This window comes from Ambystoma mexicanum, chromosome 8 (assembly GCF_040938575.1).
Source record: "Ambystoma mexicanum isolate Mex_15411 chromosome 8, UKY_AmexF1_1, whole genome shotgun sequence".
NCBI lineage: Eukaryota > Metazoa > Chordata > Amphibia > Caudata > Ambystomatidae > Ambystoma > Ambystoma mexicanum.
In genome coordinates, this window is record NC_090929.1 from 1184983008 (window position 1) to 1185055096 (window position 72089).

Here is a 72089-nt window from a genome sequence, read left to right on the forward strand (position 1 = left end):
CCATTGCACTTACCGGTGAGGACTGCACAATGAGCACGAGACATGACACCTCACCGTTCTGCGCTGAACCTTGGACAATAGCATACATCCACAGGAAATCTCCCTTAAGTGATCCCAATTGTTGAGCCCATAACTCAATTCAACGCATAACTCAGTTAAACAAAATGTGCCCCAACATACCACCACAGGGACACTGTCCTACCGGTCAGGGGCACTCCCTCCTCCAGAACAGTGCTTGTGCTCACCCCTTGAGACCGCCTATAGCCTGTCACCATGACATCCACCACATTGTCCAATCATTCGACATCCATACCTGATAAGCTCCTTACTCATGCCTCAACAGTAGGCTCGCGGCAGCAGCCGACAGGCAGAGACGTTTTTATGGGAGGGCAAAAGGGGCACTTGCTGTCATGTCCTCCGTTTCTCCTCCCAGGTCCACATCTTACTCCCAGCCTCCCGCCTCTACACCACAAGCGCAGGGTAACACTCGAACATCCCGCAACCCACGCCAATCTTCGTTCAGACTGCGACCATTCTTTTACTGGCACCTACCTTGGCGTTGCTATCCCAAACAACGTTGGTTTACAGGAGCACGAAACAACGCAGGGCGCGCGCTGCGTTGTGTTAACATAAGGAGAAAAACAAAGCGCCTCGAGTCACGTGCTTCTACATCGACGGCTGCTTCCTTCACTACGATGGTCACCTGATTCGACTCCACGCTCCCGGAGCAGAATCACGTGATCCCTGTATGCTGTTAAAAGAACGAAGGAAACAATCAACAAACGCTTCACAGCTGCCTCATTCCTTGAGTGCTGCATAGCGTTTAGTTGTCACGTTTGGAACTTTGGCTTACTCGACCACGGAACTCTTTCGGATTGAATTGCCTAACCCTGACACTTTTTTGGAACTCTGGCTTACTCGACCACGGACCTCTCTTGGATTGAACTGCTTTACCCTGACACTTTGCTTGGAACTCTGGCTTACTCGACCACGGAACTCTTTTGGATTGAACTGCTTAAACCCTGACATTTGGCTTGGAACATTGGCTTACTCGACCACGGAACTCTTTTGGATTGCATTTTTCTTTTCCCGTTGTTAAGTTGGACGGAACACCCGGTGTCCTTGGAATTTCGATTGGACTTCGTGCCTCTGCCTGTGATATTCCTGCCTGCCCCAGATATCCTTCCTCCCCTATCCCTTCAAAGTGTCCGGCCCATCAGACTGGGGTAAGCTTACACACGTTGATTCGCCTTACTGCATTTTCATTCGTTTTCTGTTAACTGACCTAACCATTATTGCCTTACAGCGGTCAGGGGGTCCTTCCGGCGTTCCCGTTTCCGGCCTACGACACTCTCACCTGTGGCCTCAAAGATTGCACTGATAGTAATACCTAAATCTATCAGTGTGGTACTTGGGGACGGAGGTCCTATTAATCTGCACGACCATCAAGTACAACAGAACAGACTGTGAAGCCTACTTGGTCGTTCGGATTATGGACACCTCCGCCGGGGACCCTGTGACCGCTCTATTGCAAGCGGTCGCTACCCTTAGATCTGACATGGCCGCAGCCACCACAGCGATCCACCACCGCCTAGACGCCCTACAGAGCACCCGACACCCTTTACCTGATAACGCTGAATTTGGGGATGCCACGCCTCAGGTTCCGATTACCCCTGCTGCCCCTCCAGTGCCAACTCCTGTGTTACTCCCAAGTCCTTTCCCCTTAGCAGCCCCGGAAAGGTATCAGGGAGACCCTAGTAGGTATCGAACATTTCTAAATCAGTGTAAGCTTCATTTCTTATGCCGACCACATGCCTTCCCTGACTCTATATCAAAGGCCGCCTTTCTCCTTTCCCATCTTTCGGGTGTGGCTGCGACTTGGGCAAACCCTTTGTTAGAAAACAACCATCCTGCTCTATACGACTTCGATCTTTTGGTCAATGAGATGGCGAAAGTCTTTGACACTCGACACAAAGCGCAGTCCCGGGATCTAGAACTACTAGACCTAGCACAAGGAAAACAGACTCGCCTAGAGTACATAACCCGCTTCAATCAGTTATCCGCAGAAACCTCATGGCCAGAAGACAAGAAGGCGGTTGTATTTTATCGGGGTTTGTGTGGGGGCATGAAGGACGCCCTGGCAGTCGTACCATCGCTTCCCACCATCTACTCAGACTTGGTAGACCTAACGTTACAGGTGGATGCCCGGAGAACCGAGCGTAGGGCAGAGGGGGGGTTTTCTGGTCACCGGACCTCTTCCTCGATAGACCCAACCCCAGAGCCCATGCAAGTAGGAGGGATTTGCAGCCCCATAACCCAAGCTGAACGAGAACGTAGACGTTCCGGCAATGCCTGTTTCTATTGCGGTACGAATGGTCACTACGTAAAGGAGTGTCCCCGTCGCCCAAAGAATAAGAACCCGGGTTTTCGGAAGGCTAGTCCCTGAGATCGGGGGTAAGGGCGAGCACTTCAACGATCACCCCCGACCTTGCTTTTGGTCCCATCAAACCCATAGTGGTCCAGGCTGTGTTGATCCCTAGCAGAGATCATGGGCACCCAGTCCATATCGTCATAGATTCCGGAGCAACTGGTTGCTTTATTGAAATTGCATTAGCCCATCGACTCAACCTACCACTCATAGAGAAAGACCGCCCGGAACAAGTACAGGCCATGGACAGTACCTCTCTCGCTTCCGGCCCTATTAAGCAACAGACCGCCCCTTTGGAAGTAATAATTCAGGGTAATCACAGAGAAACCATATCCTTCGATCTAATCACAACTCCGCAGTTTGGGGTCATTCTGGGCATACCATGGCTAAAACAACACAACCCCTTCATCAATTGGGGTACCGGACAAGTGTCCTTCGAGTCAGAAATCTGCCAACACTACTGCTTAGTTGAGACCGCCGTTCCACTCACTCCTGCCAGTATCCTGGGAGTCGTGGCTTCTCTTACCATGGAAGATAACTCTTCCCTAACACATACGGTCGGGGTGGTGTCAGCCGGTATACCCACGGTGTATCAAGATTACCATGTGGTATTGGATAAAGTCTCAGCAGAAGGCCTGGGACCCCACAGGTCGTATGATTGCCCCATTGATCTGTTACCAAACGCTCCAGTACCAAGAGGCCGTATCTATTCTTTGTCTCAGTCCGAAGAACGAGCACTGAAAGAATACATCCAACAGGCCCTGCGACTTGGTCACATCCGCCCTTCCTCTTCCCCAGCTGCGAGTCCCATATTCTTCGTTCCTAAGAAGGAGGGGGACCTACGTCCCTGTGTTGATTACCGTCGGTTGAACACAATCACCATAAAGAACCGGTACCCGATTCCCCTGATCTCCACGCTGTTGGACAAACTAACACACGCTACCATTTACACCAAGTTAGATTTACGTGGGGCTTATAACCTGATCCGCATACGCAAGGGGGATGAGTGGAAGACGGCCTTTTGCACTAAACAGGGTCTTTTCGAATATCTGGTGATGCCTTTTGGGCTTTGTAACGCCCCCGCTACGTTTCAGCATTTTATGAACGACGTGTTCAGTGACATCCTGGATGTTTATGTCGTGATCTATCTGGATGACATTTTGATCTTTTCCCCTTCATTGGAGGAACACGTCATGCACGTCAAGGAAGTTCTGTCCCGTCTGCAGGCGAATGCTCTGTTCGCAAAACCCGAGAAATGTTTGTTCCATACCCATGAGGTGGATTTCCTTGGTTTCCACATAACACCCGGGGGTCTCGCTATGAATCAGTCCAAGGTACGCGCAGTCACGGAGTGGCCTGTCCCAGTTAATCTTAAACAACTGCAGTCCTTCCTTGGTTTCGCGAATTTTTATCGGCGTTTCATCACTGGGTTTTCCTCCATCACTGCCCCGTTAACCGCTCTTACCAGTCCCCTGGTCCCTTACCTTTGGACTCCGGAACACCAAGAGGCATTTGATGCCCTCAAAGCTAGATTTACCACAGCCCCAGTACTCCAACACCCGGACCCAGAACTCCCTTTTGTCTTGGAAGCAGACGCCTCCTCGTTTGCATTGGGTGCAGTACTTTCCCAGCCCTGTTCAACCACAGGTCGGTTACACCCCGTGGCATACCACTCTCGGAAATTCAACTCGTCTGAGGTGCATTATACCATTACAGAAAAAGAGCTCTTGGCCATCAAGGATGCCATGCAGACTTGGAGACACCATCTCCTGGGGGCCAAGCACCAGACGATAGTATATTCAGATCACAAGAATCTCCAAGACCTGGCTACACTCAAATGCCTGAACAGCCGCCAAGTGCGATGGCATTTGTTTTTTGCCGCTTACGATTTTATGATCAAACACCGACCAGGTATTGGTCACGGGAAGGCCGATGCCCTGTCTCGTTCACCTGGGGGGGACTCTCTTCCTGTATTTCCTGAAACGTTGTTAGACAAGAACCACGTCATTTGTGTTTGCACGCCTACCCTGCCAATGATAGCCACCATACGCCAATGGGTAACACAGAATCAACATAGGTTAACAGAGTGGGACTTGTTCCTCCAGGATGGGCTGCCTTACATACACGGGAAATTATTCCTGCCCACTACCGACACACGCAACCAGGCCCTAGACTGGTCACATGATACAGCTATCAATGGTCATCCAGGACAAATCCGTACACTAGACCTATTGAGGCGTTGGTGTTGGTGGCCTTCTATGAGACATGACGTCGAGGTATATGTAAATTCCTGCTCCATCTGTGCACAAAGTAAATCCCGCAGGGGTCGCCCCTTAGGCTTGCTCCGACCCCTACCAATTCCCCCTAAACCATGGCACACGATCTCTATGGATCTAATCACCGATCTACCATGTGTACAAAGCCATGACACCGTGTGGGTGATTGTGGATTCATACACCAAAATGGCACGATTCATACCTTGTACGGGGATACCTTCGGCCCCCACGTTAGCACGCCTGTTTTTCAGATCGGTCTTTTGCCTCTTTGGATTACCTCAAGTGATAGTATCCGATCGAGGTACTCAATTCACCTCTCGTTTTTGGCAGGCGTTGGCCAAGCTACTGGGCATCGATGTTTGGTTTTCCACTGCCTATCATCCAGAGAGTGACGGACAGACGGAGAGGGTAAACCAGTTGTTGGAGCAGTATCTACGTTGCCTTACCCTCCAACATCAGGACACATGGCTTAACCTTTTACATCTTGCGGAATTCGCATATAATAACGCTCTTCACTCCTCCACTGGTTTCTCCCCGTTCTATTCACTAAACGGCCAACACCCCCGCACCCTGCCACTTCCTGATTTCCCACCTACAAACACCCCTGCTGCTGATGCGTGTGCCCGCGACCTCGTCATGGTCCACGCCCAGACCCTCGTCCATCTGCGGGAATCCCAGGCCTCCATGAAGGCAGTGGCTGATAGCAAGAGATTGCCAGCACCCGAATACAAGATCGGGGATCGTGTTTGGCTGTCTACACGTCACCTCTGTATCCCTGGCTGTCGCAAACTGCTTCCTCGTTTTGTGGGGCCCTATAAGATCGTCAAGGTCATCAACCCTGTTGCCTTGCGCCTTGCGGTTCCTACTGCTTGGCGGGTCCATCCGGTGTTCCATGCCTCTCTGCTCAACCCCTGCCCTGATACCACCCGTATCTGTGCCCCTCCTGCTCCTGTTTCGGTATCTGCGCCCGATATATTTGAGGTCAATGCCATTCTGGGTTCTCGTCTCTGTAGGGGACGCCTCCAGTATTTAGTGGATTGGCTGGGTTACGGCCCTGAAGACCGCTCATGGGTTCCATCTCGCGACGTCCATGCCCCGCGGTTGCTTGCCCGATTCCATCGTGAACATCCGTCAAGCCCACGAGGTCGTGGGCCTTTGGGGGGGGGTTCTGTCATGTCCTCCGTTTCTCCTCCCAGGTCCACATCTTACTCCCAGCCTCCCGCCTCTACACCACAAGCGCAGGGTAACACTCGAACATCCCGCAACCCACGCCAATCTTCGTTCAGACTGCGACCATTCTTTTACTGGCACCTACCTTGGCGTTGCTATCCCAAACAACGTTGGTATACAGGAGCACGAAACAACGCAGGGCGCGCGCCGCGTTGTGTTAACATAAGGAGAAAAACAAAGCGCCTCGAGTCACGTGCTTCTACATCGACGGCTGCTTCCTTCACTACGATGGTCACCTGATTCGACTCCACGCTCCCGGAGCAGAATCACGTGATCCCTGTATGCTGTTAAAAGAACGAAGGAAACAATCAACAAACGCTTCACAGCTGCCTCATTCCTTGAGTGCTGCATAGCGTTTAGTTGTCACGTTTGGAACTTTGGCTTACTCGACCACGGAACTCTTTCGGAGTGAATTGCCTAACCCTGACACTTTTTTGGAACTCTGGCTTACTCGACCACGGGCCTCTCTTGGATTGAACTGCTTTACCCTGACACTTTGCTTGGAACTCTGGCTTACTCGACCACGGAACTCTTTTGGATTGCATTTTTCTTTTCCCGTTGTTAAGTTGGACGGAACACCCGGTGTCCTTGGAATTTCGATTGGACTTCGTGCCTCTGCCTGTGATATTCCTGCCTGCCCCAGATATCCTTCCTCCCCTATCCCTTCAAAGTGTCCGGCCCATCAGACTGGGGTAAGCTTACACACGTTGATTCGCCTTACTGCATTTTCATTCGTTTTCTGTTAACTGACCTAACCATTATTGCCTTACAGCAGTCAGGGGGTCCTTCCGGCGTTCCCGTTTCCGGCCTTCGACACTCTCACCTGTGGCCTCAAAGATTGCACTGATAGTAATACCTAAATCTATCAGTGTGGTACTTGGGGACGGAGGTCCTATTAATCTGCACGACCATCAAGTACAACAGAACACTTGCCCAGGGCCCCCACCTTGGAGGGGGCCCCCAAGGGCTGCCAGATCTGAAGAAGTAAGATTCCATTGTTTACCAGTCTTAAATAGCACACGTCAGAATATTTTATGGGGTGCTGCTGAGGCTCTAAACCCATTGTTTTTCTGTTTTGACAAATACAATCTGCCTTGATCAATTAATCATGTATTGCTTCCTGTGTAATACCTAGTTTGTGTGTTCCTTACAGCACAACTCTGTATCATTCTTTCCTTCCTGTGGGAATTATGTTGATCATGTGGAATAGGCAACGGTGAAATGTATATTGATAAATTGAGTGCCACAATGGTTCAGAGGTTAGCTCAGTGTGTTATGCACCCGTTGCAGAGATATGTGTCCATATGCAAAATTAGAATATCACATTCCAGCAAGTCGGGCGGAGCCTTTTCTATGCCTGAAGGTTAATAACCTACCTGCATATGTACTTGGTTTTGCAGAACAACATCAGCTATTATCAGCAAAGTACCTGCACCAAATAGGGGTTGCTATAAAAACTAACATATCCATATCGAAAGGTCTAGAAACTTGTTTGTTCAGATGGGGTGTTGTAAAACCTAGACAATCGCCTCCCACAATGGCATAAACTCTTAGTCCAAGAGGTGAATAAGTATCCAAATTTAAGACTATGAAACAAAAGAGTTCATGCTTCTATCCTGGATTTGCCAGCAGACGATACACTGATCCTGGTCAAATCATCTAATATATCTTACATTACACTGTGCTGTCTTCTGTGAGGTTTACCTTCTTGCATGCTGCTGGTACGTTTAGCCCATTACTTGATCTGTCTTCTCATGTAGGCCATTTGGGTGGATAGAGTTTGTAGACAGAAGAGAGTCGACCAGATGTCCTGGCCTCAGGCAAGCATATTTCAAGGTCTGCTTGTTTGACACAAAAAACAGTTTGCTTCTTGGTAAAAGTCAAAGGTTTTTGTGCACGTTTATAAATGAAAATGTCACAAGCCATTGTTTTGGAAGTATTTAAAGCTTTAAAATACAAAAGACAAACCCAGATTAAATGTGTTAAATCACATCGATTGGTATGCTGGTACTTATATACTTCCCTTGATGATGGAGAGAATGAAGCTAAAATCATTCCCATTTTACATAACACCCTTCTATAATATTTTGTTTTAAAATTGTCATTTTTGGTAATGTGATTTGTGTACTTTCCAAGTCTGTTTTCATAAACTTAGATTGTTTTAGTTCATGGTAAGAACTGGAAAAGAAAGTGTTCAAATGCAGAAATGGCACAAATCCCCGCTTAACCCCTTCACCCCTTAACCAATGTGTGATCCTGGGCATCTCATTTAATCTTGTATTGACTAACGTCTCAATATTGCCAGTCCCTAAACCTTTCAAAATTGTCAGCCCTTCAGAGCGATTTCCTTCTCATGGTATGACCTTCATAAAAGCCTTATTCATGGTTTCACTGGCTATAGGGTTGCTTCAACTTCAATAGTGAGCATATTTATATCGCACATCACAAGCATTTGTTCCTTTGGTATCTAATGGCAACACTATTTGAAAACCATATCCCACTTCTAATCTTAGTCTGTTTGGTTAAAGACACCTTCCTGTTAGCTTCTAATCTACATCCACTATCCATGCTACAGTATGTGTAGCTTTCTCCTTTCTTTCGATTGTTCTCCTCTATCCATGCTTGAGCACTTTTGCATTATGTGAGGCAGCTAATGTAAGTTCTCTGTCTATTCTCTGTCTATTATGGGTTACATGTACCTTTTACATATCGTCCTGCATTAATACTACAGGCTGCATACCTCCTGGATGCTACTGATAAAAAGTGTCCTGCATGTACTAGAACAGTAACCTCTTCGTAGACTGCTAATGTTGGTCTTCAAATGCTACTTGTTTATCATTCTGATTAGAACAAGAATGAAGAGGGTAAGGGGACTTAAAGGGAGTAAACATGCTTACTATGCTGCAGGACAGCAGGCAAACATATAGTTTGTGAGCATGATGGGTCGGGTGCGGGGGGCGCGACCAGTATTCTTGATTCCTTAATTCCTTTGGTTTGGTGGAGGGGGGCCCCAAAGATGCCTGTGCCCAGGGCCCCAAAAATGCTTAAGATGGCCCTGCCGGCAGGGACTCACAAACCTGCTGGGATGCCCCTTTCAGTGCTTCTCCCAGTCGTTCTGCGGCCCATGGATTGTCCATACATATATATAGCTCTGATCAAATTCCAACAGGTAATCTCCGCTGCCTCTGCAGCTCCACATGTCTTAGATGGGGCAAAAGAGAGGGAGAGCACCTCTTCTCTTTATACGCTGCCCAAGACCCCCTAGTTCGATTCAAGACCCCCTAGTTAGAAGCTTCTGGTGCAGGGCGGTGGCACCTGAGAATGATGTCATCATGCCACTTGATGCCAGAGTGACCATCCCCCTTACTGGTGCCACTCACTTCTTGGCTCGCCACTGTACCTTTCAAGCCGCCGCCCCGGCAAGGTGCCAGGGCTGCTATTGGTAGATATACCAAGTTGGCCATTATGGTGCAGGCCAACTGCACATACAGACACACTACCTGGGAAAAGAGAGGTTTAAAACAGAAAAATAAGCAATGCCACTGCAAAGGCTGGAAGGATCCAGGAAGAGGTTTGCCACTCCTACCCTGTGCCCTCTGAAGCGTAAGGCCTCTCTGAGGCCTTCCTTCTAATGGGGCAGAGAAAACGCCATTCAATCATTGTGGTATTCATCGCAGCTCCCAAGTGCTGCTCTGGTGACCAGAGCTTGGTGTCAGTTTCCTTTTGCTTGGTATTCACTTCTCCTAACCCTTCGGCCCTAGATCCGTGGTGATAGGCTCTTCCAACGCATGGTCACTGGCTTGACCTTCATTGATGCAGGATTGATCAGAACTCAAGAATGGTTTCCACATGTGATAATATTTTCCATTCTCAGCGGGCAGGCCTGTGCTATATGTCAAGCTACAGCACATTGTTGCCGACCTGGACCTCATTGTTGGCTGTCTCAGCTGAGAGGCTATGGCTTGAATGGACATGCATCATGCCCTACCTCACTCCCCTCATTTGGGCAAGTTTTGGGTCTCCATAGGGTGTAAGCATATCTTGATTTGCAATTATTATTCTGATATACTGAATATTTGGACAAGGACACCATTATGGATGAATTTATTAGATGGGCAACTGGACAGGAAAACACATTTGCATGGAAGGATTGCCAGTAATAGCTGTAATTTCAATAAATTGCATTTTACATTCAGAATGCTTTGTCTGTACTGGTCTTCTGGATCAAATTCAAAGCATCGAGCGATGCTCCTTTAGACACCTTACTTTGCCCCAACTACTTTAAGGTGTTTACAACTTCCTGGTGCAAAATGTGCTAAGCTGTGCAGCATTAGGTTTAAGGATTCAGTAAATGTAAAAGGATATATTGCCCCTGTACAAAAAATCAAAAGTCCCCACCCATGATCACTGGTTACAGAATTCTGTTGGACAACAATTGTGTGTAAATGTCAAGAAGAACTGGTTGGAGCCCTTGCAGTGAGAAACAGAGCTCCTTTTAAAATCCAGCAGGGACCTCTAAGATCATAGACAACGAGTAATAAAGGAACATACTTAAAACGAATCAGATAATGAACAGAGCCAATAAAGACAGCAGAAACATCTGGCCATAGGTTAAAAGAAATGTAGACAAGAGAAGACTTCAAGGGTGATTAACTGTCTCGCTCTGCTGGCCCTTCTATATTATTCCCTTTTTTAATTTGAAAATCATAATGACACATTGGCCCTCATTATGAGTTTGCCGGTATCCCACCTTCAATTTCAGGCGGGATACACCGGCACACTTGCGTACCGTTTCCCCCACCTGATATCCCGGTAATACTGGGATATTACAAAGGGCGGAAACACCAGTAAATCCCCATTCCATGGAGTCCCATAGGACTCCATAGAGGAGATTGCCGGTATTTCCCTCACCGGTAATTCTGGTGCAGGAAATACTGGCATCTATTTTCTGGTGGGGCCTGATTTAACTCGAGCTCTTTGTTGGAGGTATATTGGTGAACCCTGTGACATTGGCATGGTGACACGAGATAGACATAGACACAGACATAAGGAATCAGTTCAAAAACCTTTATTTGAGATAAGGGATTGGGATTAATGCCTATTTTGCCCTCATCTATAGGGAATAGTCTCAATCTAATAAGGAAAAAGAAAAGTAGTCCAAAGTCTGTCAATCTGTCAGTCTAAAAAAAAGAATGTCTGTGTCTAACCTAAGTCGGCCCTCACTAACTAGAAAGATAATGGGCCTCATTCCGAGATTGGAGGCAGCCATTGCGCTAATAGCACCATGGCTGCCTCCAATAACGGTACCAAGTCCGCCCTCATTCAATGGGGACTTACCGGTCTATTCGGACCTTTGCGGGACCGGTAAGTCCCCATTGGAAATACCATTCCCCATTCCCATTTGAGCCCACATAGGGCTCAAATGGGAATGGAGAAGGTGCAAATAACGGTACGGCAATTTGCTCCCCGGACCCTTTGCTCCCTGGACCCTTTGCTCCCTGGACCCTTTGTAAAACCAGGCAGCCTTAGCGGGACGCGCAAAGGGACCTCAGAATAGGGCGCAAAGGGATTACCGGCACCGGTGTCCTTACCGGTGCCCGTAATCCCTTTGCGCCAGCCTCGGAATGAGGCCCACTGTGTAGGGGTTTTCACAACATAAAAAAGGGTGTAGCATAATAATATCAGGATGACACTGCAAGTGTTCTGCATTTTTCTTCTCAATGTTCGTCAGGTGGTATTGGAGCTGTCCTACAGCTCCCTTCCTCAAGCTTGAACGACTTGGGATCAACAAAGTCCTGCAAAGTTCAAAAAGAGTCACAATTCTTTCATAAGGCTTTTCCAGGTTCCCTTTTTCAAACAAAGCCTCCCTCTGGTTAAATATTCTTAAGCTCACAAAGTTCCGGGGTCTCACAACAGGTTTCACTTTTCGCAGAGACTCCTTTCCCCGACTTTCACAAAGTTTACAGTTTTATCACACATCTTCAATGCTTTCCATCGTGGACCACAATTCCAATTTTGTGCCATAGTTTCACAAAGTTCACTTTGTAGGTTTGTCACAAGACTCTCTTACTCTTGATTCAACATGGGTTCCCTTCCCCAACCATTCCACAACTTTAAAACCTTGGCCTTTTAGTTGGTTCCCACTTCAAGCCTCACACAGCTTCCCTACACTCTCAGAGACCTTGTTTCGCTTTGACAGAGTCTCTCAATCTGTACTTTAACACTGCATATTTTACAACAGACAATTGAAGCTTTCTCTTCAGCGTGTCTCTTGCTCATATGCTTGTCCTTCTCTGACTTTAAATGTATGACTCGCACTTCGTATCTTTCACCGACCGGGCTCCCTTCTGCCTTTGAACTCTCCAGTTGTGATCAGCATAGCTGCTGCGGTTTTCCTTCGTTTGAGGTCAGGGACTTCTCTCTCGCCCGCCGACACTCCTGGGTGGCCTTGCTGGCCCAGGGGAATGAGCACCTTCAATGACTGCCCTTTTGAGATCAGCTCTCCACGCACTCCCTTTCTGGTTCCTTGGAGACACAGCTCCCTCACCACGCTTTCTCTAGCGCACTCCAACCACAGGCCCTCTGTGTCTCAGTGCTCTGTTCTCCAACAGTAGAACACTGGGTGCTCAGGCCTTCTCCAGCTGCCTACTCGGGTTCCTTCTCGGGTTCCAACTCGCTCTCCGTGTCTCACACAGTTACTTCTTTTATACACATGAGGAGTGTAAAGTTAAATGCACCGCATAAGGTTAATTTGTCTAAACTTGTTTATTGAAGATTAACTCCAGCGACAGCAGGCACCACCTCTGAAGGCAGGACCCAACTGAACACTTTTAGAACTCCATATGTAAACACTCTAATCATAACACTCTAAGAATACTCATGGAACATTATATGAGGCACATGAACAGAACATTGAATGTGTAAATTCCATACTCAGAACTAAACAGCTTTGTTAGTGTTTGTTCATTCCATGTTTGCCTAATGACATTTATAATATGTGAATACAACACACCTTCCCCCTTTCAATAACTTGGTTTACTCTAGCACATAATCTCTCAACCAAAGAGGTTTATCTCTCCTTCTTTCTGTGCTGGTACTAGTCATTATATCCTGTTGACCACTCCTCTTGACTTCTCCAGAATCCTGCACCAACTCATTGTCATTCCCATTTTCATTCCCATCATCATTTTCCTCACTATTTTCTACATCCTCCACTGCTTGACCATTGTTGTTACATTTAACTAGTTTCGACATGGACCAGCACTCACCACCTTCCATTATGACCACATTCCCTCTTACTACCGCTATCTTCTTAGGCCCAATGAACTTACTCTCAATACATTTAGGAGAGACCCTGGGGTTTTTTACATACACCATCTCACCTTCTCTCCATACCACACTTCTGGGTTTTTTTTCTGAATCAAATCTTTCCTTGTATGCATTTTGGGCTTCTTTGATCAGTGTAACAATCTTATCTCTATCAATATTTACACTCTTAGCCAAATCGAGCCACCCTGGACACAGTTTTGTAGCCGGCTGTCTGCCCTTGAGAGACATAAATGGTGAAACTTTAGTGACAATGTGGGGCGTCGTGCAGTAGTTCCACACCATTTCCCTCAACACTTTCTGCCATTCCAGACCTGCCGCCATGGCCAACTGCACTCCTCCCTTTATAAACCTGTTAGCTCTCTCTACCAACCCATTAGCCCTGGGTTGATAGAGTGCTGTTCTGTAATGTCTTATGCCAAACTTTTTGAAGAATTCCGTCATTTTATCGGAACAAAATTGAACACCATTGTCTGAAATTAATTCCGTGGGAAAGCCTTCCCTGTAAAATGTCTCTTCAAAAAATGTTATCATTTGGGCCGTGGTTGCCTCACCAATTGCCTTCCACTCTATCCACTTTGAGTGATAGTCAACTAATACAATCAAATATTTAAATTTCTCTCCTAAGTTCTGTATTGGACCCATCAGGTCCACAGCCACCTTTTTCCAGGGTTCACCCGGAACACTAACCGGTCTAATGGGTGCTTCCCTCACCACTTTACTTTTATCGCTCCTCTCACACTCTCTACAATTTCTTACACACTTCTCTATTTCGCTGTCAACTGCCGGCCACCAATAAAATTCTCTGATATATATTTTAGTTCCTCCCATCCCTAGGTGACCTTGATGAGCTATACCCACCAGCTTGGCTCTAACATTACTGGGTGGAATCACCTTGGTGCCCTTCCTGAGCTTTATGCCATCTTCCGATAGATTTAGTTCATCCTTTATACAATAGAAACATTCGAATTGTTTTCCTACCTCGTTTTTGTAGGGCCACCCTGCCCTAGTCCACGCCTTGACTTGATTTAATATGGAGTCCTCATTATCAGCAATCTCCCACTCATCTTTGCTTATGGCATTGTACTCAACCTCAGCAATACTCACACCCTGCTCTAATGGTGCTTCCTCAGGATCCTTTCTCTCCACCGGCAGTCTAGATAAACAGTCTGCTACTACATTGTCTCTACCAGCTATATACACCATCTTGAAGTCATAAGCTAGTAGTTCAATCATCCATCTGGCAATTCTGGGTGATCCCTTTGCCCACTCTACACTACCTAGGAGTTGAACTAATGGTTTGTGATCAGTTTTTATCGTGAACGTCTGACCCCATAAATAAAACTTGAAATGCGCTACAGCCCACGAGACCGCCAACGCCTCCCTCTCAATCACGGAGTAGTTTACTTCCGCTCCCTTTAATGGCCTTGAGGCAAACGCAATAATATGTTCCGTCCTACCAGAGTCCAATTGAGATAATGCTGCACCTAACCCCATGTTGCTCGCATCAACTGATAAGACTGTTTTCCTTCCTGACACAAAACCTCCCAAAGAGGGTGCTTGTACTATGCACTCTTTTATTTTCCTGAAAGCTTCCTGGCATTCACCCGACCACTCAAACTTAACATTCTTTCTCAACAATTCTCTTAATGGGGTGGATATGGTGGCAAACCCATTGACAAATTTGTGATAGTACTCCGCCAGCCCCATGAACGAACGTAATTGATCTTTATCACGTGGCTGGGGAGCACTGCTGATGCTATCAATGAGAGATTTTTTTGGAGCAACTCCATCACCAGAAATTCTATGTCCTAAATAATCTACTTCTCTAACTGCTATCTTGCATTTTTTCCTTTGCACAGTTAAACCAGATTCTTTAAGTCTCACCAACACAGCCCTCAAACCTTGATTATGTTCCTCTTCATTCTCAGCAAACACTAGTATGTCATCTTGGAACACTGTTACTTTTCTTAACCCTCTAAGCACCTCCTCCATCACGCTTTGAAAGACAGAGGCTGCAGAGGCTAAACCGAAAGGCATGCGATTGTACTTGAACACTCCCTCCGGAGTGATGAATGCTGTGAGATGCCGGCATTCTTTGGTCAACGGAACTTGATGATATGCTGCAGACAAGTCTATAATGGAGAATACTTTCGGTTCCCCCAGGGTGGAAAGGGTCTCTGATATGTTAGGAAGAGGATGTCTCTCCACAACTATGTTCCGATTAAGGCTGCGTAAATCCACACATAGTCTCAGATTTCCATTTGCCTTGGCTACCAGTACAACCGGAGACAACCATTCTGTTGCTGTTATGGGCTCAATTACTCCCTTTTTCACCAAGTCATCCAATTCAACACGAAGCTTGCTTCTCATCTTCAATGGTACCTGTCTGACCTTGTGTATCACTGGTTGTGCACTATTCTTTAATTTGATATGGTGTTCAAAGTTTATGAGTTTCCCCAATTTCTCAGAGAACACTTCAGGAAACTCTTTAGTCCAGGAGTCATCTTCCACTTCAGCAATGGATATAGGCTGGGGGGCATTTGCTTGTATTCTTACCCCCAAGTTCTTTTGTTCCTCCCATCCCAGTAGAGAGGCTCCCTTATTTGCTACCAGAATCTTGGCTTGACATTCTTTTCCTTTGTAGCTGACCGATGCAGAAAATTCCCCCAGTATTTCTATTGTAGATTCTCCATATCCACAGGCTCTGATATCCGTGGATTTAATTCCTTCTTCGCCCTTCTTCAAAATCTTTATCAGTGTGTCCTTAGATATTATAGACCACGGAGAACAAGTGTCCACTTTCATAACTAAACTGCGCCCATCGATAAGAAAGGTGTCTGCCGGTCCTTTGTCCTCACCTGATATAGCTGAAATTTCAAATACAAACTTGGCACTTGGTTCCTGTTTGGTTGACACCTCTTGAATGTTGTTATCTCTCCTAACCGATTCCTCAATGCTGGCTCTGTTCTCCACTCTGGACTCAATGCAATTTATGGACGTAGCTTTGCACACGTTTGCAAAATGTCCTCTGTTCTTGCACTTAAAGCACTCGGCGAACTTTGCAGGGCACGACGGAAAATTTGCACCATGTCTGGGATTACCACATCTGGTACAAGCATTTCTCACAGACCAATTTCCTTTCCTTCCGCTGCTGAGATTTGACCTTTTCTTCTGATCTATGGCACATACTGACATGGTGGTCGTGTTTTGTTTATCCCCTTTTAATTCCTTCACATATAATGATGTCCGTTCAATGCTCCTGGCCAATTCAAGCGCCTCGTCCAGTTTCATGTCCTTGGCCAATAGCTTCTCTTGAATTCTTGTATTGTTAGTACACCTGAGCAGCTGATCCCTGATTAGAGAATCGGTAAGATTCTCAAATTCACATGAGTAGCTCAATGACCTTAAACAGGCTACATATGATTCCACGGACTCTGACTGTTCCTGTACTCGCTGGAAAAATTTGTGTCTTTCAAAACTGACATTTTTCTTGGGCTCAAAATGGTCTTGCAGTTTTTTTAGAGCTGCTGCATATTCATCAGCCTCTCCTGCCTCAGGCATATTTTCTCCAGATAGTCCATCAAAGATTCTGCGTCCTTCTGTGCCCAAATTGTGAACCAACAAGGCCTTTTTCCGAGCTGAAGAGAATCTATCACCGCCCATTGCCACTAGATAATTTTCAAATGTATCCTTCCACTTATCCCACCTGAGAAGTGGGCGGCCAGGCTCATTGAGAAATGATATGGGTGGAGGAATTGATGTTGCCATGGTGATGTAGGGGCTGTGAGGCAGTAAATCTTTGACTAATAAGGACAATTGTTCAAATGCACCAATATTTCACCGCATAGGCTTTTCCTTTTATTGTTGTGCAAACATCTCTGTAGTTACTTTCACATGCATTCTGGAGGAACTCTTGTGTTCTTCTCTTTCTTTGCGAAGTATTTCTCTCTTTTTTTTTTTTTTTTTTTTTTTTTTTTTCACAATGGAGACCGGGGCTCTGAGTGAGAATACTTCGTTGCTATGCTAAAATGTCACAATGGAGGCCGGGGCTCTGGGTGAGGATACTTCGTTGCTATGCGAAAATGTCACAATGGAGGCCGGGGCTCTTTTCCTTCACAGCGTATTGTTACGCGTGCATGTGCGCCGGGGCCAGCTGGGAGCCGCGTGCTCTGGCGCGCGAGTGGGGGCGGGGCTATCGCACCAGCTGCGAGCATCAGTGTGGCAGCTCGCGGGAACCGCTATGCTGCCTGTGTGCGCGCGGCTTCCTCGCGGCTCCCTCGCGGCGCTCGCGAGGCCCGCTGTGCTGTCTGACTGCACGCGGCTTCCTCGCGGCGCTCGCGAGGCCCGCTGTGCTGTCCGTGTGCACGCGGTTTCCTCGCGGCTCTCCCCCCGAATATCACTTGCCTGATATGGGCCTCCTCCTCACGTCAATCCTGCACAGCTCCCCCGCGGCTCTCCTCTGCTACACGAACGGCACAGATGGTGTGTCCACGACAAGGACACCGCTGCCTGTCCGCTTCACTTCCTCTTTGCTCCGACGTTGATCCGCCTCACCTGCTGTCGCTGGCGGCGGAGAAAACACGGCAACTGCCAAAAGAGCCGTGGGCGGCGCCGGGGTCCTCGGTATGAATCCTCGTCGCCAATGTAAAGTTAAATGCACCGCATAAGGTTAATTTGTCTAAACTTGTTTATTGAAGATTAACTCCAGCGACAGCAGGCACCACCTCTGAAGGCAGGACCCAACTGAACACTTTTAGAACTCCATATGTAAACACTCTAATCATAACACTCTAAGAATACTCATGGAACATTATATGAGGCACATGAACAGAACATTGAATGTGTAAATTCCATACTCAGAACTAAAGAGCTTTGTTAGTGTTTGTTCATTCCATGTTTGCCTAATGACATTTATAATATGTGAATACAACAAGGAGCATTAAAAAACGCTTCAGGTGTTCTGCTCTTTCGTACATTGCCTGGCTTTGCCTGATCTTATTAATGGGACATTCATAGACATGGTAGAGTGCCTCTGAATGTATTTTCTCCGCTCTGATTGTGCTGTGTTCTTTTGAGTACAGAGCATACAGGGGAAAAAGGGTGCCAGGTACACAATAAGCCATATAGGCTGAGGCAATGTCGGGTAGGGAGGAGTTCAGAAAGGGGGGATACCATGTCTCACCTTTGGGTAATCCCTCCCCAATCCCAGAGGACCCTCCACTCAGGCGATCCTCCCTTGCTAGTCTGCCCCCAGGGTTGGGATACAAAAGCGATGGTGCTCCCCTGGCCACCTGTTTGGAAGATACTCTGGAGTGGGAAGGGAAAAACCCTCCAGTTTTTCACAACCCCCACCAGCAAACATGTAGTTTCCCTGCGGTAAAAGTGCAGGAATTACTGGCACTTGCACCGGGAAACTTGTAATGAGGGCCATTGTATTTTATTGTAATTATGTGTTCTTATTCTTTTAACCTGTGGTGCTTCTGGTAGAAATTTCAGAAATTGCAAATAGCTGTTGGATTCTATTGGAATCCTAGGTACTAACGTCAGCATCAAAATCAGTGATGGTGTAAATGTTACTTTTTTACTCCCCCTGCCAAAAAGTAACATTTACACCATCACTGAAAGAGTCATTTTGTTCTGTTCCCTACTTCTGCCTGCCAAGAAATGTAAAATGCCCCAGAGTGCTAAAACAGGTACCTGTGAGTACCTTTATCACTTATATTTTACACTTCTTTTAACATTTAGGGGACTTTGAAAATGAGCCCTGAAGTGTTCAGTGGTAATAGTAAGAATGCAAACTACAAACAAAGAAGGAGTCAGTTAATTCTTAAAATGTAGTCCCGTGTCATCAAAGTGTGCTCCAACAGTTGCAGTTCTTGCAGCTTCGAGGATGGCAAAATAATGGCCAGTGATTCAGCTTTGGTCCTGACTGACTGCCTTCCCAAATACATCACCTGGGGCAAGCCTTGGGCTGCTTCCAGCCAATCATGGCCTTAGTTTACATGCGCCTTGCCGTAGCAACTTTAACCATACCTCTTCTGCTAGCAGATGTTATAAGATTTTATTTATACATATCGGTGTTCACAATAGGTTTTACAGTTCCTGAATAGTAGCTCCTAGTAGTTAATGTGTGTACTGTGTTTATCACTCTGATGGATTGTAATCAGAATTCGATTCTCAGGTAGCTGCCCTGCGTGGTCGCACGGTGCAAAGTATACAGGTAGCACATTCATTCTTTCCTATGGAGTGTAGTATTGCTGTGTGAATTCCATGGGGAAAGGGTAAAGATATGGCTCATTTGATGTGATTCATTCTGCGTTTATCTAAGCAGATAACAGAGTATCGCGTAGGCGTGATGCCAGTAGATACGTTCAAGTTGAAAGCTGCATTGCATACGTGGTATGCTTTGGCAAAAGTACCTCAGAAAAAATAGATAAAAACGCAGTCATAAAATTACATATTTACACAATAGGTTATTTTTCAACGAGCTGCCAAGCAGCCTTGTTGAATTGATACGGTACTAAGTATGTTGCTCTTGGCCATCTCGCATGATCTAAGTGTGAACCCGTAACGTCCACACTGCCCCTCTGGCACGAGACCCACCCGATCATGCATTTGTTTTCTTCCTGATCTGACCTACCCTGCTCTACTGATGAACACTAATGTGAAAGCTCAGAGGCTGCCCTTTCCACCTGCAAGACCGCTTGCACAGCTGGCTGTGTGGGATTCCCTGAAAAGTGGCATCCACTGTGATCGAAGTGGGGACCCAGATTGCTATACCCTGGGGGCCTCATGGTACGTCAACTGAATCAAATGGCTGTGCATTCTTCCTAGAAGAGAGTTGGTGTGCAGATGCTGCCATGTATGGTCCTTGATTCTGCCTGAATCATAAGCAAGTAGGCTACAATTCGCCAGAGCCACATGTGCAGCCTGATTACAAGTTTGGCGGTAATCTGAAATATGCAGATTTACCACCACACACGGTTACTCTTACCACCACTCGGTCCCGGTGTTATAGTGGTATCACGAGTGGTGGTATGGCAGTGTAAATGGCAATTTTTGGAATCCATTGGACTCCGTTTAGCTCTTTAGTTGAATTACGGTGAGTGGTATACTGCATGGTAAATCCACTGAGTTTTCAAGGTGAAGTGGAAGATTTACCTCCAGCAAAATGATGGATGTACATCATCCACTGTATTACAAAGTGTAGTACAACAATGTGGTAATGCAGCAGTAAAGTGGCAGTAACAGAAATGCTGCCAATTTACCACCATTTTTACCACATCCCTGTACTTAAGAGGCCTATGGTATCTGGATTCCAACTTGGATCCACACCTAAGGGAAAGCCAAAAATATCCCATAAAAGTTAAAGATGACATCCTTAGTTTGTTGAACAAGGGAAGAGTGCCAAAGAACTCGAGAAGATGTCGGCCCATAGCGGAATCATCAGATTGTTGAATATGTGCCCTGTCTCTGTGAGCACCAGACTTCTGCGATCCTGAGGGAACTGATAAATAAGCAATCTCTTTCCTTGATCCGATTGGCACAGCTGAGTCACAAGGTCTTAGGAATCCTTTTTGTCCAAAAAAAAAAAGCTTTGTATCACTGTCCCGGCATGCACAAGATACAAAACAACAAATACACCGGACACAGGGATCACTGGAAACTAGTCTTGGACTTTTCACTCTTCAGAGAACCTTGCTTGCTCTGATTATTGTGCCTTCCCCATTGCCAGAGAGGTGAGAGCACAAGCACTGATGCACCCGTGTTTAACCAAAGCAACTACTAGGAGAGCCAAGGAGAGCACAAGGATTGTCTCTCTGCCTGGGTTTACCAAGGTAACTCTGTTCCCTGTTCACAGAGCTAAAATATTCTACTCAACAGTTCTGTTTATCGAAAAATTAACAAGGACAGTCAAATACAAAATGATCAGTGATCTCCGAAATGTAGTAGTGGACCGGCCCACAGGGAACTCTGGAGGTTTTCCGGTGGGCCCCTGCACCAGGGGGCTCTTTTGTGTGGGTACTCTAGTTTTTTGCTCTGCTTATCCTCTCTCCTATGTAACCTACCCCCTTCATTGCATCTCTCCTAACTCCCCACCTCCCTTTATGTTTAAATCCATATATATGTATATATATATATATATATATATATATATATATATATATATATATATATATATATATATATATATATATATATATATATATATATATATATATATATATATATATATATATATATATCTGGCATAACAAACGACCTAAGGGGGAGTACTTTACTATTCTGATGGAAAGACGCAGGTCCTACCCTGCATAGCTGAGAAGGTTGTCTAACAAGTATGGTCGCTTTTCCCTCATGCCCGCTAATACTACAAGGCCCAAATTATTCCTGGGGTTGATGTATGACGTTGAGATTATAAACATAACGGAGTGCGAATGGCAAAAAGTAGATGGGCTTATTTGGCATAGGGTTTTGGGCTTGCCGATTGTAGTCCGATGGCATCTATTAGAAGGGAATTGGGACTCCTCTTTCTTACTACTATGTTAGTATGGAGGATATTAACATTTTATCTGAAAATATTTCTTACGCCAAGCCAATCCTTATTTCCCCCTTTGAACTCTATTTTGAAGAAGGATTTGAGGACTGGGCTCTCTTTGTGGGTTTCTGAACGCCAAGATTTACCGGACAAGATTGCACGAAGTAAAGAAGTTTTGATCCAAAATCCACAAGGAATCAAAGCCGCCACCTGGGAGTATGACTGGTGCCAGGCAGTTGAAGAGAGTTGCAGGCCGATTCATGGAATAATTAGCGCGGCGCAAGTGGGCAAAAACGTGCGATTCGCAGTGGAATAGCGAAAATCGCAGTGCAAGTGCGAAAATCGCACGAAAAGCAGCGTACATCGATTCATGGAAGTCCGTGCGCGAGAAAACCAGTGGATGTGCGATAAAAAAGTGTGCGGCGCACGTTGGCGCACAGGCCATCAAACAGCGTGCGCCAGGTCACAGCGAAAATCGCACAGGCCAGAGCGAAAATCGCACATAGCGCGGCGCACGCAACAAAAGTAGGCGGAACACGGGGCGTACCACTCGGAATGGGGAACAACTTGCCAAAATGTGGGCGTCACGGGGGAAGCACAGGGTACAAGTGCGCGGAACGCCCACACGCTCGCCTACAACACGTATTCATGGAATAGAATAGGGCAAAAATGCGCACGCTCAAACCAGCGCACAGGCACAAACACGACCGCCACAAGAAAGCAGGCGGTAGCGTCTCTGCGCCTGGAAGAAATGTGCGCCAAAAGGTGCACCAACAAATAGCACCTATATACAGCCATGATGAATGCCCAATACTGTGGCCCTCCAGGACAAATGACGTGCAAAGGGGTACCCACAAACACAGACACGCGCTGACAGAAAAAAAACGTGTGCGTGTATACCGGGGTGCGCGGGAAGTCTCACACGCGAATTGGCCGGGTACGTGGATTACAGGGGTGCGTGGGAAGTACCACACGTGATTTGTCAGGGTACGTGGATTGCAGGGGTGCGCGGGAAGTTCCACACGCGATATGGCTGGGTACGTGGATTTCAGGGGTGCGCGGGAAGTTCCACACGCGATTAGGCAGGGAACGTGGATTTCAGGGGTGCGCGGGAAGTTCCACACGCAATTTGGCAGGGTACGTGGATTTCAGGGGTGCGCGGGAAGTTCCACACGCGATTAGGCAGGGTACATGGATTGCAGGGGTGCGCGGGAAGTTCCACACGCGATTAGGCAGGGTACGTGGATTTCAGGGGTGCGCGGGAAGTTCCACACGCGATTAGGCAGGGTACGTGGATTGCAGGGGTGCGCGGGAAGTTCCACATGCGATTAGGCAGGGTACGTGGATTGCAGGGGTGCGCGGGAAGTTCCACACGCGATTTGGCCGGGTACGTGGATTTCAGGGGTGCGCGGGAAGTTCCACACACGATTAGTCAGGGTACGTGGATTACAGGGGTGCACGGGAAGTTCCACACGCGATTTGGCCGGGTACGTGGATTTCAGGGGTGCGCGGGAAGTTCCACACGCGATTAGGCAGGGTACGTGGATTGCAGGGGTGCGCGGGAAGTTCCACACGCGATTTGGCCGTGTACGTGGATTTCAGGGGTGCGTGGGAAGTACCACACGCGATTTGGCCGGGTACGTGGATTTCAGGGGTGCGCGGGAAGTTCCACACGCGATTAGGCAGGGTACGTGGATTGCAGGGGTGCGCGGGAAGTTCCACACGCGATTAGTCAGGGTACGTGGATTTCAGGGGTGCGCGGGAAGTACCACACGCGATTTGTCAGGGTAGGTGGATTTCAGGGGTGCGCGGGAAGTTACACACGCGATTTGGCCGGGTACGTGGATTTCAGGGGTGCGCGGGAAGTTCCACATGCGATTTGGCCGGGTACGTGGATTTCAGGGGTGCGCGGGAAGTTCCACACGCGATTAGGCAGGGTACGTGGATTGCAGGGGTGCGCGGGAAGTTCCACACGCGATTTGGCTGTGTGCTCCCAGGTATTACCTGTACACCCTCCACGGCCCCTGCAGGCAGCACACACCACAGGGGACTACCCTGCACACCTGCTCATGTCACCCACCACCCCCACCCCCCAGCCACCAGGGGCACCCTCCACCAGGCCCCCACCCATGTCACCCACCACCCCCACCCCCCAGCCACCAGGGGCACCCTCCACCAGGCCCCCACCCATGTCACCCACCACCCCCACCCCCCAGCAGTGCAGGGGCATCCTCCACCAGGCCCCCACTCATGTCTCCCACCACCCCCACCCCCCAGCCACCAGGGGCAGCCTCCACCAGGCCCCCACCCATGTCTCCCACCACCCCCAACCCCCAGCCACCAGGGGCAGCCTCCACCAGGCCCCCACCCATGTCTCCCACCACCCCCACCCCCCAGCCACCAGGGGCACCCTCCACCAGGCCCCCACCCATGTCTCCCACCAACCCCACCCCCCAGCACTGTGGGGCACCTGCCAGCAGGCCCCCACCCATGTCCAACCCATGTCTCCCACCACCCCCACCCCCCAGCCACCAGGGGCACCCTCCACCAGGCCCCCACCCATGTCTCCCACCACCCCCACCCCCCAGCCACCAGGGGCAGCCTCCACCAGGCCCCCACCCATGTCTCCCACCACCCCCACCCCCCAGCACTGTGGGGCACCTGCCAGCAGGCCCCCACCCATGTCTCCCACCACCCCCACCCCCCAGCCACCAGGGGCATCCTCCACCAGGCCCCCACCCATGTCTCCCACCACCCCCACCCCCCAGCAGTGCAGGGGCAGCCTCCACCAGGCACCCACACATGTCCCCCTGCCCCCAGGTCCTGACGATACTCAATCATGGCAGTAAAGGGCAGCATACCCAGCACAAACACCCAGGCAAGGATTGCATCCACCCACATAGTGAATGCAATTACATGATACAACCCCAATGGCAAGTCTGTAAATGAACACATGTCCGTCACACACACATACACAATGGGTGCAAGTGAATGTCAAAACCCATATCATGACATGTATGAAACCAATGAGAAAATACCACAAGTGAAAGTTAAAAAAACATGTATTAAAGAAGAAAAATAAGTAAACAAATCAAACATACAACAATGGGGATAACAAAATAAAAGGTCCATGTCCGAGAACAAATGTAAAAATAAAAAAAACAAAGTAATCCAAAAACAAATGTTGTCCAAAGCAATATCATGTGGAAGGAAAATAATGAACATTTCCTCATGGTGAACACAATAAATAATAAAAAAAATGTTTCTTCAAAAAGCAAACTATATACACGAATATTCCAGGGTCCATGAGCCCAACACCATAAATGAAACCTACTACTACCTAATGAAAATAATATATACAAAAAAGTGGCCATTGTCCGAGCGGTCCAAAAAAATAAAAATTAATAAAGGAAACCTAACACTGACTAACTAAATAACTATATACAAAGGCAGCGGGCAGGTCCTGCGGCTCACTCGGTGATGTTGCTGGCCAGGGCATCATCGAACTCCATGTCGATGTCCTGGAGGCGGGACTCTGTCCTGGCCCCGAGGTCTCGCAGGGATAACCCCATGTCCAGCTCAAACTCCCTGCGAGCTTCCTCGAGGCACTCAGCCCGCCTCAACGCCCGACGCATGGAGAACTCCGCCCTGACCATGGTGAGCCGCTCCTCTTCCGCCCGCTGCCGCTCCGCACCTATCCGCTGGACCAACTGCTCCCACACGGAAGACACCACCATCCCAGGGTTGCCCTTCCCTCCGGCCGATGCCTGCCCCTCTGATCTTGATGGCCCCGAGCCATGATGCCTCCCACATTGAGCCTGCTGCTGCCTCCGACGCCACTGCCTCTGCCAGCACGACGGCATCCAGGCTGATGGAAACCACCGACGCCGTCGTGCACGTGCCCTGCCCGATGATGCTGTCACATCTTCCATCTGCTGGGGTCCAGTTGCTGTGTTGTCCACCCCTGCTGGACCTCCGACTCCCAACTGTGGCAGGGATGGGATCCCCACCGAGCTGGCTGCATTGGTCGGGGCAGGTCCACAGGGGGCCCTGGTGGCATCTGGGCCGGAAGACGGCAAGGAGAACGACTGGTGTATAGCCTGCACAGAGGAGGAGAGGGCCGCCAGATTGGCCAACACATGCAGGAAACCCCCGAACATGGCCGATCCCAATTGGGCCACGTCGGCACGGTGCACTTCGTGATGACGTGCATGCTCCTCCCGGGAAGCACGCACGGCATCACGAATCACAGCCGTGCGCATCGCGACCCCAATCAGGACCTTCTCTACACGGCCAGGGGTTCCCACGTCCGCAGGTGGAGGGGAGTCAGGTGACATGGACATCCCCTCTACCTGCGGACGGGCCTGGGACGGGGCATCCCTGCTGGTGCATGGTGGTGCACTCACAGGGTCAGGGACAGCGACATGCACAGGCCCCTCCACGGTGACCTGTGCTGCCTCCTGCCCCTGGCCCTGGACTGCACCACTTGCACCAGCAGGGATGCCCCCACCAGGCCCCATGTGTGCCCCAGTGGCGGCCTCCTCCTCCTCTGTGCAAACCACCAACCTGGATGGCTCCTCACCGTCTCCCACCCTAGCAGGCCCCTGTGGGGGCTCACCCACCCCTTCCGCTGCAGCCGTGGGGGCATCCCCGCCGCCTTGCTCCACAGCGCCGTCTCCGCCCTCTTCTTCACTAGCCGCTGCGTAGAGGGAGACAAAGAACACAAGCATCAGGGCACTGTACAATGGTCCCCTAGAAAGGAAGCAATAGCAGATGAGCACCACTGTCAAAGTACACTTCCATCATGTCCCTCCACAACACATGGGTTAGTCCAGGCAAAACACACACAGTAACAGGCATGGTGCATGCCATGGACATTTCCATGCATGTTCAATTGACTCTTGAAACATTCAATGATATGTAACTCACATGCATCATGGCTCATGCCTATCACATGCACACACTTCACCTCAGTCACATCCATCTGGCCCCAAACACACCAAACACAGCGGATACAAGGGTAATTTGGCTGCTTCACTGAATCTGTGCATTGTCACACACATGTGTCATGCATCCATGGCATGCACAAGTCACAGACACGCAGGTCAGGCACACAGACATGGCTACCATATATGTACCTGGCATCAGCACCCATCCCTCACCCCCACCCATGTCCAGGTACAGAGACTGGCATGCTCTCATGTTCAAAATCTGCATAGGGCTCCCCATGCGGCATTTGAACACATGCAACAACCATGTGGGTCACACATCACTGGTCGCACATGCATTACCATGATGTCCCTGCACACATACATGCATACATGGCCTATGGCACACATACAGGCAAGTATCATAGAACCAGCACACCGCAACATGCCCTGTCTCACACAGTAATGCTTGGACACTTACCGCTCAACTCCAGACAGGCCTCCCTCTCAAGGATCTGGGCGTGGAGCGCTGGGCGTACGCGTTCCAGGACCCTCATCTGGATGGAACTCATGCGGCCCCGGCCCCCCTCCACGAGGCGCCGGGCCTTCACAAGGGTCCTGGACCTCAAGTCCTCCCAGCGCTTCTTGATCTTCAGGACGTTGCGGATTGCCACCCCCTCCGCGTTGATGGCAACCACACAGTCGGCCCAGATCCTCTCCCGTCCTTCCTTGCTGGCGCGGGACGATCCAAAGAGGGCATCATACTGCCCCAGGACATGCTCCACCAGGACACCAACTTCGGTGGCAGTGAAGCTGGTGCCCCTCTGCCCCTCTGGCCTGGGGTTGCCACTGGTGCCAGATGTGGAAGTGCCCGACATGGCAACCCCAGAGGCAGGTGTGGGTGGGCAACTGGGTCCTGGGGCTGGGCTGTGGAGCGATGTAATCCCAGTCGGGAGTCTTCAGTTCCAGCAGGGGCGGACACAGCAACTGGACCCCTGCAGATGGCTGATGTGCAGGCACCAAATGGCAGGGCACGGTGGCAGCAGGCAGGCAGGCAGGCAGGCAGCAGCAGATGGCACGTGGGAGGCTGCTCGGGGCACTGGGGGGCAGTAACTCGGCCTTCTGGGCAGGAGCGTGGTCTTCCGTGTGTTTTCGCGTGGCCAGCTTGATACGGAGTGATTTGGCACGTGAAAATCCTGCACGTCAGCGTGAAATCCGAGGAAAGGCCCTTAGTGCGTAAGCGCGTCAGCACGCATACGCGATTCTATTGGACCAGAGTCCCTCCGCGCGTAAGCGCGTCTGTGACGTGACCCACACGGGTGTTCCCCACTCAGCACGTGATGACGGAGCACACGTGGAAATACTGCACGTCAGAGTGTCATCGCGTGTAATTGGACAAAAGTGCGCGTACACGCGATTGGCCTATGTACGTGTATTTCATGGGTGCGCGGGCACTTACACACGCAAGTACGTCAGCGCACCTGTATCCCGTGGTACGTGGGAATTTCCACACGCTATTGGACTGGGAACTGGATTCCAGGGGTGCGCGGGTCACACGCTCGCCTAGAACACGCGCAAAGCATAAATTTGCGCACTTTAACAATAACAAGCTCAGACGCCAGGATGAACATACCGTTCCTAGCAGCAGTGGCAGTGGGCTACCAAAGGAGGAGGAGGAGGATAGTCAGTGCCAGAATATTCACACCCAGAACCAGCCTTTTCGGGATGCCTGATGACCAGGTGTATGGGAGGTACAGGTTTCCACCACACATAATACTGGACCTGGTGAGTGAGTGGGAGGATGACCTCACATCACCCACCCTGTGCTCCCAAGCACTCAGCCCCCTGGAGAAGGTCCTCAATGTACTGCACTTCTTAGCCACTGGATCATTTCAGCGGACAAGTGCCATAGTGGGTGGGGTGTCACAGGCCACCCAGTCACGCTGCCTACACCAGGTCTTGAACATCATCACTGCACGCCCATCAGTCCGCAGGCACATATACCTGCCCAGAACACCTGCAGAAAGGCATGCTGCCGCCCTGGATTTTTACGGTGTGGCACGATTCCCCAAAGTGCTAGGTGCCATCGACTGCACCCATGTGGCTCTACGTCCCCCCAGGGCATCTGAGCACATCTATAGGAACCGCAAGCACTGGCATTCCATCAACGTGCAGGTAGCATGTAATGCCAAGGGAATCATCACCTCAGTATATGCCAACTATCCCGGGTCCACCCACGACAGCTTCATTTACCGAATGTCCACCCTAAGCCGGGACCTAGAAGCTGGGCGGCATGGCGATACATGGCTGCTTGGTGAGTATGTATGCCACTGCACATGCATGCATGTTGGATACTGAGCAAGGTCACAACCCCACCAATGATACCAATCACCACCTCCACAGGGGACAGTGCCTACCCTCTCAGCCCCCACATGATGACGCCAATTCGGAACCCCACCACGCCACCCGAGGTAAGATATAACACAGCCCACATTACGACCCGGGGCATAGTGGAGCGCACATTCGGAGTGCTAAAGTCACGCTTTCGCTCCCTTGACCGTTCTGGCGGGCAGCTGTTATACGCTCCCCAAGTAGTGTGCAGGATCATAGTGTCAGCATGTGTCCTGCACAACGTTGCAACACGCCGGGGCCTGGCCGTGGACATGGTGGTGGCCCCACATCCCCAACCACATGCACAGCCGCTGCGCATGGGAGGGGAAAGGGCACGGGGGGAGGCAGCCCGTACACAGCTAGTGGCTAATTACTTCACATAGAAATCACACCCCTGTGGAGTGCACACTGCCCTGGCACATTCCATCTGACAATCAATGATGACTCAACCTGACACTGATCCTGAATGTCTGGAGAATGAACCGTGAATACCATATCAGCCTGAGATTGTTCACCTGGAAGTATCACAATGTGTGCATCCCTACCCACACAGACACCACCAATGCAGTTTTGTGAAGTTACACATTCAAGCAGCTAAAATGAATACCCACTTGCAAAATGCAACAAGAGGACAGTGCCATGTCAGCCAACCCAACCCCAGCACCGCCACACGACACACTGTGCCATGTCATGCTATTTGCAGGTAAACAAAGTAATCCCCACAACATGACACTAGTGTCACTATGTACAGTGTCCCTATTAGAAACCTGCAACACCTGAAATGCTCACAGCAATGCCGGACCAACAACATACTTGAGCACGTACTACCATTAACATGACATCACAAATGTTACATATTAGTAGTCTCACCACCTGGAAATGCCTGCACTCCCACCACTACCAACTGTGCAGTGTTGGCGCCATGTAGAGTTGTAGGTGCACTGCTGACAACATGGACCCCATCTCCAGACTAGAGGTCCTTGTGTAGACATGAGGAAGGGACCTGCAAATTGGGAGGTAGACACAGAAGATGAGTTACACATCAATGCAACATGCAGTGTACAACACAACAGCAGTATGCACTAGGAATGTATACACAGTATTGACTACAGACTGCCCACACAGCTCATGGGAGTCCAACGTCACTGTGTAATTCACCGTCACTTGGGCACACCCTTTGCAAGCCCATGGAAACGGGAAGCAGGAGGGGTGTGTGTGACTCAAACCCAAGCATCTGAACCAAATACATTACAAGCCTGCATGTGCCCAGCCACAATGCAGCCTATGCCCACAGGAACCACGGAAGCCAACAAATCGTCCCAAAAAAATAGGGAATAAAATAAATAAAAATAAAAATAAGAAACAATCAAAAATGGCCATTGATGGGCCCGGGGGGGTTGGGGAGGCCACCCAGGAGGTCCGAGGACAGGATGCACACCAGAACCCACCTGCGTGGATCCTGGGAAAATAAAACACCTCCATGGGCTCATGGCCCACACGGCTACCCTATTGTGGGAGTATCACTGCTGTCGCTATTATCACCCTGTGCAGCTGCATCCGGAGGTGGTTGCACTATGGGAGGCAGCCCACGCAAGGCCCTAGTCTGCTCCTCCATGGCTGCAAGCATGCGGGTGTGGTAGGTCTGGTTCTGGAGGATGAGTGTGCCGAGGTCCCCATGCAACAACTCACGGGATGCCCGGACCTCCGCCCTTGTTGCCTGCATCTCAGCTGAGAGCGTACGGGTGAGACGCTCCAGCTGCTGTTCTGTCCTTTGGTGTGTTGAAGCCTCAAGCTCAACAAGAGTCGTCCTGAGGTGAAGGAGCTCCTGCCTCAGGGCTTCCCTGTGGCCCTGGGACTCAATGGAGATGGCCTCCTGCAGAGTCGCCAGTGCCGCCCGCCTGTCCCTGTTGGACCCCAACATGTCCTCCCTGTGTGACTGGCAGATGGAGTCGGTTGCCTGCTCTAGTCGCTCCATCAGCCTTTCTGGGGGGACAATGGAAGTGGCCACCCTATCCATGGCCTGAGCCATCATCTCGGATGATGCAGCCTGTTAGGTTGCCATACCGTAAATGGATTGCTCCCATGCGGTATTGCCAGGTGGCGTACGGCCACCACGTCGGCGGGCACCACACCTGTCTGGGGCAAGGCGAACTGCGCCTTGCTGTGCCGGCACTGCCTGAGGCTGCAGGACTGCATTCCCCCTCTGATCTGCTGGCCCAGGAACAGGATCAGATGTCGCGGAGTGTGACCCTGCATCCGTAACCACCAAAGGCGTAGCTGCCAACACTGACATCCCCATGGAGGGTTCTGACCCTGGTGCAGGTGGGTGAGACAGAACAGAATCCCTCCCTGGAACACTCACCTGCGACGGCACGTAGGTCTCATCCGAATCAACACCTGAGTACAGCTCGGGGGAGGTGCAGCCAGAGACACCCCTTGAGAGCACGACCTGCAGCACTTGTGGGTTCTCCCCCACCACCACACCACGTCCCTCACTGGTGGTTGGTCGGCCCTCGGACCCCTCCTGGGTCTGCACCATCTCCACAACCCCAGCAGTATCAGGTGCGTCTTCCCCTGCAAAGACATGAAAACAAAGAAATGGAAACAGGCATTAGCACCATGGCACACAATGAGGGCTGAGAAGCAAGAGAACCAGTACTTCATTGACACATGTCCCACATGACTAAAACCCTCCCATGCATGCACCCTCACTGCGTATGAAGTGCAGGCAAATGACACACACTGATGATACCAAGATGGAAGATGAACACATTTTCTGCATGCTGCCTGGCAGTGGCATCACACATTGGCCTGTGATTGCCAGGTGAAACACACATGCCATCACACAGATGGCATGGACCATTGCTATTGAGTGTAGATGGAGAGGAGGGCAGCACCTATTCATTCAGTCCAGTTCCCGCATGTAATCGCTTTTCTAATTCTAACAGGTCAGATTTTTCGCCTGGAGCTGCCAGTCTGAAATGGTCCAATTGCACAGGGACATGTGTGTACAAATGATATCCAGGTAACAAAGTCACTCCACTTTACCATAGCCATGTCAGACATGTGACTAGTGGACAGCGACATGCCTAGTAAAAGTGGGGGAATGCAAACAATCTGACTGAATGAACAGTGAAAAATAAGCAACTATGTTGTGGCAAGGTGACACTTCAAGGGCAACTGGCGTGCAGTTGGGCTAGATGTCTACTGTTGGCAGAAGGGATACTGCTATGGCCAAATGCAGCTGCGCAGGAAGTATTGCATGAAGCACATGGCTGACCCATACGACTCAGGCGCACACACTCTCACCTGGCACACAAACAGAAGCCCTCACACACACACCATGCACATGGATGACACACACATGCATGTGCACTAACCGGACAATGCCTCGTAATCAGCCAGATCTCCCACGCCTTGGATCTGTTCCTCCGTGACGTAGGTCCCAGCGACTGACTCATGTGGAGTGAGTTCCATGTCTACTACTGGAGACCCACCTCCAGTCACTAGAGTTGCAGCATGACTTGAGGCCAGCTTACTCTTTGCCCTGCGCTTTAGGTCATTCCAGCGCTTATAGCAATCATTGGCTGTGCGCCTCACGATTCCAAGGGCACTTACGATGTCCGCAACGGTCTGCCAGTGTGCCTGGCGTTGTGCAGGTGTGGTCTTGGATCCTGCAACAATGACCATCTCATTGTCATGTGCGGACACATACTCGACAAGTGCATTCAGTTCGTCATCCGTGAAGCTGGGCTTCCTGGACGGGCCGGACTGTGTAGCCGTGTCTGGGGCATCAGCCTGTGCTGGACGAGCACTCTTCCTCTTTCGCTTGGAAGGTGGTGGTGATCCTGAGTGTCCTGCGCCGCTCTGGACACTAGGGCAGGAGCCCTGGTGGACTCTGTATCAGGAGTGTGGGATTGCACACTCAGCATGGGAGTTGGTGCAGGCATTGGCTCTAGTGTGATGGTGTCAGGGGGAATGTCAGCAGCATGGACTAGGACCGACACTGTCCTGGCTGGGTGTGTGAGGGCTGGGGTGGATGGAGCCGCAGCTGCCCCTGCAGCCTCTCCGTGTAACGCTCACCTGGTTCCCACAGAGGCGCGGCGTCGAAGGCGTAGAACTCTGAAGATGGACAGGAAGGGCCCCTCTATTCTGGCTTCCCTGGCTCGTTGGATACCCTCCTGTGCGTGAAAAGGGAGTATTACCAACTGCGGAACAATGCTCAAGCCTCCCACTCCCTTCCAACCCTCCACGATACCTCCTCCACGATTCCCCGTGAAGCCTCACCTTAGGGTTTGGAAGGATGAGCTCTCCATCCTGCTTCTGATGCAGGGGCGCGTTGAAACCCAGTTACTTCACTGGATTGAGGATTGATGGGAGTTCAGGTAAGCTTGACTGTTCAGGTAAGGCGCTGTAAAAGTTCTGTTCAAAAGTTCAAGCTTAATAATAATGTTCGTTGTCTAATTGCAGCAAGTGCTAATGCTTATGTCTTTTTCCCCTTAGGGGCCGGGGTTCGGAGTGCCGGAGCGGCAGGACCCGAAATGCAGTGGGAATAATCCAACAGGTAAGACTTAAAAGGAAACTGAGCTTTCCTTATTCCTTTTCTCCCTCTCACCTTTGTTCTTGTCTTTTTTCCTCTAGGCGCCGGGGCGTAGCTGAATCCGGAAGATCGCTGCTGAAGATGGAAGCGCCTTGCAAAGGTGAGTAAAATGCAGCGCTGCAGCGATCGAAACAAAATGCCTTTAAAATGATGTCTTCCTTTTCAGGGCCATTGGAGAAATGACTCCGGGATGCAGATTTAGCAGGTAAGGGCTTTTCTTCTCCTATTCTCTTCCTTTCTCCCCTTGCAGGTGTTCCAGGGTGCTGGCAGGCGTGGCTGAAGTCAGGATGCAGGAGCTGACACGGTGAGCGTCCAGCTGCTAGGTGCAGAACAACGCGAAGCATGTGTGGCTGTTTGGGTGGGGTTTAAATAGCCTTGGAAGAAGTTCCTGGTGTGTATCCTTCCACCAATCAGGTATGTATCCTTCCCCGACCACACCCGGGTGGTGAAGTAGTCCTACAGGTAAAGTAGTCCCATTCAGGCCTCAAGAGGGCCTGGATGAAGCAGCAAGGTCTGCATCAGGTAAGTGTGCACCCAAGCACTTAAACACATATCCTCTTCTATGAGCCTGGCGCCTAAGGCGCCAGGACTGGGGTCCGCTATGAGCCTGGCGCCTAAGGCGCCAGGACTGAGTCCAAAGGGCCCCGACTTGGGCCCGCTGAGACTTACCTGGGGAAAATGATGTCTGCCTCTGGGGTTGCTGGGCCCGACCTGGCTCCTTGGAGGTAGGCATCATGACACTCCGCCCTGCCTCCTTGGTGCAGCAGATGACCTTGCTGGCCCAGATGCACGTGGCATGGTGACATCATAGGCCTGCTGACCTGGAAGTCAGCCATGGAGTCAGCCAGATCTGGTGCCACAATGGGCTGGTCCAACAAGGGCTGAGCATGGATGGTGTCAGCCACATCAGCCTCAACGGGAGGGAGGGGGGGGGGATTATGGGTGCCCTTGACTGGTCCTCCACACATGGGGGGACAGGCTCACCCTGCAAGTAACGACCACGTCCCCTACCGGATCCACCACGGCCACCACTTGTGGCTCTTCCACCTTTGCCACCCTTACGGAATCCTCGCCTCCCAGCCATGGCACTGATGTAAATGTGCGTATGGGAGTGGCTGTAAACTATTGTCCTGGGCAATTGCGGGTCAAAGGGGTTGGGTACCAGATGGTAATTGTACCCTAGTGCTCTTGCAAGGCTGATTGTAACCCCTGGGGAAAGATGACGGGTCACGCTACGCACAGGAGCCCCAAAAAAGGGAGATGACGTGCACGCAACCCCTCCTAGACCACGTGTGCAGAAAGAAAAACCTGCACTACGCTGTGGCACCCAGCAACACAAGAATGAACGTATGCGTGTCACACGCAGCCTAGAATGACCTCTGAAGGGGTAGGCTACACACGGGGCAAGCACAGATGTTAGATACGTGCGTGACTCACCGTCTGCCTGGTAAACGAGCGTGTAAAAGGAGCACGTTTGGTTGGCAACACCGCCGCCAAAAGAAGATTTGTACGCTGTCTGAGGAGACAGGACAACAGTAGAAGGGAACACTGTTTGAGGGAACAGGCCCAGGTAAACCAGTAAAAGCGAAAAAAGAGAAAAAGCTGTCAGAGGTAACAGGGAATACGAACTTGAAACGCTGTGAAGTAAATCGCGTGTGAAACGACAAGAAGTACAGAATTCACCCACTCGCTCTCCACGAAAAGCACGTACAAGGAAAACGTGTTCTACACGTACCTTTTATACAGGCCCACACGTCCAGCGTCACTTACGCAGCGTGTACGCGCTAGGGCCATTTCCACCAATTACATGCTTTGTCACTTCTGCGTGTAGGGCCATTTCCAACAATTACACGCTTTGTCACTTCTGCGTGTAGGGCCATTTACACCAATCACACGCTTTGTCACTTCTGCGTGTAGGGCCATTTACACCAATCACACGCGATTACACTCTGACATGCAGTCTTTCCACGTGTGCTCTGTCATCACGTGCTGTGTGGGAAACACCCGTGCGGGTCACGTCACAGACGCGCTTACGCGCTGAGGGCCTTTCCTCGGTTTTCACGCTGACGGGCAGGATTTTCACGTGCCAAATCACTCCGTACCAAGCTGGCCACGCGTACGCACACGGAATACCACGCTCCTGCCCGGAAGGCCGAACTACTGCCCCCCAGAGCCCCGAGCACGCTCCCACCTGCTGCTGCCTGACTGCCTGCTGCCCCTGCACTGCTGGGGGGTGGGGGTGGTGGGAGACATGGGTGGGGGCCTGGTGGAGGGTGCCCCTGGTGGTGGGGGGGGTGGGGGTGATAGGGGACATGAGTGTGGGCCTGGTGGAGGCTGCCCCTGCACTGCTGGGGGGTGGGGGTGGTGGGAGACATGGGTGGGGGCCTGGTGGAGGCAGCCCCTGCACTGCTGGGGCGTGGGGGTGCAGGGGGACATGAGCAGGTGTGCAGGGTAGTCCCCTGTTTTGTGGGCTGCCTGCAGGGGCCGTCGAGGGTGTACAGGGAACACCTGTGAGGACCCACCCAGCCTAATCGCGTGTGTAACTTCCCGCGCACCCCTGAAATACACGCGCCCAGGCTATTCGCGTGTGGAACTTCCCGCGCACCCCTGAAATACACGTACCCTGCTGAAATCGCGTGTAAAACTTCCCGCGCACCCCTGAAATACACGCGCCCAGGCTATTCGCGTGTGGAACTTCCCGCGCACCCCTGAAATACACGCGCCCAGGCTATTCGCGTGTGGAACTTCCCGCGCACCCCTGAAATACACGCGCCCAGGCTATTCGCGTGTGGAACTTCCCGCGCACCCCTGAAATACACGTAGCACGCTGGGAGACATGAGTGGGGGCCTGGTGGAGGCTGCCCCTGCACTGCTGGGGGGTGGGGGTGGTGGGAGACATGGGTGGGGGCCTGGTGGAGGATGCCCCTGGTGGCTGGGGGGTGGGGGTGGTGGGAGACATGGGTGGGGGCCTGGTGGAGGGTGCCCCTGGTGGCTGGGGGGTGGGGGTGGTGGGTGACATGGGTGGGGGCCTGGTGGAGGGTGCCCCACAGTGCTGGGGGGTGTGGGTGGTGGGAGACATGAGTTGGGCATGAGTGGGGGCCTGGTGGAGGGTGCCCCTGGTGGCTGGGGGGTGGGGGTGGTGGGTGACATGGGTGGGGGCCTGGTGGAGGATGCCCCAGCACTGCTGGGGGGTGGGGGTGGTGGGAGACATGGGTTGGACATGGGTGGGGGCCTGCTGGCAGGTGCCCCACAGTGCTGGGGGGTGGGGGTGGTAGGAGACATGGGTGGGGGCCTGGTGGTGGGTGCCCCTGGTGGCTGGGGGGTGGGGGTGGTGGGAGACATGGGTGGGGGCCTGGTGGAGGATGCCCCTGGTGGCTGGGGGGTGGGGGTGGTGGGAGACATGAGTCGGGCATGAGTGGGGGCCTGGTGGAGGGTGCCCCTGGTGGCTGGGGGGTGGGGGTGGTGGGAGACATGAGTGGGGGCCTGGTGGAGGCTGCCCCTGCACTGCTGGGGGGTGGGGGTGGTGGGAGACATGAGTGGGGGCCTGGTGGAGGCTGCCCCTGCACTGCTGGGGGGTGGGGGTGGTGGGAGACATGGGTGGGGGCCTGGTGGAGGATGCCCCTGGTGGCTGGGGGGTGGGGGTGGTGGGAGACATGAGTTGGACATGGGTAGGGGCCTGGTGGAGGCTGCCCCTGCACTGCTGGGGGGTGGGGGTGGTGGGAGACATGGGTGGGGGCCTGGTGGAGGGTGCCCCTGGTGGCTGGGGGGTGGGGGTGGTGGGAGACATGAGTGGGGGCCTGGTGGAGGCTGCCCCTGCACTGCTGGGGGGTGGGGGTGGTAGGAGACATGGGTGGGGGCCTGGTGGTGGGTGCCCCTGGTGGCTGGGGGGTGGAGGTGCAGGGGGATATGAGCAGGTGTGCAGGGTAGTCCCCTGTTTTGTGGGCTGCCTGCAGGGGCCGTGGAGGGTGTACAGGGAACACCTGTGAGGACCCACCCAGCCTAATCGCGTGTGATAATTCCCACGCACCCCTGTAATACACGTACTCAGCAAAATGGCGTGTGATAATTCCCACGCACCCCTGTAATTCACGTACCCTGCCAAATCGCGTGTGATAATTCCCGCGTACCCCTGTATTACACGTGCCCTGGCTAATCGCATGTAAGACTTCACGCGTACTCCTGTAATACACGTTCCCTGGACAATCGCGTGTTGAACTTCCCGCGTACCCCTGTAATACACGTACCCTGGACAATCGCGTGTTGAACTTCCCGCGTACCCCTGTAATACACGTACCCTGGCTAATCGCGTGTAAAACTTCCCGCGTACTCCTGATATGAAGGTTGCCCGCTTTGCGTTCCTTGTTTGGCAGCCCTGTAAACTGGTCCAGGGTTAGCGCAGCCCTTTGCGATGATTTAGCGATGTTGATGGCTTTTCCTTGCGCGAGGGCGTTCTTGGGGGCGTTACTGGCGCTGCTGCAGGCTCGCTGCGATACTCTGCGCCACGGCTGGTTTGGGAGCATGAAATCCATGAATACGCTGTGCGCGGAAATCGGTTTTAGCGCACGTGCCTGGCGCACACAATCGCACGCGGACACTCTGCGCCAGCCGCTTGCGACACTTTTCTGCGAAATTCTATGAATTACCCTGTAATGCTTTTCTATTATATAGATTTCAAACCCCTTTTTTAGGAAAAAATGCAATCTCCCAGAAAATTATATAAAGAAATTCCCATGTCCGCTCTTTCGGAAAAAGTTCATGCAGCTTCGGTTGAGCCTATACCCCCCATTAAAAGTCCTGGGGGCCAGAGCCAAGATTTCCAGGGCCCTGAGAATATGCAGGCTATGTGGGGTGGTTGGTACAATTGACACACTTTAACATCTAGTTTTAGAATGTAAAGAAACACTGCACTTTACGATGACACATCTTTTTACTTTTTTTTATTTACTGAAATGCTATTTTCAGCTCATCAATTTTGGTGTATGATTTTACAAAGGGATTCAATTCCATTGGCGATTGCTCCTATACGTTGTATCGAAGCTATCATGGATTGTGTTAACTGAAATTGAGTTCTTAATCAATCATGCACTCATGTGATCTTATGTTTTATGATGTCATACTTATCTTGTATATTTCTTTTTTTAAATTGTTTTGTTATGAAATTGTGCAAGGTTTTGATAAACCAAAACACAACCCTAAATAAATCAATAAATATCCTTTAAAATTCAGTTTGGTCTATTTTATTCCAAATGTTCTAGTGGGAGAACCTCCAAACCCTACTTACAGGAGTTGGGTTTGCCCACATGGTGTAAAATAAGGCCACCTTCGAAGGGGAGAATAGCATTGTGCAAATAGTCATTCTTCGTAATTATATTTTTTTACTAATATCCCTTATATGATTGAACATTTTTTTTGTTTGCTAGTCTCTAAGATAGTAGTGCTCCTATGGGTCACGAGTAGACTTAGGGTAGCACTGGCAACTTCACGGAAATCGTATAAGGATGGGAGTTGCCCCTTCCTGAATATGAACTATATTTCTTGGCCACCCAATTACAATATGCAACACGTTGGAATGACCTACCCAATGGGGAAATAGTCACATTGCTAGGGGTTCTCCCGAAAAGCAGACAGGGTATACAACGACTATAAGACCCAACGGACCCAAGAGTTAATACAAGTATAGTGTGAATAACACAACTGGTATGGAAAAGGGATTTAATTAAACTGCAGTCATCTGCACCATACTGTCCGGTTCTACCCATTGGCTTTGATGCGATTATCATAGGCATACTAAAAGACCTGAGTCGCTCCACCTTCATTAGCGCTGGCTGTAGATTGTTAGGAGACTTCTTTCAGGGAGGCCCCTTACTCTCTTTTACACAATGGGCAGAAAAATATGGTATGCCACAGGGGCATTTTTTGAATTACGCTAGGGTGGTTGGTGAGTTCTGGACAGATATACTGGAGGAACCATGACCCACTCCGTTATTGCAGGGTTTTTTGTCATAGGTGAAGGGAGTAACCTCACAAATATATATGTTGATATTGAACGGGAAGCCCACTCCAAACCTCTTAGTAAAAAAATGGAAAAATGACTTGGGATGTTCCCTATCGTCTAAAGAATGGCTTAAACTCTGGGAACACAGGACAAAGATCTCCAGGAACGCTAATTGAAATTGAAACAATTTAATTTACTTCACATAGTATATATGACCCCCCTCGAAAATGCAAATGATCAGTCCGGTGCTACGTCATACGTGCCCTAGGTGTAGCCGAAGTTCCACAGGGTCCTGAATATGGTTTAGAAATGCTGCGTAATTCAGCATTACTGAGTAGAAGCGATGGAGAGTAATAATGCATTACTCTAGAAATCCTGTAATTGCAATCCTTCTCTTGTTTGTTAGGATGGCTACAAGGGATCAAAAAGGACAAGCAGAGAAAGAAAATGGCTAAATATCTATTAGTGTTGGTAAAGAGGAGAATCGCAATATCATGGAAGAACCCTAAGGGCCCTCTTATTTTGCAATGGGTAGCAGATGCCACAAAGTGGGATTTCGCAGAATGAGAAGTTTAATATAGGAACAATGATGTGAATTTGGAGGAAAGCATTACAATGGACTGGGGCCAACTATTAAATGATCTTACCACTTCTCATTTTCCAAACCACCATGAAATATTGGTAACATGTTTGATCAATAGGGGTTCAAGTCTGGGATTGTTCATTAATCGTAAGTGCTAATGGTTGATCTCGCCAGGCTACCTCGGCAAAGTGATTTGATTAAAGTTGGGCGTATTCTTCAAACTATCGTGGCTTATGGTCATTCAGCCATTTGAAAAGTTACAGGCATTATAGGCTGTTGGAGAAGATAATATCACTGTATACAAGATCTAAGTGTCCAGTTATTGAATCATTGCATAGCACAATCGACAAATGTGGGTGGAATTATTGTACCTGCAGGTTGTTAAAAAAACTTCATAAAACTGTAAAAAAACAAATAAGGCCACTTTGAAAACATTTCCAGGGCCACGTTTGGTTCCAAGTCCACCACTGGTTGTAAGAAATATATACATGTGCACAGCCAATCGTGCGTTTCAGTACTTGTAGCTTGTGAGGAGCCAAACTTCATACTCTGAAATTCAAATGTTAAAGGGAAAGTGCGCTCTAAAATGTTATTGTCTCGATCGTTTGGGCATGTTTATTTAAGGATACTTTAATCGTCATTAAAAAAAGTTCCTATGCATCTTACCTTAGTTTTCCTCACTCTTACACATGCGAAAACAACGTGCAGCACGCGGCCATCTTGTGCTAATTTTGTCCATTGAGTCATTGCATTAACCTCGAGGTTGCCCGCTGCAAGATTACAGATCACCCACCCCTGAAGCTGACATCACTATTCCAAACAATATGCTTCACCTATTTTCATGACATTCGTGGTGAGCGTGGCAAAACGCGCACAGTCATCACCCACGCCATAACGTCAGTTAACGCAGAACCAGAAAGATAAACACAAACCTCCTCTCACAAAGCTTCCAAAATTGTGTAGGAATACAATATTATTAAAGAAAACATCATTAGTCTGCAATGTAGCAGGTGCTTTTATTTATCAAACAACTCTCATCAAACATTTTTCACCATAAAAGTAATAGCTTGAGAAGATTGCATGCTTCATTTTTTTCGTATAAGTTCTTCCGGTTACGCTGGTTGCGATCAACAGCCGATTAATCCCGATAGTTCAATTGGAAGCAGACTGTATGGCAGCGCTATCCCATCAGCATCTTGCTGCATGGGAAATGATGATAGGTTGCTTCTTGTCGCTGGTACCGCCAAAGGGCATGCTTGTCTATCGTCCCACATCACGGTTACGCAGAACACATCATGTATACTTATTTGCCATTACTGATTCAAGAAGCAAACCAACGGCAGCTGAAAACTATGACATGCGCAGAACAGAACAATATAACTGTGTAGACTAAACAATAGAAATATATGTCATTAGTCGTTCTTTAATCAAATCTACACCTTTACTGTGTAATTCTGCACCTGATTAAACCTAAATTATACACACAAACCACCCATAATTAACACACTAATGAGAACATGGTGGAGTTTTTGAGACCACAACGTGCATGAAAGGTTAGCGCTGTGAAGTAGGTATAGCTCTCAATGGGATGTAGAACCATATGGATTTGGAGAACAACAGACCGTTGGCATTATAACAGAACTGCGACGATTATTGATCGGAAAGCGAAGCAGGTTCCCTTTGAAAATTTTCAGCCCCCGTTGATTCAACCTCACATCCACTTTTAGCCGCACAATAATGAAACGTTGAAAGCACACCGTGTAATTCTATGGGGCAAAGCGGTTTGGATATCACTAGCCCAATTAATACCACACAAAAAATAATGACCTCATTTTACTCCTCTTTAAAATATACTCAAAGGCAAAATATTACTATTACTCGACTTGCAAAGAAACAGCGAGTTACCCACTCGGTTTGTTATATCGTGCGGTATAGATTTAATTCAACATAACACTGTATAGTGTCCATTAAATTCTTTAAATTGCACATTCACACGTCACTGAATTATAAAATATGCATACAGCACACATTCCGTGTATAATCTTAAAAATATTATGTATAGTTCCACTTGCATAATGTTAGGCATTTCCATTCTCTCTGTGTTCAGTTCAAAACAGCTATGCACCACACATCACAAAAAATGAAACTATATTTTCAAATGTCTTATTCTCAAAATAGTGAATGTTATCATTTTTGCATGTTTGCCACACATTCTTGTCTTGTTGGGCAGACTTTGCTAACTCTGGTTCAAGGCCGAATAACAAAGACCAATTTTTTTCAGTCACGGGATGTACAAGCAGCTAGCTTTCGATTTTGAGACTGAATGCCACAATAACGGAATTTACTGTCAAGACGTGTGAGTGTGACTTGATTCATTTCTTCCAACCACACAAGCATCAGCCCACTACCTGACCTTCACTACACCGATAGCTGAGCCAAGCCGTGCCACGTGGGTTTGAAAATACGACTGTTAAATAAAAATAATTGTAGGCTTGCATCCACCGATGGATCAGGCTCTTGCATACTGTGTTACCGATTGCTGGGAAAGAAATGGTCCTATCCCACCCCCCTCACACCCTCTTCAGTCGTCAGATGACGTATTGCCAAAGAGGGGAAATGCTCACCCCAAGGGCATGAGTGTTGTGTGAGCTAACATAGAAATTCACTGTGTTATGTAGCTTTTTGCCCAAGCCATAGACTTCATGTTGTGCTACCACATCCACCATCTTTTCATTAGGTCCAAAAACAAACGACTGCAAAAGTCAGCCCTCCCATTCCCAGCGCCGTGCACAAACAGCCCTCCACCCCACCACCCTCTGCAAGCTCTGCGCGAGCCTTGTTCTCACGCAGGTCCAACCATTTATTGTTGCAGTTGTTTAGTATCATTCTCAATTACTATGCACTCTGCTGACCGCGAGACCAGGGCCTGCGTAACAGGATCTCCACTGTGTGCCTAATCTGGTAGTATAACATATTGCCCCCTAAAACTAACACGTGTCCTTACACATCATAAGTAATCTGGTAGATCAAACCTCCCAAGAGAGATACCTGGTAGAGGCACCCAGTTCTCAATGAACCCCTAGAAACGCAGTGGCTGGAATGGCAGTAAATGAGCCTGTGGTCCTTGAAGTACCTTTACATGTTGTTTTTTATGTCCACCATTATTCATTCATTATCAGTTTATGTTGCTTAGCTTAGACAGTTAGGATTGTAACGTGATGTCCCGACCTTCACCGCGGAGATGAGCCCAGCTGACCCACATGCCATCTGACCGACCGGGAGGCAGTGAACAACCATAGCCTGGCATCCCCTATAGAGCAGGCTGCATCTTAGCATTCACCCAATCCATGTTGCAAGTTTTGACTGTATGTGATGACATAACGAGTGACAACATTTCATCTTATAATGTGTTGCCCATGTCATTTCAAGCACAGCGCTCTCCGGCAGGAGAGTTCTTTGCTTGCAAACCTTAATTTATATGAAGTTTGTTATCCCTTGCAATTTATCTCATAGTCTTATTCCCTCTGGGGTGTCAAGTTATTGGTTTGGTTTGAGGACACATTTAGTGAAGGTTGTTGGTGACTTCACAAACAATAGTGCTGTTTTTGACCCTATATGTGATGTCATTACTGACGCAGTGTGCTCTGAAACGGAAACAACATTGATCTATCGCACCTCCAGCAGACCTCAATACTGTTTTGCAATAAAGGTCACAGTTCATGCTCACATGCTACGACTATGCGTTGGGCCAATCGGCCGTGCAAGTGCATAGGCCAAGCAATGTGGAGCATTAGACTATTTGTTCTATAATGTTATAGTGCGACCCTGAGCAGTGGGTAGCCTTGCGTTGCAGTAGTGCGTTCAAGCGGACAATTGCGCGTGTGAAGCAAAAAGAGGTTCTTTTTGGGAAGACTGTAGAAAGTCAGGAAGGTCCGTTAGGCGATGAAGAATTGGTTCCCACTATTCCAGAAGGGTGTGCCCTTGGCGGCAGATCAGTTTTCGAAAGGTGAAAATTGCTGGGTATCGCTGGCTAACCCAGCCAACGACGAATACCTTTATGGGACAACCAGTGACTCAAAGGTATCGGATGTGCTGGTCATAAAACGTCAAGTAATTCAAGGTCTTCAACCATGTAGCCAAATAATAGCTATAATTATAGTCCTCGCGAAGACATGAATGTTTTAACCCCTTTCAATTACCCCCTCATCAAACTTTATGTCGACTGATGCACCTCCACCTCATACATATTTAAAAACATAGATAAAACAGATATCTCTTTCAAATGCCCTATTGCGCCTGCTACGGAGAAGCTGTTAGGACACTTTTTTAATCTCCGTACTCAAGCAATTTGCTCCTACACCCGCAACTCCCTCAGAGTCAGTCACTTCTCCAAGCAAATAGTCAAAGTTTGATCTTTCTTCGGTTGGGGCCTACCACTGGAACAAATCCCATGCCTCTATCATATCATTTCAGTAACACCATAGATAGTAGACCCTATACGTTGTACTGTGATGCTCAAAAAGAAATGACGTAGTGTAATGAACCGGAATTTACATTTTTCATATCTAGTGATACTCACATACTAGGCACAGTATAAACCTACAACTGTGAATATGGATAGCAGTCATCCGAGGGGGCTTAGACCTTGAGGTGTATTATTCAATTACACTTGCATTTGGTTTCCCGCACTACGGGAAGCAATTACTGCAACTTAGTATAGGGGATCCATGTTACACTCAAGGTAAGTAAATCCGATACTTTTAGCAAATTTAAGGCAGGTGTAACCTAGGACTCTTTTGGTGTCTGTCAAAAACACGGTGGTACAACCAATTCAAGTGCGAGCAAGATCAGCTCAGATATAAATATCATAACGTTTCAAGGGTAAGCAAACTAAACTTACATATACTTTGCATGAAGAGAGGTGCATGATTTCTTGTGAAGTGATGACAGTTGTCACGACTGTGCCACTGGCGCACATATTGGCACCCACCATGGAATACTTTGGACTCATTCATGGACATAATATTCCCTTGACAATACTGATTCTTATTTCTCTTGCATCGCACAACATCCTGCCCCTTGTTGCCTTGATCCTTTCATTTCTTCTATGGCCTGTTGTTTCCAGAAGCTGCTCCTGTTCCAGAGCCCTGTGATCCCTGCCTTGCAGCCTTGCTACTCTGCCTTCACACCCTTGCACAATGTCCCATGTCTACAGCCCCTTGGCGTCTAACACAAATTATCTTGTTCTCTACCTGCAGTTACTTGTTATTTGCGCCCATTTCAGGTGTTATCAGTCTTCAGTCCTTGGCCTGTTATCCAACTTCAGAACTACAGTTCACTTGTTTTCTCTCTCCCTTCTTACCTGTGTTATTTCAGTCCAGAGTTACTGCTGCCTGTTACCAGGGGGGGAGACAACCCCACCACCACAGCACAAGTGTCTTGTAATATAATATAGAAGTTCATGTAAAGAATGTTGTTTTCTGCCTCATTATAGACTCCATTTTGTACTACCACCAACCCCATCTTTTCAGAGGCCCAAAAATCATCCCACTGTGCACTCATCTCTCCCATTTCCCCAGCGCTGCACACATGCAGCCCAGAGCCCTGCCACCCTCTGTCAGCTCCGCCCGAGCCTTGTTCAGACGGAAGTCCAGCCGTTCACTGTTGCAATTGTTTAGCATCAATTCCATTCACTGTGCTCTCTGCCAACTGTGTGACCAGAGCAGGCCCAGGACACGCTATTAACCTGCTTATGCCCCCATGATCCTCACCATGCCCGGCCACGGCACACTGGTCCCCAAGCCCTCGATTCTCTTTCATGTAGATACACATCAAACTTCTGACCCCTTCGCACTGACCATTCCAGAACCTCCATGGTAGAACTAATTCTGTGCTGCAGTATATTCATCCCCCAGACTAACGCATGTCTGCCTGTATTATGAGCCCTCAGGTAGATCAAACCCGCCTGGGAGACATCTGGAAGTGTGGTCCCGGCACAGATGAGACCCCAAATGCAAAGGTTGTAATGTCAGAGTATTTGTTTGTTCTCTCTAAGGTACCCCCATTCATGCAATGGTTTTATGGTTGTCATTATTCTCTCATTATCAGTTCCTTTTGTTTGCTTATGTCAGTTCTGTGCTTGCATACTTCATTTTATATAAAGTGTGCTGATCCTTGCAACTCACCTCTTGGTCGTATTCCCTCATAGGTTGTCTATTTCATGTCCATATTGTCCATATTTATTTGGAGAGTGTGCCTTCACTTTGTAAGAAAAAGTAATACACCAGTGAAACAAAAAGCTCTTTAGGTAGTGGGTTTGACACAGGTGAGGAGATTTATCATTACTATGCACATCTTATCTACCATCGGCCATCAACGCCAGTGCCATGCCATGCTTGTGTGGTTGTGGTTCGGGTCTAGCAGAGTGTTTGTCAGACACCAAGCATCAGTATACCTTTGACAAATGTCAAATATCCATTTGTATAAAAGTCATTATATTACCAAAATGGGCAGCGCTGCGCTGATCTGATAGGGGAATTCTATTCTGCAATTTGGTACCAGTAGCAACCATGCACATGTGTTTTTTCACAATAGAGGACCAGTAATGAATATCGATGGAAGGTTGAAGATATACATTAATGAATAGTACAGACGATTAAATGAGCGTAATTAAATACAGTCTAATACTTTCATTTTCATTGAAATTGCGAGTGTAACAGCATTCCATTGTTGATGTACAGTGTACAAATAATTGTGTATCAAATGAAACATTTCATTTTGAGCAGATTGTGATGACAGACATATATTATTTAAATCTGGAAGCCAACCTTTCCACAATTTCTGCTTTAGGTGGACAGGGATCTTTTGCAAAGTTTTGTGGCATTGTGTGACTCCTAGGAACAAATTCTGGATCGATTCCATGAGTATGCATGGCCCAATACAGTTAATGTGAGATCTTTCACAAATTCAAAATCCATCTCCTCATATATTGGCTTGGCCACCCATTGTTTGCCTCGTTTTGTAAAGGCCATGAGGTAATGAAGCATCGCAAAGGTTCCTGCAGTTTTTGCTTGTTACCTCCTAACGTTCTCGTTGTGCCCAAGCACAGCTAGTCTTGTTCTGGCCTCCATACCGTCTATGCCGAAATGCAACCTTTTGGGCTTATACTTTAGGCACATATTATGGAACACCTCCAAATCTCTGGTATGACAGAATTCAGTGAGTCCCTTCAGGTCTCTTGAAAGAGTTTTATCGTACATGATCTTCTCAAGTGCTTTGTGCAGAGGGGAACATGGCAACAACCACTTCTTCTTTTGTTCCTGCTCCTTTGATAAAGGTCCGTGTGCACATTCGTGAAAATGTTGTTTTTCTGTCCATGAGCGTATGTTGGAACAGTGGTGCATCAATAAACGCAATTTTTCAAGTAGAATTTTAACAGATCCATCACAAGTTTTGGAGCTCCACCAAAGATGGTTGCTGATAGACTGACACCACTTTCTGAACCTTTTTTTTACCGGCAGCTGTAATTTTTTTATTGACTGATTTGGCAATGTGCGATCCATCATATTGATGACAAATGTGTGGAAACTGCTCTCCGCATGGCTTTGGCTATTAAGACGTGCCTGTCAGTGGCTATCAGCTCAATTTGCATTCCCCTGGATTGAAGATGTTCGACGGATTTGATGAACCCATCTTTCTCCATGGCGACAGAAGATGTATGTATTGTATTTTATTTGTATAGCGCATCAATCCCTCGGGCATTTGGGCACATTTCTTGGGGTTACATATTTACAGAGTTGCATAGACAGTATTTTTACATATTTAGCATTTACATGATACGAATTTACCACCTGCACGATATCTGAAAAATGATTTTACTTTCCATGTCTTGAAAGTGGTACATGCAGTACTTTGCTGAAAATCCAGGGCTGTCACATTGTCCGTCGCCAGCTAGCCTGAAATGTTTGCCAGTGAATGTACTTTCGATTGACATCTGTTTGACTTTTCAGGCTGGACTAATAGCGGGGAATAAGAATTCCCTTTGATATTTGTAGTACTGTGTTTTTTCAAGGAATTCAACTCCCAAAAATCGACAGAATCTTGCAATGTTTCCAAAAGTCGACCCGCTGAAAAGCAAAGCTGCTGAACATAGTAGATTTCCAGCAGGTACTTTGCCCAGCATCGGTTGAGTGGACCATGAAAATGTAGTATGGAGGTGGACACAACTGGCTTGGATTTTCAGGTTAGTGCCTTGTAATACACGAGACACATTCACCAATGGCTCTCTGCATATAAAATAGCCAATTGTCCTGCATGAATGTATTTTTTAGCAAGTTCCTCGGTCAATTGCGTTGAAGCTTCAGTCTCTGTTAGTTCAGCTTGTGATATGTGCACATGAATTGGAGAAACAGGTAACATAAATGTTTCTTGGGTGGAACGTTTTTGCAAGTGTAGAGTGTGTAAAGGGGTCTGCGATGAATTGCAATGCAGCTCCTTTGTATTCAGTTTCATCTTGTGGAGTTGTCACATGGTAGCAATGGTCCCTGGACACTTTCTAGGGGTTGCTGGTGATATTCCATTCAGTTTCCCGGCCACTGGACATAAGCATCGCGAGTCTGCTTATTGACTTGACCATGCTGCGCCCCAAATAGTAGTTGATCCAATGTGAAATCTGTTTGGCAAGCAACATCTTTGGATTCATTTGTTGTCTGGGTCTTTATACTTGTCTTCCATTTGGGCCTCTAAGCAATGTGTTGAAATACGTGCTCAATGTATAGCAAACATACAGCAGATACCATTTAAAAAAAACATTATACAACTAAATCAGCCTAAAAACTTCTACAAAAGAAAGATATTTGTTCTTTACCCTTTTTTTCTTAATTTTCTTCAAAACCGTGGGCTTCTCTTTGCCCACCGCACCAGCAAGCTGAAAAAAACAGAGTTTTTACATGGTTTAAATCTAGACCATTTCATTTCCACACAAATAAACATATGTACATATCTACATACAGAACAAACAACACTGACTTGAAAACATTACAACATACAAATGTATTCCAAATGCAATGTGATGTCCAATTATATTCAACATTAAGTTATGTTCACCTGAGGTCCATGTGCCTCCTCTTCTAATTCCACACCTTGAGTACATTCCCTGAATAGATAAAACATTTTTCAAAAATGTCAATCGTAATGGAAATAAAAATCTTTCATCGCACAAAACACTTACACACAAAGTACTATGAAATGATTATGATCCATATACTATAATATTTGTTGTAACTGCACAATTTGAACAAAACTATAAACATGAATTCGAAAATAGTGTATGCGATTTGGGCACAATATACATTTCAGATTACACCTGATAACCTTCCGAGATGACACGTACTTGATCTGAGATGAACGTGCAAAACATACAAACTGAAATGTTGCTGTAGTGAACTGCAAGTACCCATACCTGATACTGAGAACCAGTTGCAAAGGAGGAAGTGATTGTAGTCGTGGTTCCAGCATCCACCTATAACGTAGTACTTGTTTTAGTATGGATGAAAACAGTGAAAGGGAACTGAGGCAATGAGATGCAGAGAATGGTACATATAGAGACACTTCCATACATGCAACGTAGTGTCAACAACCAATAGCATACATAAACATTTGAAAATATTATTTGAAATTCCAAGCTTAGCAAATTCCGGTGAATGACAAGTACAATGAATTTACTTAATAGGCGTGCATGTCGGTAGTGCTCACCATTTGGATACTGGACTTGTTGGTGGTTTCGCCACTTGTCAGAGGTTGCACCTCCATCAGTGTGCTCTTTGAAAAAAGGGACATGTCGAGCAACAGATTACGAAAACATTATGCAAACTTGAAAGGGCACTATGGAATTGTTTACTAAGTGTCATAAATCCTGGATGTATTAGAGGCTCCAGGAAGCGTGGACAGATGTAGTATACTAAAATATAGTATAGTAAAATTTCAATAACTAGGGTTACTATGGAAACTTTATTCGTACACATTTTAAGTAAATATGTACCGAAAGCTCCAATCTGTTCAAGAAGTTACCTTATCAATACCCTCCCTAATTAAATCGAGAGATCATAGAAAAGACTTATTTATGCAGTCCGTCGTCCCACATACAAACAAACATAGCTAAATCCTCATCCCGGACTCACCTGAGACAGCATGTGCATTAATGCAGTTGGAATTGTATTTGGAATCAATTTACGTAGAACTCTGGGTTGATGCTTATTTGTGTACTTCGATTGATCGTACATGTCGTTGCTAAAGTGCAAGCTGCATATAAGGAATCGATTGACCCTCACGTCCTTCAAGACATTCTCTGCTCTATTTTCAATCTCATCTGCCGGATAACAGCAATTTTAGATCCATCTTCTTATTAAATCGATATCCTTCGGGAATGTGTGCAGGATTGTGCCAGGACTTTTGGCATGGCTTGCAGAAGGGCAACCGTTAACCATACATGAAGGCATTCTTGAAAATTCTGTAAGATCTGTATCAAAAATATAAATAATGAAAATAAATATTAATGTAATTCTTTTAGTCAAAGAAATAAAACCTGTGTAACCTAGTAGCATGAACACAGTGATAACTTTATTACAGAATTGACGGGTATACAGCATATCGCAACCTGTTACATGCCCGTTGAATGTACTTTCATGGATGAAAGGGAAACATGTTTGCAAACAAGGACCACGAAAGATTCCATTCTATTACAATGCTCATTGGTGCAATGAGCTATTGAGCGAGATCAAAATACTTGAATTATTAGACAATGGTGAAGTCATTGAGATAAACGAACATTACAATACTTGATACATTAGGTGGAAATATATAGAACATTTTAGATCAGCGAGCGATGATTATAGAGCAATAAATAGCATACCAACCCTTACCTGGACTAACAAACAAGCTGATTCAGCGAGCGGGGGATCAAGTGGCCGGGGAACAGGTAGCACGATGAGAAGATTCCTTGCGGAGTTCAGAAATGTTCTCTGGGTAAATGTCAAGGGACCTCATTACGACCCTGGCGCTAAGTGAAAAACGATGGCGGTAAATGGTTACCGCCATCATTTTCCGCTAGGTCCGATCATGACCCGTGACCGTTAACTACGATGCCATTAGCGGCATCGTAGTTAACGCTGCCGCTAACTGCGCCAAGGGCGCGCGCACGCGACCTCCCACACCGTACTTAGCGCCATGGCGGAAAGGTACGCGAATGCCGACCCAAGCGGACATGCACCTAACGCCATCACCCAGTCCGTTAAGTACCTTACCGCCATGGTGCTAATTACTCCATCACGAACCAACCGTAAATGGCCATGTAAAGTGAATGCAGCTGCCACAGGTGCACAGAAACAGCACAGGTGAAGGCAATACAGACTCAGCAAGTACAAAAAGAGCACACCCCACCACTTCCCACACCCAGTCACACTCCACAATGATACCAATATGACTAGCAATGTTGGGGCTGGAGGACCTGATAGCAATGCAAGTGCTACAACAGCAACAACAACAACAGGCAGCACAGAGGAGACGCAGGAGGAGAAGGAGGGCAAGGCAGGCCCAGCAAGCCCCACCAGCACAGCCAGTGCCACCACGCAGGCAGCCCCCAATCCCACGCATCAGAGCCAATCCATTCAACCTCACTGCTGAGCAGATCCACACCCTGTACCGTTTGGACCGGGACACCATCACCGCCATCGTAGACATGACACACAACGACATCGTCAGCATGATAGAAACTCCAACCGCCATCCCACCCCGACTGAAGGTAGTGTCTGTACTCCACTTCCTGGCCACAGGCACCTATCAGCAAACAGTGGGGCACTTGCATGGCATTTCACAACCATTATTCTCACAAACACTCATCCAAGTGCTCGATGCCCTCCTCAAGCACACAGACGACCACATCTCATTACCACGGACTGCCCAGGAGATTGCAAACACCAAAGTGGGTTTCCATGCACTAGCCGGCATACCTGGTTGCATTGGTGCCATCGACTGCACCCATGTGGAATTGGTGGTTCCACGTGCCATGGAGGTACCGTACCGCAACCGGAAACATTTCCACTCAATCAACGTGCAAATGGTCTGTGACTCCAACAAGATCATCACACATTGTTGTGCCCGATTCCCCGGATCAACCCATGATTCTATGGTCCTGAGGAACTCCACAATACCACGCTACATGGAGCGACATGCAGGCCCAAGATCCTGGCTACTCGGTGAGTCCAATGTCATGACCATGGAAATGTGAAGTGGGTAGGTGAATGACGTACCGATGCATACGCCACCTGGCTGAAAGGGGGGGGAATGATGCATACTCCAACTGGCTGAAAGGGGGGGGAATGATGCATACTCCACCTGGCTGAAGGGGGGGGGAATGATGCATACTCCACCTGGCTGAAAGGGGGGGAATGATGCGTACTCCACCTGGCTGAAAGGGGGGGGTGATGCATACTCCACCTGGCTGAAAGGGGGGGGGGAATGATGCATACTCCACCTGGCTGAAAGGGGGGGGGAATAAATGCATACTCCACCTGGCTGAAAGGGGGGGGTGATGCATACTCCACCTGGCTGAAAGGGGGGGGGGGAATGATGCATACTCCACCTGGCTGAAAGGGGGGGAATGATGCATACTCCACCTGGCTGAAAGGGGGGGGGAATGATGCATACTCCACCTGGCTGAAAGGGGGGGGATGATGCATACTCCAATTGGCTGTGAGTAGCAGAGAGAACGGAGACAGATGATACCCTAAAGCAACCCAAACTCCACCCAACACCAGTAAAGCCAATACCCAATGTATGCAGCCCTACCATGTGAATGAGGTTGTGTCCCAACCATGACACAACCATCTGCAAGTGCATTCTACCAACTCAGACCACATTGTCAACAATGAAAAGCACCTACATGCACATCACCAAACACCATGAACCGATAGGCCTGTCCCCCATGACTGCCCACGAAGGAGGCACATGACGGACAGAAACATCAACACACCATTACACAGACAGCAGGGCCCCCAAAATGTCCCTGTCTACATCAGCATTGCTCACTGGGGTCATGATGAGGCCCACAGCAATGTTGCAATGATGTGCGCATTGCCATCACAGGACATGTGCCAGGCCAACTAACCAAACGGCATGAACGGACACAGTGGATGGGCACTCACAATGCACTCCACCCCTCTGCATACATTGGGTGATGGCATGCAAAACAGGCCTTGGGAGCCATGAGCATATACTGGTTGCATTGTGTGAATCAATTAGTGCATGTAGAAGTGAGCCAAAGTAACAGTTGGATGCAAGCCATGGTGGCACATCATGTTCTTGATCAGACGTCATGACTGACACATACATTCTCGCCTACATACAGGTGATGCAGGCTATCCCCTGAAGAGGTGGCTCCTTACACCAGTCCGGAACCCGCAGAACCAGCACGAGGAGGACTTCAACCGTGCACATACACGTAGCCGTGTGGTCATAGAGCAGACATTCGGCCTATTGAAGGCACGGTTCCGATGCCTCAGCAGGTCTGGTGGGGCACTCCTGTACCGCCATGAGAAGGTGGCAAAGATCGTCATGGCATGTGTCATGCTACACAATATGTGCGTCAGACGGAATGTGCCCCTGCCCCCTGACGCAGAACTGCAACCACCTGATGATGAGGATGAGGAGGGTGCAGATGGGGCGGCACCCCATGGAGGAGGCGATGCACAGGAGGGGCGTGCAATGCGCCAAAATATCATCGACCACTGCTTCTAGCACACACGGCTGGTGTGTATCACATGGAGACTGCACTTGGGGCACTGTGTGTCTCTGGGACATGCACACTGTGGACTGTACACCAATAAAGCACACATATGCAAGAAAATGTCCACACATTTCATTTCAGAAAAGCAAAACGTGTATTTCAATCATAAAACGTTGTGACACACCCCCTCCCACCTCCCCCCTCCCCCTGCACACACCAACACACCCCCTCCCACCTCCCCCCTCCCCCTGCACACCCCAACACACCCCCTCCCACCTCCCCCCTCCCCCCTGCACACCCCAACACACCCCCTCCCACCTTCCCCCTCCCCCCCTGCACACCCCAACACACACCCTCCCACCTCCCCCCTCCCCCCTGCACATCCCAACACACCCCATGTAAGTGTCAACAGATGCCTGTGACAGTGGCCACAGGCTGTTACAAGCCCCCTCTCCCGGCCCTCCGGGCACCCCTGGCTGTGGAACGCAGGTTCCATCCGGAACGTCGGACGGGGCTGCTCTGTGCAGAACTGGCAGCGGAGGATGTCCCTGCCTGCCCCCGTGCATGCACGTCCTGCAGGGTGTGGGTGAGCTCAGTGAGCGCACGACGCAACCCGGCAAGTTCACCACAAATGTCCCTAGACATGGCCTGCATAGCATCCCTCAGGGTGGCAGTGCTCTGCGCTATTTCGGCCCTTAGGGTCTCCGTGGCCTGTTCAATGGTTGCCCTAGACCCCACACATTCCACAGCATGCTCAGTCAGCATCGTGGACAGATGTTGCTGCCGTTGTATGATGTCCTCGAGGGACTGCTGCCCCTGCTGGGCCATGCCCAGTGCTGGTGGTGTGATGGAGGGGCTGCTCCCCTCCTGTGGACTGAGGACTGGGCATGGGGTAGAAGGCCAGTCCTCTTCCTCTGTCTGCCCCTGTGTGTGATCCTCATGGGGGCTGGCATTTGACAAACAGGGGGAATGTAGAAGGTCAGTGGGGCTTCTGACTTCGTGCTCCTCAATGTCAGAGTCTGAACATGCAGCAATTGCAGCTGTTTCACTCATGTTGCTGCTGGCCGCAGACCCGGTACCTTCTGTGGCAGGCAATGTTGGTACAGGTGGAGCTGCTGCTGCTGGCCTGCTGCCTACTCGGGTGCTTGCCGGTGGGCCGTCCGGTTTGCTTGCAGTGGATTCTGCTTGTTGTGGGGTCTGCCTCACTGCAGCTGAGGTTGAGGGTGCAGGGATGGTATTATTGGCCTTCTTGGCTCTCTTCGTCACAGGGGTGTCCTAGTCCTCGGGGTGTGAATCTGTGCATGTGGTGGTGCAAAGGAGGGAGGGCGTTATTGATGGGTCTGCAGACTTTGGAATGACAATGATTGACATGAATCTGGTCAGTAGATGAGGCAGATTTCAGGCAGGGCCATGCAGGTTGTCTCCTTTTTGTGTGGAATGTGGATGCAGGTATGTGGGTGCCAGCAGTGTATACAGGGTGGAGCTCGCATGTGGCTATGGGCAGTGTCGAGCTAATGTGTTGCGTTTACACTCTAGGGCAACATTGTGCTACACATGAATGGACTGCAGTGACTATGGCATGTCTTGTTTGAGGCACCTACCTTCATCGCCTGATGTCGGAACTCCCCTTTCCATCCGTCCGACGCCTTCAATGCCTTCCATGCCAATCGTGGTTGCACAAATCTCCTCCCACGGTTGGAGTTTCAGTGGGGATTCCGAACCTCCACCAGTACCCAGGGCAAGGTTGCGGTTCACAGAGATGACGGCTCTAACCCGTATGCGAAGGTCATCCCAGCGCTTCCTGCACTGCTCTGGGGTGCGGGGTACGGTCCCCACCGCGCTGACGCGCTCGGCCACCAGGGCCCATATGGCCTTCTTTTTTGCTATCGCTGGCCTGGTCATTTCTGGCGAGAAAACGACAGCTGCATTGTCTTGCAGGGTCTCCGCAAGCATGCAGAGTTCCTCCCGGGTAAATCTTTCCTGGCGCTGGCGGTCACATGCCTTCTTAACAACTTTAGGCATTTTTGGGTGGTTGGATGGGTGGGTGATGGGTTGAGACAGGTGTCAGGGTTGGATCTGGTGTTGTTCGGAAGGATGGCAATGGATTGTGTTTTTAAAGATGGCCGACGTGCTGTTTCCCGTTCCGCCGCGATGACGCTATTTCCGGTTCTGCTTTTTACGGTGACCGCTAATTGCGGCCACCGCTAATTACGGTGGCCGCTACTTACGGTGGCGGAAGTGCACCTTGCTCGCCCTACGATGCCGGTAGGGGCCCTTTCCGCCATGGCGTTATTTACATTACCGCCATGGCGTAATGCTCGTGCGCCATGGGTCATAATGTGGCGCTCTTTACGCCATCGGCCCACGGCGTAAACGCTCATTACGCCATGGCGGTAATGTCGGCAGATTACCGCCTGGGTCGTAATGAGGCCCAAGGTGTTTATAATGTATTAAAAAAGTGGGTGTGAATATGAATGTGTGACGCCTTTGTTGCTAAGTCTAGAGGAGCTGAGCATGGTGACACTGAGTCTTCGGAGTATTTGTAACAACAGTGATTTCCAATGGATATGAAGAAGGAGCAGGGAAAGAGACCGGAACTGCAATGTTGATCCTTTTCGCAATCTTTACTGGAAAGGAGCAGCGTTTTGGTCTTTTATTCCTGTGCTGCCTCACGTGCGTACAGCGACGTTCCAGTGTGGAGAATACAGCCTATCTAAAGAGTAAATAGAAAATATACTCTAAGTGCGTATAGGCTACTTTTGTTAATAATAGCTCTGGGCCACGGAAGTAAGGTGCAGAAGTACCTTGTTGATAATTGAACTTCGCACGCGCCTAACAAATTGTCCTGGCATTAATCGCGTAGTGTTCAGATAGCCGATGTAAAAACAATGTAAATGTTTCGGCAGCCTATAGTCGAATTTTACTATGTGGACTATGATTAGTAGAAATTGAAAATCACGAAAGTTACATCATAGGTTTTTCTATTTTTGTTCTATTTTGATTAATTGTATATAAGACAATAGAAGCCTTATGGTATGGATTATGGATGTATGAATGAATGGTATGAATGAACAAAACTTTAAAGAAATATTTTTGTAATTTTGTAATCTTTTAACAATTAAAATAAAATGAAATAATGATTTGATCAACATTGCAGTTCCAGTCTCTTTCCCTGTTCCTTCTTCATATCCATTAGACATCACTGTTGTTACATATATAAGAGTTCTAACCCAAGATGTCCATGAAGTAGGGTATCCCACTCTTTGGTCTACAGACTGGGTCTTGGAAGGCCTTGAGAGCAAAGGACATCATGCAGAAGATCCCTTTTGAAGTGTAGATGGTGTCTAGCACATCAGCGGATCCAATCCTCCCAAGCCCCCTTGTGAGCGCATGGAAACAGGTGCAAAATGCCATTCATATTGGGGCGGGGGGTGGATGGGCCTGAGGCAAGCGCAAAAGGCCAAGAGCTTTGCAGAAGGGAGACACACTAATGTGTATTGCGGGGGCGGGATCTTGAGTAGGGGTGCCTGGAGATACTGGGTCTGGCGATGCCATGTGAACAATAGTGCCTGTGCGAAAGATCCCTTTCAAGAGTCCATGGTGTTTGCCACCTCTGTGGATCCCATCCCCCCAAGCCCCTTTGTGAGCGCATGGAAACAGGTGCGAAATGCAGTGATACTGGGGGGGGATGGATGGGCCTGAGGCGAGCGCAAAAGGCTAAGAACTCTGTAGAAGGGAGTCACACTAATGTGGATTGCGGGGGCGGGGTCTTGACTAGGGGTGCCTGGAGACACTGGGTCTGGGGATACCATGTGAACAATAGTGTCTGTGCGAAAGATCCCTTTCAAGAGTCCATGGTGTTTGGCACCTCTGCAGATCCCATCCTCCCAGCCCCCTTGTGAGCACATAGACACAGGTGCGAACTGCCATTGATACTGGAGGAGGAATGGTTAGGGCATGTGGCGGGAGCAAAAGGCACCAAACACTGATGTAGGGGGACACACTTATGTGGATTGCAGGGGCGGGGTCTTGAAGAGGGGGGTCTGGAGACACTGCGTCTGGGGAGGTCATGTGCACAATGGTCCCTGTGCGTAAAATCCCTTCGAAGTGTTCATGGTGTTTGGCACCTTGGCCATTCCCACCCGCCAAATACTGGAGTGAGTTATGAGGGGGGATGCATTGTAGCAGAGGTGGTGAGCATAAAAGGGCATCAACCATTCTTTCGTGTCCCTCATAGACAAGTGAGCGTTTTCTTGATTCACTGAAAAATTGAAACAACTATTCGTATACACTCATTTGTATTTTATTTAGTTGGTGATGTTGATGGCACAAACAAACTACACATTGAACACTTGAGGTTGCCTCAGATTGTGTGTAAATCTCCAGTATTGTCCGCGGTAACTGGGAAATTTGTTGCGGATGACTGCAACAACACAGGCGGGTATCACTCTTCAAACGCGGAATACAAGCCTCCCATGTAGCCACCATGTAAATGAACGGTAGGCCACCAGCCGGTACCACCTGTGGAAGAGAAAGGTACATACTGTAAATGAATGAACCAGATAAATGTGACACCCTACCTTTAAAAATCATCCTAAATTATATAACGTACTTGTCCTTACAAAAGTTACTTCATGGTTAATTTATTTTTGGATTTGAAGTCGCGACACATAGCAAAAGTGAGCATCCATTCAACCGATAACGCTTTGGGCCACAGAGAAATATTCGATTTGGGTTGAAAGCGAAAGACACGTAAGGATGAACACTCTGATTTTCCAAAAAATTAGATACATTTATTCCATTTGCAGGCTAAATTAATTTGTCAGTGATCAATCAAAGTTACGACGATGTATGAGACAAACATTAAGTGTTAGTTGTCCCAGTGGTAAAAATAACATTGCATCTTGTGTACACTTACTCGTTACTTGGATTTCAAAGACGAACTATTCTATTGCGCAAAGTTTGCGCATAAGCACCATCATGATCCTCAACACGGACCTTGTGAGGCAGGCTGCCCTGAAGTCGTGGAACTCAGTGACACATAGCGGTGGTGTCTCTTCCTCAGATATGTAGGCCAAGCATCCAGAGTTTTCTTGGCAGCAGCAGTTCTCCACCTTGGTTGGCATGACCTTGCAACGAATACAGGTACACCAGATCGAAATGTCTTCCATGCAACTTGGCTCAGGCTCATGATCCTGTGATTCATCGTCCAAACTATCATTAGATTCCCCCTCAATTCGGCATTGCTCTCTTTCAATCACTTCATCCGCTGAATACTCTGGCTCCTTTGGTAGGGCCCTATTGTTGCCATTGGACGATAAAGTTTTATCTAGAACGCAATTAACGATTGCAATCAGTTCTGATAGTGCAAGTATATGTTCGCAGGGGCTTTGTACTACTGAGGTAGCCGAACAGAGCATAAACTAGTCAAAAGCGATCGAAAAACCCCCACAGTAAAACCATTCAAAAAGCAACTCCGATGCTGTCTGATGAAAAGGGGTCTGTTTATACTTATTGAGGAATGAGGCATCCTGTCATTTCCATGGAGACACGTCAATAGCTTGCATGCACAGAGAACACTGACACGAGACGTACATTGGCGTTGAGAAAAGGGCCGTACATGTATAGTGATGTCAGCTTGGGGAGCGGGCGATCTTTAATATTGCCGCGGGCGACCTCGAGGTTAATGCGATGACTCAATGGATGAAATTTAATTATATTTTATTTATACTGCATTCGTACACAAGTGTTTCAGAATGCAACCAGGCAAAGGGGGGTGGAGAATGGGAGAACAAAAACAACAATCTTACTAGGCCCAGTGACATTGCAAGTGCATGGGGAAGGGAAAAGGGGGAAAGTACATGGAAGGGGGGAGAATTGGAAAGTGCGGAACAGAGATGAGGATAGAATAAACAATAATAAGTAAAATAAATAAATAAATACAGGTGATGAACAGTGTTAGAGCAGCCGGCAAGTGGCAGAGTGCTAGGTTAGTCAGATAGGGTGTATCTGATAAGTGCAGAAGAAGATTGGGTGGGGTACTGTATGGGTAAAGATACAGGTCCCAGTGCAAGGGGTGGCCCGGAGGCAGTGCAGGAGGGTGGCAGGGTAAGCAGGTACCTGACCCGAAAGGATAGAGGGTGGCCAGGTGCACGGTGCCGAGAGAGAAAGCAGATCAGCAGGGAAGAAGAGGGACAAAGGCAGAAGCAAAGAGGAAGGTCTTGAGGTACTTCCGGAACAGTAGATGGTCCTCCTCAAGTTTCAAGGTGGCAGTGAGGCTGTTCCAAAGGGAGGCCCCAGCTGAAGACAGAGATCTACCCCCAGTTTGTTTCTTTGAAAAAACGACTGACCCTGAGGGAGTTAGAAGTAGAGGAGCGAAGGGCTCAGGAGGGGAGGTATTTATGGAGGGATAGTTGAAGGTATTTTGGACCCAGGCCCCACAAAGCCTTGCTGACAATGCAGAGGGTTTTAAATTTAATCCTTGCATTCACTGGGAGCCAATGAAGAGATTTCAGAGCTGGAGAGATACGATCCCAGGACTGGAGGCCATGGACAAGTCTTGCAGACCTGTTCTGGATTAGTTGTAGAGGGCGGAGAGTGGAGGCAAGTAGGTTTAGAAAGAGGCTGTTACAGTAGTCCAACCTAGAAAGAACCAGACCTTGGGAGACAGTGAGCATCTGAGGGAAGGAGAGGAAAGGCAGAGTACCTCTTAGGAGGTGCAGTAAGAGGTTTGACTTTTTAGAGAGGTCAGAGATGTGTTCGGAGAAGGAAAATGTGGAGTCAAAGATGACCCTGAGGTTCTTAGCCTCTGAGGTAGGGGTAGGAGGAGGCCCAAGGGAGGCCGGCCAGATAGTGAGGGGAAAGGATGGTGAAGGTGTACGAATGAGGAGGATCTCAGTCTTGTTGGCATTTAAACAAAGATCGTTGGCGGCACACCAGTTTTGAATGGTGATTAGGCAATCAGAGATGAGGGAAGGAGATGAGGTGGCTGAAGGAAGCCTGAAAAAGAGTTGGGTGTCATCAGCATAGCACTCGGAATCTGAGCAGGAAATGGAAACGCAGTAGGTGAGAGTTGCCAGGTATTGGTTGAAAAGCCAGGGAGAGAGGTTAGACACCTGGAGAACACCACAGGTAGAAAGGGAGATAGAAGATAGGAAGAACCCAAGTTGTACCTAGGAAGGGCAATCAGAGAGGAAAGAGGTCAGCCTGGCCAAAGCCTGATCAGTGATACCCAAGTTGTCATGGAGATGATTGAGCAGGGTGGTATGGTTGACCATGTCGAAAGCAGAGTTGAGATCAAGTAGGATGAGGACAGAGGGAATGTTATAGTCAAGGTTGGAGAACAGGTCTTCACGGATGTTCAAGAGAGCATTTTCCGTGCTTCTGGCAGCTCTGAAGCCAGATTGGTGGTCAGATAATATACAGGTAAGATTAGCACAAGATGGTCACGCGTCTCACGTTGTTTTCGCATGTGTAAAAGTGAGATAAACTAAGGTAAGATGCATAGGAACCTTTTTAATGACGATCAATGTAACCTTAAATAAACATGCCCAAACGATCGTGACAATACAATTTCAGAGCACACTTTCCCTTTAATTTGTAGCAGTTTGTACTGCAGGTGTAATCCATTGCATTGTTTCAAGGAGGAAAACATAGGACATTTTGATGGGGAATTCCTAATTTCAACATCTTACTCCAAACTAAGAATTTTGCACCATTGGTTAAAAAAAAGATCCTTATGAGGGTGTTGTGCTGCTCAGCGTATGACACACATTCAGCCAGGCACTTCACAAAAGTAGTATAATTGTTTTAAAAGGATAGGGTAAAATCTAAACATAATATATATGTTTTCTGACAGTTTCCACAGGCTGACATCTAATACATCAGGCACAAGTCGGCAACTTGTAAAATCAATAACCTAAATCGTTCAGCCCCTTTAAATTCCTACACTATCAATGTGGTTATGCTCTACAGAAATCTGTCGATATAACATACTCCAGCTTTGAAGAAGTCTATAAAAGTAATAAAAGTAATGATGGTATAACACCCACACATCTGACTAACCCTCTACATATCCACACATCTTTTGAAACCTATCATTTACTGTTCGAAACATTTGTAAACTCCAGACCATATCATGTATACAATTAATATTTCTTCCTTTTTTGGGAGATTCCAAAATTATTTTGTTTATTCTGTTTTAATACAAACATCAAATAGATCATTGAATAAATATATATTTTTACAATCCCTCTACATTTCTTTCACTTCATTATACAGCTTCTTCAGGAGGATGGTTTATGTAAGTTTACTTGTAAATGTTTTCTCTGTTATTGTCTTCTGTTATTGTCAACCCATAAAATACCTGTTGCACAAGATTCTTGTAGATTGTTGAGCGATTTTATTTCAAGATATATATTTAATGTTTTTTAGGTTTCTGGATCTGGCGGTTGGTCTCAAAGGCACAGCTTGTCTGAGCTCCTGATTCCTCCTCTCCATGAACTTTTACTCCTGCTGCAGACAAGTAACCTAGTCTCGACTCAGCAAAATACCCTGCTCCAGCAAACACACCACACCTCAGAACAGAGGATAGCACAGGGGCAACGCTCTGGTCTTGGAAGCAAGACCAGCAGAGCAACGGAGGTTTGAATCCAGGATCCCCGCTTAGAAACCAAACTCAAGTACGGTATTAGGTGCGTTATAAAAAACAATTAAAAAAAACAACAATTAAAATAAAACATGCCCTGCTGAGGGGGAAATCTAAAATCCCAACCAGTGAGAAAGGAAGAGAAGAACATCTCTCTGCGATGGTTTCCCCACTTACTCAATCTATCAGGATTCCCAGGGACAATTTGGCTGGGCTTGGCAATGCTCAGTAATGGTTCAATGCAAAGATAGCAGATCGTGAACAAAGATAGGTTAAGAGTGGTGAAAAGTATAAAAACGGACCCTTGTACAGGGTGATTATCAGTCTTTCTGAGCAGAGAAATTACCTCAGGAGGAGCACCCTCCGGATTCTGGGATGGGAAGCAATGAAGTTCATTAAAACAGTACTGCCTCAGCTGCTGAATCTAAGAGCCTGCTAGAAAAGCTGAAGCTAGTCATCCAATATAAATCTGCCAGGGAAAAGCAGCTAGAACACGGTGTGTCCTACCGAGCTGCTTGTAAGGCTGGAAAAAAAATAGTAACGCACAGCTTTACTGACCCAGACAAGTCCGGGGCGGACATGAGGAAATATGAGGAAATTAAGTAAATATAGCCTGGCATAGACTCTCACAAACTGTTTCTATGAACTAAATGGTTAAGCACTTATGGTATTGAGAGGGACAGCAATAATATTCTTACTCCAGGGCTGCCCTCAGCATAAAGAGTTCCAATACCACTGATGTAAAGAGTGGTAGTAATGTTGGCTCATTCTCCAGTTCATATTTTTAGGACTTCGGAAACTCATTTTGAACTTTCCCTAGCCTTTCACCAAATGCATATACATTTTATGGTATTTTATGCCCATAAGCTGGTGCTGCTGACTAAATTGCTATTACAGTGGTTGCACATGCTTTCCTTGAAGTGTGTGCTCATGTGCATATGGATGGACCTAGTTGGGGTTGGATATTGAGCTGAAAAGAATTGTTGTGAGCAGGTTTTCTCACAGCGGAGGCATATTGCCATTTTGACCCTGCAGGTTCAACACATGGGGCCTCATTGCGACCCTGGCGGTCCAGATACAACGGCACCTGTAAGCGTGTTGGTGCCGTAGCATCCGGACCGCCATACTACGAGTTGTAGTTGCGGTAGCCCTTCTGCCCGCCAGGTCGGGCCTGGCGAGCAGTGCAGCACCCGCGAGCACAACTTGTGGATGCACCGGCACCTTTGTTAACAGTTCCGGTGCATCCAAAATCCCCATTCCCATTCAGACCTATGGTGCTGAATGGGGATGGGGAGTCCCTTATTGCTGGCAACCGCGAATGGGCAATTACATGGGTCCGCCGAACTCGGCATGACCCGGTTCTTGCCCATTCGCAGGTGCCGGTAAAAATGCAACTCCAGCGGCAGCCGTGCCGGTTTTACCAGCACGGCTACCGTCAAAGTTGTAATGAGGCCCATGGACAGCTTTCTGTGTCCTCACACCAATTTTCAGAGTTATTGGTGTTACAGATTGCTAAATTGTCGTCATTTGTATATACAATGGTACTCCACTCTATTTGATTGCTGCCACAGCCATTTTCTATGTTTACATTATTAGTCTGAGTTGTACTGTTAGCGGAGATGCACCCTCGCACAATGTTAATTTTTGAATAAGCTTGGGGTTTAATCTGGTTTAAAACATTCGGTTGTACCATATTTTTATAGTAAGCAGTACCATCCTTTGTTACGGTAGCGTATTGTTAGTTGTAAAATAACTGCGTAGCGCATACATTCGAATAATTATATTCAGGCTTTCTAGAATGCGATCGCAACATTCGCGCTTGAATATCAGATGTAACTCAAGCTTTACACATGTTTTAGCAAGTATTTGAAACCATTGATGCTCTCTTACCTGGTTTCAAGGCGTGCAGAGTCTCTCGCGTTGGCTCTAAACCTGATGTGGGCGTCTCTTGTTCGTATAACCCTTTCTACATGGCGTTGCCGGGGCAAAGATTGATGCCTAAGTCCCTTGTTTGTGTCTGCGGTTGCCACGTTACATTCGCGGGCGCCATCTTTTGGGAAGTTGGCACCCGTATTCTTGTGCGTTGCTAATACGAACATTCCCATTCTTATATGGGTAAGTCCGTATTACAATTTCGAATCATTATGCAACTATGCGCACATCTTTCCTTTGTTTACCTCCATGATCATACTTAAAATATGCCCTTCAGTATATCTATTTATATTATAATATTGAGCAATGTCTAAGTTAATTATTCATGAATATAGAGATTAATAGGACCATCACTTATCGCTCTCTATTACAAGCTTGTAGGCTAATAGATTAGATTGAAATTAGTACTATTACACTTGTTCAGATACATGATACATCATAAATAATTGCGGCAGTATAAATACACAGTTTAGAGAAAGGACAGCATCTCATTGTCCGAGTTTAGGCCTGTCACTCTGCTATTAATTTTACAAATGATTCTTGCTTCTGCCTGACGCAGCACCATACTATTTTGTTATCTGATTAACAATGTTACGTATATTACTGTGTCATGAAATAACAAATGTATCATTAGCCCTGATTAGATAAAGGCTTTTGCAGCTGAAACACGTCTCATCACTAAGGGCAAATAATAAAAAATGTTGGTTAATGCACAAATCAATGTTGCGCATCGCTTATATTCCGAGTGTGTGGAGAAACTATTGATCGTAAGGTGGTTTATCAGACTTTTTAACCACCTAACTCAGATAAGACTCAACAGAAGGAGTAGAACAACAACATCTCAAACCAAACGGAAAACCAATATACCAAACTATTAGTATAATAAGTCAAAGGGTCGCCTGACAGAACAGTCTCTCAAAAAAAAGTCTATACGTCCATAACTACACTAAACTACAAAACATAAAAACCACTTAGGACTACAAAGGAGGAAGGGCCATGCAACTGTCTGGATCTGCTGATTGCAGACCTATTACCCAGGAAGTGGTCAAAAAGAAGCTTCACTTGCAGGATCCACATCAATGAAGACACACCACATGATCCTGTCCTGGGTCAGGACACACAGAAACTGATTTAAAAGGCATTATCTCAAGATCAGGAAGGCATTATGCACAGATGATTGGACAGGGACCGCAGAACAATCAACAACTAGCTCTAACACAACCGCACCAGTGCAGACTTGCTTTTCAAGGATTTGATGGGTTCTTGGATGGGGAAGGAGGCAACACTTGGCATTACTCTAGTAGTGTATCTGTGACTTGCTGTGAAGTTAGCGCAGGAAAAAGGCGACCACCAGTGGCTGACCAGGATGGATCTGGCTCTGCATGAGATTTGGGCAGTACATTGGAGTGTGTGTGACTTGGAGGGGTTGGTGGGGTCTGTCAGCAGCACAAGATATTTGTTATGGGAAAGGAGGACAAATGCATATCATGGGGATATTGGACAAAGGCAAGTGTGGGGAGTCTTCTTTGTGAGATCAGTTGCAAGTAAAACTTGCTGAGAGCATATACAGATGTTTGGGCATATATAGGCCACCAATAGTTTGAGTGATACATAGATACCACCCACACAGACCACTCTAGACCAGAATGAGACTGTGCCAATAAGAGGATTGGGAAGAGGGGATGTGCTCGGTGAACTACACTTGTATGCACTGGCTAGGAGGTCAATGTGTGGCCCTACTGTGATGAATATAATAAAATGAATAAGATGGTGAAGTCTCCATAAACCTGTGGAAACGTTGTGGGATGCTATGGGGAAGGGGAGGAAAAGGGATTTAGACTAATATGGATTTATTGTTTCTGCAGTGGTTGTGGGAAAGGAGTGATGGGATTATGGGGTGCTCGTCTGGACCGGCTGAGTTCTTATGGACATTTTGATACCCACTTGATATGGCTCACCTTTCACATTTGTCTTAGTGTCCTATTTTTCCACACTCTTTTTTCATGTCTCAATTTTGATGCAGGGTATGGAGGTACATTTGGATTGTGTGAGGGCTATTGCAGCTGGAGGAAAGAAAATCACCTCTGAGCTACAAAAAGTCTGAGCAAGAATGAACAGGACACTGAAAGTTATGAACTGAAATGTGAAAGGCCGGAACTCTGTCGTCAAAAGAAAGAAATTGACACTGTTGAGTGAAATTAGAGCTGATGTAGTGCTGCTTTAGGAAACACACTTGTTAGAGGAAGACTTGGGCTTTATCAGTAAAGGCTTATTTTCTCAGGAATTGTTTTACTACTTTGCACTCCAAAAGTAGAGTGATCTATAGTCTTCTATGAAAGGACTAAAATGTGAGTTATGGAAGGTCCATATAGAGAATGGGAGGAGATATGTATTAATGAAGGGTAATATAGGAGGAAACAGTTATATATTAGGGAATATCCATGCCCCCAAACGGTGGCCACAATGACTTCTTTGGCAGCTTCCTCAAGGACCTTGCATGCATGGGACCTAAAACATAATTATAGAACGTGATTGATTTTACCATCACAATTGAGCTAGAACTGGATAGGTTAGGAAGACATGGCCATATGAACAGGGATTACAACAAGGAGTAAAGATGCTAGGTGAGTGGGTTAGACCTGGTAGACTCATTACAATCAACTCTTACTAAGACTAGAAGTTACACATTCTTTTCTCATTGTCACTTAAGCTATTCAAAGACCAGCTATTTGTGGTTGTCAGGTAGAATGCTGAATAAAGTATGACATGCAAGGATTGGGGACATGTACCTTTTTGACCATGCATTGGTCTCAGTGGAGGTCTCCCTGGAATGTATTAATTTTATTTATTTATAAAGCGCCGAAGTCCGCAGGCATCAGAGCGCCCATCAACACGAGAGAACAGTATCAAAAGACAGGACACAAAGAAATTCCAGGCAGGAGAGTTAACTCAGATAAAGTAGAAGGGTGAGACAAGGACCATCCATGATATTGGAGTATTAAGAGTTCTCTTTTATCAGATACCCACAAGGTAGGTAGTCTGGCAATACATATTAACTACTTCTGCAAGGCAACTGTCTACTGATGCATGGATTTTTTTATTTTTTTTAGTTTGGCTATTTATTGCACTCCTGTACTGTTGTTCTACTTGCAAAGCACTTTGGTTAAAGCACTTTATAAATTCAATAAAGCAAGCTCCACTAAGAATAAAGCACTATGATGTTTGTACTATATTGTACTATAATGATTCATGGAATTATTTGTGTGTAAAACTGGGATTTGCGTGCCATTCTGCCCGCAAGTCCCTGTTTGACCAATGGGGATTTGCAGTGACAGAGTACACTAGGCCTGAGCTGTGATGCTTTGAAGGTTTCCTTACAGAGTAGACTGATTTACATGGGCTCTGAAATGACAAGGAATGGGCAATGTGAGGCAAATGGACTAGAGCAAAGCCCATATGTTCATGAACTGAAGTTTAGAAGGTCAGGAGATTAGAGGTACCTCGGCAAAGTGATGCAAGCAAATAACTTGCTGAATGTGCACTTAATGAACTGGATGGAACACTTGCTCTTCAAGAACAGACAGTATTTGTGGGAATATGTTGATACAGCCAGTAAACTACTAGCCTGGAAACTGAATAAAGACACTGGAGTGGTCCTGTCTCTGTAATATAAATTTGGTAAGATATGGACAGGTATTTCATAGATTGCTGTGAAATGTAGGGAATTCACTAAGAACTTATATGAAGAAGAGTTGTAGGGGCCAGATGACTTAATACGTGACACCCTTAGGTGGATGGAGTTAGAGAGTCTCATGGAAGTAGAAGCTGGCAACTTGGAGAGGCTGTTAACTGAGTTAGATATACTAGAGGTGATAAAGGATTTAAAGGGTGTGAAAGCCTGCAGATAGGATGGCCTCAGAGTATAATTAAAAGCAGACCCATATAATGCCTGTTCTGTGTTCAGTGTATAATGAGATCACATGAGGCAGAAGGACACCACACTCAATGGACCAGGCTCTGATCAGGGTGATCCCCAAAAGTGGTAAAGGTGTTCTAAAAATGTGAAAACTACCAACCTATTTCTCTCCTGAATTGTGATCTGAAAATCCTAACTAAAATCATGGGCAACAGAAGTCCATGCTTGGTGCCCAAATTATTGCATTATACTCAGTCAGGTTCATTAAGGGGAGAGAGATTATTCTCATTACAAGGATATTACTGAACCTGGAGGAGTCACAAACCTCTAGTCTGGATAGTTACAGGGAATTTGACTGTAGGGGGCTGGAAATTCCTGCAAAAATTATCTTGTCAAATTTGACTTTCCATAGTCCTTTTTTGTTTTTTTGCTTACATACTGCAGTGCAAGAGCACAGGTTGTCACCAAAGGAATGATGACTTCATACTTTCAATTACAGAGGGAGAAAAGACCAGGGTGCCCATTGTCACCGCTTGTCTATAACCTATCCCTTGAACTGCCTCTAAACTCAATTTGCTGGAATGTTGTCATGAAGGGATCCTATTTAAGGATGGCAGCTTTAAACTACTAGCTTAGAATGTTTATTTATTATTATTTTTTATTTTGTACAGTTTATAAAAAAAACCTTTACAATTCATATACAGACTTAAAAAAACAGTTACAACTTTTAATATATGTCATTCCATAAATAGAGTACGATGACAAAATGCACAAAAACAATAATATTACATCCTTTTAAGAAACTAATATTCACCTAAAATAGTTTTCTTTTTAAATGAAGTATTAGCCCTACCAATGTTCCAAGACACACACAAAATATGCTGTGAAAACAGTTGTTATCATCAATCTGGCACATACTAAAAAACAATTTTTGTAAAAAATGCTTTTCTAAGACCCTTCCCGTTTCAAAGCAATAATAAAAAACTGACACTGCAATCCATACTGACATTGGATTCACACTTAAGCATCTCTTCCAAGTTGTGTCTCTATTCACCCCATTTGTGACCCAAAACAGCTTTCTAAAATGGGTCGATCTCTTCCCTAAGAGAGAAGAGCATTGCATCAATAAATGATGCATTGTTTCTTTTACTTTTGTATCCTTGCAAAATCCGCATTTTAGGCGGCCTCACTGCCAACCGCTTTTTTTCCGTAATATGACTTCTCTTGTGTGGTGCAAATTCTATCTAGTCGCAACAGGGTGGATCTACAAAAACGATTAGGAAATATAGTCAAGTAAGTTCCCCTTTTTATGTGCTAATGGGGCAGGTGGCACAGAGATGGATATGCATGAAAATGGTTTATTGTATCACAGCAGTCCGCATTGTACAAGCCACCTTTAACTTTATCGGGGTTCTCTACCAGGTCGGTCAGGTCTAAGGTAATATTATTTATAATTGCTTTGCCATGCTGTCTAAGATTTACAATAAGTAGTAGCAGCACCCCATTGCCCACTTCACGGGCCTTAATTAATATAATGATATAATTAATCCTGGCGGGAGGCAATGATATTACGAAGCAGACAAAGAAGCCTCCACTTTGCTCGCACCTGAAGTGACAATAAGCCAGTTTCAAATCGCATTGCTGCTAATGGGATTGCATTTGGTAGCCCAAAAATCTTCTTCAGATTGCTGCCTCAGTCTTATCCGACTAACTATACGTTCCCTTAACCCTAAATCCCATGCCATATATTAGTTTGGAGCCCCCTTTGCCCTCATAAAAATCAATGGCTGGTTTCACAGAGAAGCGTCCGTATTTTCTATGTATTCTTAATATTTGGTTGGTTAAAATGGGCCTCATTCCGAGGTTGGTGGTAAGGGGTTAACGGTGCCGGTAAGGGTGCCGGTGCCGTTAACCCCTTACCGCTGAATTACGAGGTCCTTTAGCGGGCGCCCTTAGCTGCAGCCGCTAAAGGACCAGGGAGCTACTAACGGGCCCGTTGTTAGCTCCCTCCCCATTCCCATTGAGCCCTATGGGGGGCCCGAATGGGAATGGGGATGGGTTCCCTGTTCCCTGAATGGGGAAATACCAGGTCCTCCAAGGTTGGAATGGCCCGGTATTTCCCCATTCAGGGAACCCGAACCCGGTATGCAGTATGGGGGTAGCCATGGCTCTAATAGCACCCTGGCTACTGTAGGGGAGGACTGGCCTTGGAGGCCCCCCTCACCTGCATCATTCTCCCCAGGTGAGGACCATGACTCGGTGGGCGCCCCCTCATGCCACCCGGGCCCAGGTGGAGGAGGGTTCACCCGCCGATGACATTGCCCACACGTATCCATTGTCCACATGTATTAAAGTTTAGGCAGGCCTAGAAGCCATCTTGTCTAGCAAAGATGGCGTGAGTTTAGCGCACTGTAGCGTGGCCCCCACCTTCGGAGGGCTTTCGAGCATCCCTGCCGCCGCAGCACCATGGCAGATCCGCTGTGAGCGCGTTCCCATGAGAAAGTTGGGTATGAGCTAACACGAAATGTTAATACTGTAACATTTCACCGTCCACAATGTAATACTGCGCTCCGCGTGACCTGGTCAGCAAGGCCGGGGCGACGGGGAAAACTGTAGCATAACTATCTGAAGAAAGCAGGAAAGAATTCAAGTATTGGTGTTAAAGAACTACTTCTCTTAAACAGAACCTGCGAACTGTGAATTAACCATAAAAGTGTAACGTTTATATGACTTCACATCATAACTGGACTAATGCTGCTATACCACAGAGAAGGATGTACACAATTATGCAATGAAACTTATAACCCATATATGTAAAAATGTTTTTAAGTCTTATGTAGAAACCTTAACCCCTATATGTCCTCTTAGTCACCCATAGCGGCGAGCATCAATCTCTGTGTTCCATAACCTAGTACTACCTCACATTATGCCAAATGTATATAAATAATCAAACACTGTAGTGGATAGAATGCTATACAATGAAAAGGTACACAGATAGAATGTATTAAAGAAATGTTTAATGAAGTCGAAATATATGTGTGTTCAAGTAGGTTAAAATAAGGCAGACGTTATAAAAGTTCTGCACCCAAAAGTCGGCAACGCACGAGGAAAATACCTTTGTGAATATGCGCAAGGCCATTCTCTCTCCCACCCTGCGAAGCCCGCCAGACAAGAAAGCTAAGGCCTGTGCCGCGCTCCCCCACCTCCCCCAACCAAGCTGGAGCCGCTTCAGAGATTTGTAAGCCCCGTTACAGCATCCAAGGCCACAGCCCGCCACCTGCGTTATTTACAGCACGGTAATAAACCCACGTTCGAATCCACAGATCTACCAGCACCCTCTCGTAAATCCCACAACCCCCTCCGGACCACCCCAAGAATCATGGCCCCGTGCAAGGGCGACCCCCAACACTGGGACAAGACATAGCGGCCCATTTATAACAACTTCTAACGCAAGCAGACAGACATGTACCACCCGTCCCAGGCCCCAGAGCCCAGGCCCTCGACCTGAAATGCCG